Genomic DNA, 72089 nt, shown 5'->3' with positions numbered 1-72089 from the left:
AAGCGACCGCAAGACCAGCTGGAAGACGACGAAATGTCTAATAAGAATGTAAAGATTAGAAGTATAGATAGGAGCAATACAGTAGAAAGTGATGAGAATATTTTCAAGGGATTTAAAGAGGGTGGGGGGGACACAAACCCTCCCCCCCCGACTGACAAGACTAGAGGAGAAGGTTGATAAGGTGATCGAGGACTTGGAGAGTAGGTTAGGTCATATGAACACCATTTTACAAAGGGTTGAAAGATTGGAAGAACTAGAAAAGGCGAATAAAAACTTAACTGATGAAATAGAAGACCTAAAAAGACAGTTAAGAGAAGTAAAGGTGGAGAATGAGGAATTGAAGAAGAATAGTAAAGAAAACAGACACAATAGCTAAAGAAACTAAAAATTGGAAGACAACCCAAGAAGGAAATAAGGTTTCATTCACTGACATAGTCAAACAGCAATTGAAAGAACATACTGAGGACTCAGTTATTAAAGTGATGAGACAAAAGGAGAATATAGTAAGAGATTTAGCAGACAAGAAGAAATGTATAATTATATTAGGAATGGAAGAGAAATACAACACAGATAGAACCACAAGAATCAAAGAGGAAAATGAAAAAGTAAGCCAATTACTAGAATCAGTTCAGGAAGATGGACCAGAAATTATGAAACAAATCGAAGAGAAATTTAGACTCGGAAAGTATAGCACAGACAAGACCAGACCAATTAAGATTAAATTCAAGTCACAAACAACGGCAGAGAATATCTTATCCAAAACAGGGAAACTAGCAACAAGTGAACAATATAAAAAGATATGGATAAAAAGAGAAATGAATAAAGAGGAAAGAGAGGAAGAAAAGCAGAAAAGACTGGAAGCTAAGGCAAAAAACGAGAACAGAACGGAGTCAGAGAAAGAGAGATTCTATTGGAGAGTAGTGAACATGAAACTAAGGAAGTTCGACATACAAAAGAAAAACATAAGGGAAACAGAGAACACAATGGAAGTGGCAGAAAACTAAGAGTGTCTTACACAAATATAGATGGATTAATAACAGGATTGAATGAGCTGAATGATTATTTGAAGGAAAAAGAACCGGACATAATGGGAATTGTAGAAACAAAATTAAAAGGCCCACTACCACCCAACAGTGTAGGACATGATGCATACAATTATTGGATTAGAAACAGAGAGAAAAAGCAAGGGGGTGGAGTTATGTTCCTGACTAAGAAGGATATAAACGTGAAAGGTGTCATATATGGAAAGAATACAGTAGAGATGATTATGATAGAAGTGGAAGACAGAGATAAGAAGAGCAGAAAATTTGTGATCAATTATGTGCCTCCAAAAACAGCCTCATGGGAGGAGAGTGAACATAAAAGTATGTTAGACACAAAGATAACATTAAATAAAATAATGGAAGATGGAGGAAGAATAGTTATGATGGGCGACTTTAATTGCAAAGAAATCTGCTGGGAAGAAATGGCAGTAAAGGGTGGAGACGACTCATGGGGAAACGCTCTACTTGAGATGATTATTGACCACACAATGACACAATGGATACAGGAGAACACTAGGTATAGAAATGAAGAAGAACCATTGAGACTAGACTTATTAATTACATCTGAACCTAGAATAGTGGACAAGATTGAATATAAAACACCAATAGGTAAAAGTGACCACATATTGATTGAACTGGAACTTAATGAAGAAAAATATATCAAAAGAAATGAACAATATAGAAAAGGAAGAATGATGTATGAAAAAACAAACTTTGATAAAATAAGAGAATTCTTTCAACAAGAAAACTGGGAAGAAATATACAAAGAAGAAACATCAGTGGAAGAGAAATGGAATATTTTGACAAAAATTTACAAAAAAGGAGTGGAAAAGTATGTCCCAAGACAAAAACAAGAAAAAGAATATGTAAAATGCTGGTACAACAAAAGTTGTAGGGAGTTAAAAGACAAAAGAGACAAAGCCTGGACCAGATGGAAAAAAGACAGACCTGAAAAATGGAAAATATATGCCAGTTATAGAAATGAATATGTACAAACGTGCAGAGAGGAAAAGAGAAAATATGAAAAAGACGTCATAGAAAAATGTAAAGATCAACCAAAACTATTCTACAGATTTGTAAACAATAAACTGAAAAACAAACAGGACTTGGAGAAATTAAGACAAGGGGGAGTTGAATACACTGAGGAAATGGAAATGGCGGAAATTATGAACAAACATTTTAAATCAGTGTTTACAAGGGAAAATATACAACCTGAAGAGATTGAATGGAAAGAAAAAGTCCCCCCTATAGAAAAAATAGAAGTATCAAAGAATGAAATATTGATACACTTGGGTAATCTTGATGTCAGAAAATCGCATGGACCAGATGAAATAGCAAACTGGATTCTGAAAGAATGCAGGAATGAACTGGCAGACAAAATACATAGCATAATAAGCAGTTCCTTAAAAGAAAGAAAAGTTCCAGAAGATTGGAAAAAAACAAATATAGTACCTATATATAAAGGAGGAAATAAAGAAGAACCTACCAACTATAGACCAGTCTCTCTAACAAGTACAATAGCAAAAATTTGTGAAAAAATGATCAAAAATAGATGGGTAAAATACTTGGAAAAAAACAACGTACTAAATCCAAGGCAATTTGGATTCAGACAAGGACGATCATGCGTCACCAATTTAATATGTTTCTATTCAAGGCTAATAGATATAATACAAGAAAGAGATGGATGGGCTGATTGTGCATTTCTAGACCTAAAAAAAGCTTTTGACAAAGTACCACATAAGAAGTTGCTTAAGAAACTAGAATCTGAAGGAGGAATACAAGGTAAATTACTAAATTGGATGGAAGACTTTTTGCAAGAAAGAAAAATGAGAGTAGTGATAAGAGACCAGCACTCAAAATGGAATGAAGTAATAAGCGGTGTCCCGCAGGGAACAGTTCTGGCCCCAATAATGTTTGCTATATATATTAATGATATGGATGAAGGAATTGAAAGCTATATGAGCTTCTTTGCAGATGATGCAAAACTACTGAAAAGAGTGAAAACTGAAGAAGATTGTGAATCACTACAGAGAGATCTAAATAAAGTACAAGAATGGAGTAGGAAGTGGGAGATGGAGTTCAATACAAAAAAGTGTAGTATAATGGAATTTGGAAAAAGCAAAAACAGAATAACAGGATCATATAATTTGGGAGAAGAAGGAATAAAAAAAGTAGAAAATGAGAAGGACCTGGGAGTCATTGTTATGAATAATATGTCACCTGAGAAACATATAAATAAGATTTTTGGAGAAACTTATAATTTAATAAGAACAATCAAAGTGGCATTTACATACCTGGATGAAGAAATGGTGAGGAAAATCCTAATCACCCTGATAAGACCGAGATTAGAATATGCAGCAACGATATGGTCACCAAGTACAAAAAAATGTATAAAAAAAACTTGAAAGAATACAAAGAGCAATTACAAAACTGGCACCAACACTCTCAAAACTATCATATGAAGAGAGACTACAAAAACTTAAACTACAGACACTAGAGCAAAGAAGAGAGAGAGGAGATTTGATAGCTATTTACAGAATCATGAACGGCATAGAAATTACTGATAGAGAGAATCTGATAAAATGGGATGACAGAAATACAAGAGGACACGGAAAGAAAATAAAAAAAGACAGCTATAGAAGAGATTTGAAAAAGAACAGCTTTCCACACAGAGTAATAGACAGTTGGAACAAGTTAGATGAGAAAGTGGTGTGTGCAAAAACAATACATGAATTTAAAAATTGTTTAGATAAAATGAGAAATGAAGACGGGACCCCACGAGCATAGCTCCCCTTCCCGTAAAATACAACTAGGTAAATACAACTAGGTAATACACACACTTTCAACGAACGGACGGCTTGAAGAACGTTCTGAAGAAAAGTGCCGATTGTGGATCCCAACGCAAAGAGAAGTGCCTTTTTGTATATACAGGGTGGGGGGAAATTGCTCGTGGGGCAGTGTGTAAGTAGGAAAAGAGGAGAAGGGGAGGGATTGCTGGGGAAATAGAAGGAAATGAGGAAGTGGAGGACTTGGCCCAAGCAGACAAGCGTAAGGTCAACATGAAACGACCACCGGACCAACTCAGTGATGACGAAATGGCTAATAAAAATGTAAAGATTAGAAGTATAGAGAGGAGCAATACAGTAGAAAGTGACGAGAATATGTTCCAGGGATTTAAAGAGGGTGGGGGGGACACAACAAGAAAACTGGGAAGAAATATACAAAGAAGAAACATCAGTGGAAGAGAAATGGTATATTTTGACAAAAATTTACAAAAAAGGAGTGGAAAAGTATGTCCCAAGACAAAAACAAGAAAAAGAATATGTAAAATGCTGGTACAACAAAAGTTGTAGGGAGTTAAAAGACAAAAGAGACAAAGTCTGGACCAGATGGAAAAAAGACAGAAGACCTGAAAAATGGAAAATATATACCAGTTATAGAAATGAATATGCACAAACGTGCAGAGAGGAAAAAAGAAAATATGAAAAAGATGTTATAGAAAAGTGTAAAGATCAACCAAAATTATTTTACAGATTTGTAAACAATAAACTGAAAAACAAACAGGACTTGGAGAAATTAAGACAAGGAGGAGTTGAATACACTGAGGAAATGGAAATGGCGGAAATTATGAACAAACATTTTAAATCAGTGTTTACAAGGGAAAATATACAACCTGAAGAGATTGAATGGAAAGAAAAAGTCCCCCCTATGGAAGAAATAGAAGTAACAAAGAATGAAATATTGACACACTTGGGTAATCTTGATGTCAGAAAATCGCATGGGCCAGATGAAATAGCAAACTGGATTCTGAAAGAATGCAAGAATGAACTGGCAGACAAAATACATAGCATAATAAGCAGTTCCTTAAAAGAAGGAAAAGTTCCAGAAGATTGGAAAAAAACAAATATAGTACCTATATATAAAGGAGGAAATAAAGAAGAACCTACCAACTATAGACCAGTCTCTCTAACAAGTACAATAGCAAAAATTTGTGAAAGAATTATCAAAAGTAGATGGGTAAAATACTTGGAAAAAAAAACAACGTACTAAATCCAAGGCAATTTGGATTCAGACAAGGACGATCATGCGTCACCAATTTAATATGTTTCTATTCAAGGCTAATAGATATAATACAAGAAAGAGATGGATGGGCTGATTGTGCATTTCTAGACCTAAAAAAAGCTTTTGACAAAGTACCACATAAGAAGTTGCTTAAGAAATTAGAATATGAAGGAGGAATACAAGGTAAATTGCTAAATTGGATGGAAGACTTTTTGCAAGAAAGAAAAATGAGAGTAGTGATAAGAGACCAGCACTCAAAATGGAATGAAGTAATAAGCGGTGTCCCGCAGGGAACAGTTCTGGCCCCAATAATGTTTGCTATATATATTAATGATATGGATGAAGGAATTGAAAGCTATATGAGCTTCTTTGCAGATGATGCAAAACTACTGAAAAGAGTGAAAACTGAAGAAGATTGTGAATCACTACAGAGAGATCTAAATAAAGTACAAGAATGGAGTAGGAAGTGGGAGATGGAGTTCAATACAAAAAAGTGTAGTATAATGGAATTTGGAAAAAGCAAAAACAGAATAACAGGATCATATAATTTGGGAGAAGAAGGAATAAAAAAAGTAGAGAATGAGAAGGACCTGGGAGTCATTGTTATGAATAATATGTCACCTGAGAAACATATAAATAAGATTTTTGGAGAAACTTATAATTTAATAAGAACAATCAAAGTGGCATTTACATACCTGGATGAAGAAATGGTGAGGAAAATCCTAATCACCCTGATAAGACCAAGATTGGAATATGCAGCAACGATATGGTCACCAAGTACAAAAAAATGTATAAAAAAAAACTTGAAAGAATACAAAGAGCAATTACAAAATTGGCACCAACACTCTCAAAACTATCATATGAAGAGAGACTACAAAAACTTAAACTACAGACACTAGAGCAAAGAAGAGAGGAGATTTGATAGCTATTTACAGAATCATGAACGGCATAGAAATTACTGATAGAGAGAATCTGATAAAATGGGATGACAGAAATACAAGAGGACACGGAAAGAAAATAAAAAAAGACAGCTATAGAAGAGATTTGAAAAAGAACAGCTTTCCTCACAGAGTAATAGACAGTTGGAACAAGTTAGATGAGAAAGTGGTGTGTGCAAAAACAATACATGAATTTAAAAATAGTTTAGATAAAATGAGATATGAAGACGGGACCCCACGAGCATAGCTCCCCTTCCCGTAAAATACAACTAGGTAAATACACAACACGGCCCGGTGGCGGATTGGTAAGGCACTGGCCTCACAAGCCGGAGAACCGGGGTTCGATTCCCTGGCCGGGCGGAGACAAGTTGGGTTTGTCTCCTTTCATGTGTAGCCCCTGTTCACCTAGCAGCGAGTAGGTACGGGACGTTAGTCAAGGAGTTGTGACCTTGCATTCCCAGTGTGTGGATTGTGAGTGATCTCAGACCTACCCAGAGATCTGCTAATAATGAGCTCTGAGCTCACTTCCGTAGGATGGTGTCTGGCTGTCTCGAAAAGAGGCTGCAGCAGATCCGAGGTGAATACACACACACACACACACACACACACACACACACACACACACACACACACACACATATATATATATATATATATATATATATATATATATATATGCTAATAAGAACACGGGTACGTGTGTTCACTTATGCAAAGTAGACCACTTGGAAAAAGAAACTAACGAAGCAGAGCGCTTTCGTATATTACATCTTCAGTGCAACAAGTACATAATGTATTCCTATCACTATGTACTTGTTGCACTGAAGATGTAATATACGAAAGCGCTCTGCTTCGTTAGTTTCTTTTTCCAAGTGGTCTACTTTGCATATATATATATAATGTGTGTGTGCGTATGTATATATATATATATATATATATATATATATATATATATATATATATATTTGTGTGTGTGTGTATATTATAATTTTTTCTTTATATTCTATGAAAATTTCAGAGGTATGAAAAGTATATATATTGACATATTGTCAAATGTCAAGTATGTGAAAGCAAACACTATTTTCACAGTGATGGTTACAATTTAAGTAAGAAAAATATTGAGCTAGAACAATTATCACATACAAGGGCGAAAATATCAATCAATATATAATTTAAAGAGATATATAAAATACAGTAAAATGTCAACAACAGCTACCGCTTCGATTTCTATTTTTTCAACCGCTCAATAGATGGCGTTGAAACCGCAGTAATCTAGCGGCGTTTGGCATCAATACTGGCTACATATTTTTGCTATACACCTTACGAACTCTTCCTGTCTTTCTTTTATTGTCTTTGATGGAAACTTCGAGCATTTATGAGAGTAGGAAAATTTGCGGAGGGAGGAAAATATACATTGGTGGCGCACAGAACTGTTAATCTGTAAATTGACTACATCATTCGAGTACATGAAAATCATTACATTTCCGGGTCTGAAAAAGATATTAATAAATCTAAACCGGGAACTCAAGTGAATAAACTAGCAACATCATAGCTAACAAGATTAAAATCAAAGGAGGGATTTTGACCACAAAACTTGTTAGCACTAATAAATAGCTGTTACGGGTAAGAAATTCCTGTTAAGGCTAGCTGTTAAGCATTAACAGTGGATACAGAAAACTTGTTAGGGCCTTAAAAGTACTGTTAAGTTAAAAGTGCTGTGGAGGACTATTAAGCTCTTAACAAATTCCTGTTAGTAGAGAAGATGGCGGAGTAACAACAACAACTACATAGTCAACAGCGAGTATATCGACAGCGACGGGACATATTTAACGAGTATAATGACGACGAACTCATCAAACGCTTCAGGATGAACCGTGCTGGTATAATAACAGCACTGGCTGCTGATTTAGTGAGGGACCAACTTCAGTCCCGAACGAGGAAAATGAACTGTTCGACGATGCAGCTGAAGGGGACGTACTAGGTGCAGATGAATCATGAAGAAGAAGAGGAGCATTCAGGTGAAGCAGCAGAGATACCTCCTAATCTTGGTAGACCGGCTGGCCGTATCGGACATCCATTTCGAGATTACATTGCCAATCTTCATTTCATTTATGTGCTACTTATCCTTATAAATCTTTCTGAATGTACTGTACTGTATACTGTACAATGCAGTATACTGTATACATTACAATATGTGATCATTAAATTAGTAAATGGTTAAGTACAGTACAGTGTAGTACTGTACTTAATTACCCTTGCTCAGAAATGCAGTACTGTGCATAGATATCTGTGATTGGTGCCAGTCTTATTTTCTAAACTGTACTAAATTTCTGTACATTATTTTATATTACAGTAGACCAGTGGCTGAGTGAGGTATCAGGAAGATGTGATTGCTGTTGCAATGCTCTCTCTCTCTCTCTACTACCAAGTTTTCATTTTACTTATAGTCAAAAGTGAAAGATAAAATGAATTGAAACATATACAGCTTATAAAATAATATTATCTGTATTTTTTTCCTTTATATACATGCTACAGTACATAATCTTGTGGATCTCATGAAGGTTGTCCACCCCAAGCGCGTTAGGGTGGACAATCTTCAGCTGACAACCCGACCATTCCCTAACCTAACCTAACCTAAACTTTGGTGTTGGATGCCGCGATCAGTGGGGCATACGAGCTCTGTTGGGGTGGACAATCTTCATGAGAGCGCGGCTGGACAACGTTCAGTTGGGTACTCGGGTGGACAATCTTCATTTGATCCAATCTTGTATAAACAAATAATTAATTCATATTTCATATACAGTATAGGCAAGCTACAGTACTCCAATATACTGTATAATCTTAATAAATAAAACAATATATTTTTATTTCCTCAGCATAAATTTACTGTACCAATGTATACAAACATACGGTGCGATGCGCCTTCGTTCAAAAATATGTCGTTGGTTAATAAGTACTCCTAAAAAAACATACATACGATATGTATGTGCTATCATGATACTCTATTAATAAATTCTGAACAACTGCATTAATAACATTGTTTTATGTGTGCAATTTTTAATAATACGCCCATTTACATGTTCATAAGCTGCTAACTTCAGCATTGTTTAGCGGGACTTGACAAACAACTGCTTACTAGCTAACATTTGTTAGTTAAGCATTGGTGCATAACTTTTTGTGATTTTCTGTTAGCTAGCAGAGATTGTTAAACCTAAATAAAAAAGTTTTGTGTATACAGCCCCTGGAGATTATCTGCACAGGGTTACAGATTCCTGTCTCAGCCAATCTCTTCACTTCTGTAGCCTTGCCTACTTTCACTGTTGAATCGTGCGATACATGGTTGTGTTCTCCAGTGTCTCTTGGTTGATTCAACTCTAAATCTGTCACCACCACGGACGCACCCTTGGCATTTCTCTCTTCGGTTCTTTGCACAGCACCATCTTATCTGGGAATTTCTTACAAAGGATTACAAAGGCGGAGCATGATGCTGACAGGAGACCTTTTGGTCCATAACTAGGTCGGATGCGAAAAAAAGTGATAATATAAATAGCGATAAATATAATAAAACAAAAACTGTAATAACGACAAATAGAATAAAGAAATGCATAAGTGTAGTCAAATAATAAAGATACAAGTAAATAGTAAGTAACAAATTGGCAGAGAAACAATAATAAATGAAAAGCAAATAATAACAAACAAATAATCAATATAAAATAAATGGTAGTCATTACAGGATCTTGCTAAGATGTTTGTCTAAACGAATCTGAAAGCTTCGAACTGAACTACATTGCACTGCCTCTGCAGGAAGTTTATTCCGTTCATTAACTACATGGTTGGCGAGGTTGTTTCTACCCACTTCCAAATCAAATCTATTTCCTGACAGTTTGAGACGACTATTTCTTGTCGGATTCTCAATGTAAGAATTTTGTCACTTTTGATGTCAATCCCCTTTATAATCTTAAATACCTGTATCAAGTCACCTCTGAGTCTACGCTTTTTTTTTTGGGGGGGGGGGACAGATTAATTTTAGTCGATTTTCGTATGATTTATTTTTGATATTTGGAATCAGTTTTGTGGCTCGCCGTTGTACTTGTTCCAATCTGTCAATGTCTTTAATGAGATTCGGTGACCATTCGGAAACAGCATATTCTAAATGTGGACGAACTAACGATTTATATAGCTTGTTAATGAGAGATGGACTTTTGAAGCCAAAAGATCGCGCAATCAGTCCTAGAATCTTGTTTTCTCAAAGGCTGAAATACACTGCTTAGATGATTTGAGATCGTTACTGATAATTACGCCGAGATCCCTGTCACTATCCACTTTTGTTAACGAATTTCTAAATAACTTGCAATCGTGCTTACTGTCATTTTTATCTCTGTGCATAACTTTGCATTTACTTGTCTTAAATTCCATTAGCCACTTTTTTCAGATCATTGCTGTAATTTATCTAACTCTTCTTGAACATCTAATTGATTTAAGTGATCATTTGCAATTCCGCACAATTTTGTATCATCAGCAAATTTGGAGACAGCGATCTTAGTCCGTGGTCTATATCATTTGTATACACTATGAATAGAAGTGGCCCAAAAACGGAACCTGAGGAACTCCACTAGCAATATTTTTTCATGTAGTAGTTTTGCCATTTAAAACCACTCTCTGTTTTCGATCATTCAACCAATTTCTAGTCCAACTTATCAGGCTACACTTGTCTGTGTGAAGCTAATTCAGTAAGAAGTCTTTCGTGGGGGACGGTATCAAAAGCTTTTACAAAGATTAAATGTATTAAATCTATATTGTTTCTTTACTCATAAATTAAGATGACTGTGTTGTACAATCTGGGTTAGTCTCGCAAGAACGTTTCCGTCTGAACCCATGCATGTGGCTATCATTTATCAGTTACTTTCTTCTAGGCCTGTATTTATTTGGTTTCTTTTTGTCACTTTTTTTTTTTTTTTTTAATATTGGAAAATGATAGCTAGCTTCCATTCTCTTTGGACATCTCCGGATATGATGGATTTTTTTTTTCTTTTTCTTAACAATTTCTAATGGAACAATATTCTCATTTTTCGTTTCCTTTGAGATTTTTGGTGTTTTATCAATTTTGAGTTTCTCTATACACCTTTTAATTTTTTTTTATATTGACCGTAGTAAGTTTACCCAGTTTGGAGTTCACATTGAGGTGTTTAGTTTACGAATACTGAGCTACAATTCGTTTAAAATATCACACATTACTTTGTTTGAATGCTCAAGTTGACCGTCAGCAGATAATAGTGGGCAAATGTGATTCCTAATGACCTATTTATCTCTAATGTAACTATAGAATTTTTGGGGGATTCTCAGCGATATTCATTTCGTATCGTCGTTTTCGTTTTTTATTGCCTTTTTTAAATCTCTCTGTATTATGACAAGTACTAAACCCATCCAAGTATAACTTCAGTCCACCTCTTGATATGGCTTTTTTTTTTTATGAGTACATCATACATGCAAACTATCACAATTTTTTTTTATTCTATCAAATTATTCAATAGACCTATTCATATATTTACTGATACAGGATCAGTAGTAAGTTTTACAACCAGTAAAGTGCTTAAGGTTGAAACCAGGAATGAAGTTATTGGAACTTAATAAAATACAAAAACTGTGAATCAAATTAATATAGTCGCTATGCCGTAATAATCTGCCGATTGTTGTCGAAGCAGGACATTCAATCTAGTCCCAGTGCATGCGATAATCTATTAGGGGTAAGAATCTTTTTATGTCACATTTTTTTTTATCAAATTATTTCATATAGTACATGCAAAATTTCACATTTTTTGTTTTATCAATATTTATATAGAACATACATATATGGACACCTGGACTGCCTGCATGGGTGGAATTCTCGAGATTATTCCAAACAATAATGCCGTAAAGACTGGTGAAAAGGTGGAGGAGAAAGATCGTTGGCCCACGTATGTAAGATCACGCCCTTTGGTGAGGACCTTAAACCACTGAACCAAGGAAGTCACCACGTCACTGCAAAGCTCACGTAAGATCTTGTATATATCATCTCGGGGGGATTCCTGGACAGGAGATTATAACTAATAGAAGTGAGTCGCCATATCCATAAGAGAGGATTACAAGGGCGGCGACAGTTACATCTATATTTTCATCTATTTTCAACCACATTAACTTATTACTTTTAATTCCATGTCATCACGAGCGAGACTGACAATGCGCTCAACGGAGACATATGCGGAAACTGATACGCAGTGAGGCCAAGGACTCGAACCCAGCTCAGACATACCAAAGTGAACAGTGACTAACCACTGCGCCATCAAGAGAGATATAAGTTGAGCACAATTTCTTCTATTTGTATGCTCGAGTTACATACATATACAGCACGAATCTTATGCTCAACCCATCCCCGCTATGATGGTGCAATGGTAGTACGTGCGCGTGGGCAAGTGTTATACACACACACACTGAATGGTCCCCAGTGCAGATATTAATCCATTTTCAACCACATTAATTTTTCATGTCTTCGTTGAGCGCATTGTCAGTCTCGATCGTGATGACATGGAATTGAAAGTGAAAAGTAAATGTGGTTGGAAATAGATTAATATCTGCACTGGGGACCATTCAGTGTGCATGTATATCTTCATGTATAATACTCTACCTGCATGAATGAAAGTCCCAACATAGTCTGGATACCGCTTCCTATAATTGATCGCCATCCCATGACTCAACCTTGACAACGGCTTCGTCCATCCATTGTAGGTCGTCACCCATCCTAATTGAATTACTCACATCGGGCATTCCTAATTATCTATATTTCCAGTGTTATGGGATTATTCAAACTCTCCCAGTTTCTCCTTTAAAAATGCTGACTCCGTTGGTATGTGAACGGCACATACCAAATAGGTAGAAATGACAAAGGGAGGGGAGTATACTTTACCACCTACGTCTGATTATATCTACGATTTCCTTCATTCCTGACATGTTCCCGAGAACCCTTAAACATAGATAATGGAATCAGGAGTGCCAGTATTACCCTATGAACTTCAAGTTCTTATCTCGTGTGAGTTACCATGTGATATTTGAAAGCATCTCTCGCAAGAAAGCTGAATCGCACAAGTCAGACAATCAAGTCTTCTCACCTGTGTTGATGACCATATGCTGTTAGATACTTACTGCTCCTTCAAGCTGTTGGAAAGGCCTTTTTTGTTCCGGAGTGGGTCATCAAGTGACATTTCAAATCGTCCTTATTATATCAGAAAGCTTCATCCCACAGGTCACACCGTAAAAGGCTCAATCATGCGTGGATCACCGTGTGACATTCGAGAAAAAAAGAAGAAAAAAAAAAAAAAAATCGGGGAAAATGTTTATGGCGCAAGTTGTTACACTGACTGCAATGGGTTCTCTCCTGTATGGGTAATCATGTGACGTGACGTTTGAAAAGACCCTTACGTAAAAAAGAAAAAAGAAAAAAAAGAAAAAAAAAAAGGCTTTATTGCACAGGTCACACTGCAATGACTTCTTTTCAGCGTGGGTAATAATGTGACATTTAAGATCGCTCTTTAGTGTCACACTGGAAAGAGCGACTCTCTAGTGTGGATCATCGGGGTTCGGAAAAAAATGCCCCAACAGAAAAAAGCCCCAACAATTCCTAGGAAAAAAGCCCAACTTAAGAAATTCCCTGGCGGAAAAAAGCCCCACCTTGAAAATACCCAGGCAGAAAAAAAGCCCCAAATTCTAGAAAAGCCCCAATTTAGGAAAACAAGGTCACAATTTAGGAATAAAACTATGTGTTTATTGCTTAAAAGATAAGTTTACTTGACACTATATGAAAATAATACAATATACTAAATATTAATAAAACAATCGGAAATTACTTCAATCCAACACAAATAATACATGACAATAGAAAATCAATAGTATAATTGAGGCTATGCAGTATAAAGTATAAAAGTGTAAAATAATGCAGTCAACACCAGTTTACATGATATATGAAAATACTACAATATACTAAATATTATGAATAGCAGATTTTTATTATAGAAAAATACAAAGTCAGCACTAAGTTATGAAATAGTACATTTGAAAGTTAGCACTACTTTAAGTAAATCTAAATCGAATTAAAACCGGATGCAGTGGGCACAGCCTTTAAGAAACGCTTCAATGTCTTTCTGGCCTGCTTCGAAGTCTTTGCAGAGAGTGGGAAGCCTTTTCTGAAGGTCTTTTGTATGTCTCCCCTGCCCTGGTCTTTTCGTAGAGCCTCGATCGCGATCCACACGGAAGGATGGTCGGTCGGTCGTGGCCGATCATCCACATGTGTGAAGGCTTGATTCCACGCCTCACAATGGTTGTTAGCATGATGCCCGCCAGACAAGGTTACTTATTGTACGTTCTAAAGTTCGGGTGGAAAAAGGGGTGGCCTTCGGCGCATACGAAGCGGCGGTAGCACATCACCTGGGCGTTCGGCAGGCATCTGGATACGACGATATCCTGCACACACGTAGGTCGCATCGAAATAATCTACCTGACAACTGAGTTGCTCCGGAATAACAGTTCTTAAAAATTCCATCCCCTCCGAAACTCTGTCACATGGCAGAAAAGCCAAGGCATCTAACATGGAACAAAATAATCTACTTTCTTCGTCTGTCTTGCACAGTGTCACAAGGCCTAATTCCTGTATCTTCCTCCAGGTGTTCTGCGTTAAGTGGAGAAAACAACAACCGTGGCACTGAACGTGATCCCCGAATACAGTCCGGATAGCATTCACAGTCGCGAGTTCGAAATCAGTTGTGATTGTCGTAGGATCAAGATTGAATCCTAGTGTGGCACACTGTTCAACAATGGCTTGGAACACTTCTTCATATATGCTCTGAGTTTTCCCAGAAAGAGAGGCCTGGACACATGTTATCTTCGACTCGCCTAAAGAGCAACGAATTAAATAGAATTGATGAACGAGTTTCGGAGCAGTCCGGAATGTGCCATCCATAAACCATTGAGTGGAACGAGCAAGATAACGCAATCCCTCTTCAGTTGCAAAGACAATAACCCGTCTACTGCTGTCAGCACCACTATCATAGAACATGAACTCCTGACCATCATAGTCCATGAATCGTCCAGTTTTAAATCTTGCAGACAAGCGGGATCTTTCGGAAGAGCGTGGCGCTTATGGTTGCGAATCGTGCGATTCACAGACTCTGAGTTTCCAATCTCAGCACGCGCTGCGACAGGAAGATTAACAACAGTATCGGCAATAATCTGACTTGGCTTTCCTCTGGTGGCAGAAGCGTGCTCATTCAGTTGAACTCTGGCCTTCGTGGCATTTACTTTAGCAGTATTAGAATTATGACTATGTTTTGTACCTTTGATTTCAATAGATATATCCAAGTCCGTGTACAGTGTTGCACTGCATTTCATAGCTTTTCTCCTTGAACACTCCCATCGTATAGACGTTTTGTTCACACTCTTCTTCGTGTACATATAACCATCGTAACAAAGTTTCTGTCCACCTTTGTTGTTTTTTATCATTTCCATGTTGAAATATATATATATATATATATATATATATATCCACACAGATGAGTACACACTAATGATATGAATGATACTGTAATGAATGTGGGACTTATATACCCACACCATTAGGGAAGTCTACTTCACACCTTTAATGCAATTAAACACCTCAACCTCTCGGAATTTGAAACCAACTCACCGGGCCCTTTGAACTAGGTTTTATTTAAAACAAGTATTACTGTTTTTAATAATAAGTATTATTATCTATAAATTGGGGGCTCTTTTCCGGTGGGGCTTCTTTCCGCCCAGGGATCTTCCTATGTGGGGCTTTTTCCGCTGGGTCTTTTTTTCCGGGATTCGTGGATCATCATGTGACATTTGAGGTGACCCTTTTGTGAAAAAAGTGGAATCGCATAGGTCACACCGAAATAGCTTCTCTCATGTGTGAGTCACCATGTGACGTTTGAGACCACCCTTTTGTGAGAAAGCAGAATCACACAAGTCACACTGGAAAGGTTTCTCTCCTGTGTGGGTCATCATGTGATCTTTGAGACTACCCTTACGTGAGAAAGCAGAATCACACAAGTTACACTGGAAAGGCTTCTCTCCTGTGTGGGTCATCATGTGATCTTTGAGAATACACTTTCGTGAGAAAGCAGAATCACACAAGTTACACTGGAATGGCTTCTCTTCTGTGTGGGTCACCATGTGATATTTGAGACTATTCTTACGTGAGAAAGCAGAATCACACAAGTTACACTGGAATAGCTTCTCACCTGTGTGGGTCACCATGTGATATTTGAGACTATTCTTATGTGAGAAAGCAGAATCACACAAGTTACACTGGAAAGGCTTCTCTCCTGTGTGGGTCACCATGTGACGTTTGAGACTACTCTTATGTGAGAAAACAGAATCACACAATTCACACTGGAAAGGCTTCTCTCCTGTGTGGGTCATCATGTGACGTTTGAGACTACTCTTATGTGAGAAAACAGAATCACACAATTCACACTGGAAAGGCTTCTCTCCTGTGTGGGTCATCATGTGATCTTTGAGAATACCCTTTTGTGAGAAAGCAGAATCACACAATTCACACTGGAAAGGCTTCTCTCCTGTGTGGGTCATCATGTGATCTTTGAGATTACCCTTATGTGAGAAAGCTGAATCACACAATTCACACTGGAAAGGCTTCTCTCCTGTGTGGGTCATCATGTGATGTTTGAGATGACCCTTTTGTGAAAAAGCAGAATCACACAAGTCACACTGGAAAGGTTTCTCTCCTGTGTGGGTCATCATGTGATGTTTGAGACTACCCTTACGTGAGAAAGCAGAATCACACAAGTCACACTGGAAAGGCTTCTCTCCTGTGTGGGTCATCATGTGATCTTTGAGATGACCCTTATGCGAGAAAGCAGAATCACACAAGTCACACTGGAAAGGCTTCTCTCCTGTATGGGTCATCATGTGATGTTTGAGATTACTCTTTTGTGAGAAAGCAGAATCACACAAGTCACACTGGAAAGGCTTCTCTCCTGTGTGGGTCATCATGTGATGTTTGAGATTACCCTTTTGTGAAAAAGCAGAATCACACAAGTCATTGGAAAGGCTTCTCTGCTATGTCATCATGTGATATATGTGGTAATATTTTGGTGAGAAAATTGCATAAAATAGGTCGCACTAGAAATGTTTCTCCCCATGAGATAGCTGAGGTATAGATGCCACATCGGGTTTTCTTTGTTGCATGACAAATACATGGAATCTATGGATAACTTTCCCACAGAAATGTTGATGGTTACTTTTCTGGAAAAAATGTAATCATAAGATTGACATTAACTTTTTGAGATTTGTAATAGTAGGATTGTGGGTGTTTTGTATCCAAACCATTTCATACATGCCATCCCCTATTATAAGAATATTTTACTGAAAAGCACACAGTAAAATCGATTATCAAAATCACTCATGAAAATGGGATGTGTTCACACGACATCCACACCAATAACATTGTCCTAGCCCTCGAATAGGTGCCCACCTACCCGGGCACACAACTCGCCAACAACCACCACCACTGTTAACATTGGTCATTGCTTAGTGTAAACAAACACACAGTTGCCACTGTCCAATCCGTGTAGCAGTTGCAACTGCTGACAATATTACAAACCAACAGACCCTTTCCTCCTATAATGGGGGTGGCAGAGCCTTTCGCCTAGTTGTGGGTTGAAATTCCATACTTGACTCAATCCTGCCCCTCAATCAACCAGTACTAAAACAAAATTTTGAGATCATCTTATCGAGTAACGGATTCACCGTTGCAACGGTCACTACAAATGAGTTGCAATTAAATTTGTGAAATATTTACGTCCATTGCTTATTTTACTCATAAATCAGAATGACAACACAATTGTATGTCTGGCATTAGAGAATGTAAACACTGAACACGTTTAATACGTCGCCTTCTTTCTATCTACAAATTTAGCAGCGGCGATCAGAACCAATGAAGAACTAGACCAATTAAAGCAACCTTTAACGTAGAGGCACACTACTTGCTTTGCTGTCAAAATCTTGCGCACGTCACGTAGGGAGTGTTTTGCAGATGACTTTTTGGGCTAACAGCAAACAAAAATGAAGACAAAGCATCCCGCCAAGCTTTTACCTGTGTTAACAAAATGGGATGTTTAATGCCCACGCTTCGGTCCTAGGACCGTCTTCAGGGGCGTAATGAGATACAGTGGACAAAAAGCTTAATATATTGGCCGTAGTTGGAACTGGGAGAGGTATTCCGTGATACCGAAGCTGTCCGGGTCCCCTCCTCCTCCTCCAGTCGTTACGGGAACCGGATAACTGGTCACAACCTTACATACCCAATTATACATAATGGATCATATACATATTTATTTACAAAGAATAAATACAATATAATAAAATGCGGTTTATACAACAAGTGAAAAAAGTGGACTACACACTTGCACGAAAAAGGAAATAAATGAAATCATGTTCATACACACTGTGACATTTGTTCACCCTGTACTCTCTCATTTTATGTTGAGTCTGTCATTGTGTTCCTAGTGCCCAGGTATATTGGATTTAAGTCTATGCACCTATTTACGCTAATATTTTTTGTCGTCCACGCTTCTACAAATATTCTCTTTTTCTTTGAGCTGTCTCTGATGGTTAAGGAAAATGGAGAAAAGTGGGAGGTGAGCCAGCTGTTGTTTGCGGACGACACTGCGCTGGTGGCAGGATCGGAGGAGGGATTGAGGAAGTTGGTGACAGAGTTTGGGACAGTGTGTGATAGAAGAAAGCTGAAGATAAATGTGGGTAAAAGTAAGGTGATGAGATGTACAAGGGGTGAAAGTGGCAGTAATCTGGAAGTGAGCATTAAGGGAGAGCAACTGGAGGAAGTGGATAGTTTTAGATACTTGGGTGCAAATGTGGCAGGAAAGGGTGGAGTGAAGGTGGAGGTAGAATGTAGATTGAGAGAAGCGAGTAAATGCCTTGGTGGATTAAAGAGTGTAATGAGGAATAGAAAATTGGAATTGGATGCTAAGAGGAGACTTTATGAAGGAGTGATTGTGCCAACAGCACTGTATGGAGCAGAAACATGGAACATAAGAGAGGAAGAGAGGAGTTTGAATGTGTTTGAGATGAAGTGTCTGAGAAGTATGATTGGGGTTACTAGGTTGGATAGAGTGAGAAATGAGGAGGTGAGGAGGAGAACAGGGGTGGCAAGGGAGCTGGGAGATAGGGTTGATGAAAGAGTATTAGGATGGTTTGGACACATGGAAAGAATGAGTGAAGAAAGACTAGTAAAGGAGGTGTGGAAGGCAGAGGTAGAGTGATAGAACATGAGGGGACGTCCTAGGATGAGATGGATGGATGGGGTGAAGGGGGCTTTGGGGAAGAGGGGAATGTCGGTTGAGAAAGGATGGGAGAGGACAGAAGACAGGGGTGAATGGAGAATGGTTGTATATGGAAAATGTTGTGATGCATGAGGTGGATTGGATGGGGGAATGGGGGGTGAGATAGTGTGTGTGAGCAAAATTCTGACGCAGCCCGAAGGGATTTCTCCCCGTCCTCTCCTTTATGTAGGGGGGACGGAGAGGGGGGGTCGCCGATTTTATGAAGCGGCCTTGCTGTGGATGTGCTGTGTCCTGCGACACTGCTTCTGACCCAGGGCAGTGGACAGGGTGCAGGGATGACCCGTCATTCAGGAGGTGCTAAGATGGGAGGGAGGGTGGAGGGGCGTGGAGTGTTTTCGGGGATGGAAAGGGTGGGAATGATTTTATGCCTTGTCCTTTTTGGCTACCTCCCTAGTAAGGGGGAAATGAGCCTTGGTATATGTATGTGTATGTATGTATGTCTCTGTGTACCACTCTGGCTCCTTCCCAGTCAATGTTGTGCTGTAGCTCGTCCATGTGTTTATAAAGTGCTGAGGCTGCATCTTTCCGTTTAATTGCCTGTTTATACTCTTTAATTCTAGTGGCGAGTTTCTTCTGTCTTTCTTCTATGCAATCTGCATCACAATCCAAACAGCCAATGCGGTACACTACACCCGACTACTGAGTGGGTGCTTCCATGTCCTTGACCCTGGAGAGGTTGTGGTGCAGAGTGTTGCGTGGTTTATGTGCTACCTGTATGTTCTTGTCCCAGAGTATCCTGGCCGTCACCTCTGATGTACCTTTAATGTACAGAATTGTGACCCTGTGTCCTGTGTGAGGGGATGGTGTCTCGGTACGTTGCGGCGTCCTCGTCCATTTCCATACGGTCTGACTCGGATAACCGTTGGTTCGGAAAACATCACGTAGGTGCCTTCTTTAGCACACCTTCTCAAACTCAGACACTAACCTCCTCTAATCCTCCGAATGTCTTCATTTTCTTTAACCTTCTCTAATCCCCGGCCCATTACCCTTGCACTTACCTCTCGCACCACCCCATCCATTTACACATTGAACAGCCACGGCGACACGACACATCCCTGGTGAAGTCCCATCCATTCATCAAACCACTCGCTCTCTCCATTTCAAATTCAAAGGATTACAAAGGAGAAGCATGCCGACAGGAGACCTTTTGGTCCATAATTTGGTCAGATGCGAAAAAACTATAATGATGGTAGATAAATTAATACAAGAAAATAATAATGATAAATAAGAATAAATAGATAAATAGGTAAAGTTAAATGATAAACAACCAGGTAAATAGTAAATAATAATAAATGGACAGATAATAATAAACAAATTGAGAAATAATAACAGTGTGAAAATGTTGTCACTTTTAATGTTGTCGATTCCCTTTAAAAAACTTAGACATGTACCAAGTCACCTGAGTCTACGTTTTCGTTTTTTTGTTTTTTTTTGGGGGGGGGAATAGATTCATATGTTTTAATTGATTTTCATATCTTTTATTTTTGATATTTGGAATCAGTCATATGGCTCGCTTTTGTACTTTTTCCAATCTGTTGGTGACCATAAGGGAACGGCATATTCCAACTGTGGTTGAAGTCATAAGACCACGCAATCAGTCCTAGAAACTTATTTGCTTTCTCAGAGGCTGAAATACATTGTTTAGATGATTTGCGATCATTACTGATAATTAACCCGAGATCCTTTTCACTATCCACTTTTGTTAACGAATTTCTTAATAACTTGTAATTGTACTTACTGTTATTTCTACCTATGTGCATAACTTTCCATTTACTTGTGCTCGTTTGCCATTCCATGCAGTTTTGTATCATCAACAAATTTGGAGACAATAGATTTCAGTCCGTGGTCTATAACACTTATATATACTATGAAGAGATGTGGCCAAAGAATGGAACCCTGAGGAACTCCACTTTGTAAGAACATCTTGCCTCTGTGAGTTTGGTGGATTCCATCAAAAACATACAAGTCATGATGCCTAGAAATGAGAAACCAAGTATCAAGAAAGTGGTATCCCAGTTGCGTGAACAACTGTGATATCCTCTCATTGATCCTTATGGCTTTAGCACAGGTTGTACTACTCTCGCAAAAAAAAAAAAAAAAAAAAAAAAACTTGACTGCTATTAACAGCTTTCCTCCTATCCCATATATCTGTAAAACCTCCCACAATGCCTTTCCATCTACCCTGTCAAAACCCTTCTCCAAATACTCGAAGGCCCAAAAACATCTTAACCCTTTGCTAAAGCTTTCTCACATATCTGCCTTACCATGAAAATCTGACTTTGCACATCATGTAAATGCTCTCTCAATGAGCAGACGCTGAGTCATCGACTTGAACCCAAGTTGCTGGTTCCTTCTGAGATTTTGATTCCTAATAACCAAAGAATAATTTTACCAAAGATGCTCCCCAAGTGAATTGAATTTGTACTTAATGGCACATTTCTTTATTAGTTAACTTTACCTATTAACTATTTATATTACTATTATTTGTATTTATTTGTTTATTTATAGTTATATCTTTTTGCATCCGACCTAGTTATGGACCAAAAGGTCTCCTATTGGCATGCTCCTCCTTTGTAATCTTTTGTAAATAGAATTGGTTACCCTCATAAACATGTAATGCACATCATACCCACACCATTTACAGTGTCCCAGCCCTGTATCGCTATTGGAAAAGGATGTTTTCCTCATCCAAATAAACAAACAATTTCTTACTTTAGTTAGACTAATTCAAAATGAGAAAGTTCAATCTTACCTTCTTGATATTTAGATGTTATTTATTGAAAAGGCGAAGACTTTTCGAGAGACTGGTTTTAACTCGGCCAAGTGTGTACTTGCTCTCTTTCACCTTATTGAATTTATCCAACTGTTATTTTAAATTGTGATGTAATCCTCTTTTGTTTTTAAAGAGAGGTTTCTCTTTACAGTTGGAAGTATATGTTCCTCCGAAATTGATTTACAGTAAACAGAATCAAAGAATTTTTTAAACAAAGCCAGCAACTACCTCTGAAGGTTGTGATGGGTTTTGACTTCCAAGAGTGATATTCAATTCCATGGGAAATACAAATTCTTTATTGTATGGAAGGCAATTTCTCCGTTATTTTGTTTCACTTTAACAATCCGAACCTTATTGTCATGCCCAATAATTATCTCTAATATCATTCCCATTAACCAAAAGGGTCTGGGTTTATTTGGATGTTTAATCAAAACTACATCTCCTTTCTTTATCTTGTCAGACCATTCTTTCTGGTAAAGATTTTTTTGCATAATCTCTTAAACTCAGAAGATAGTCTTCATACCACAACCTTCTAAATCCCTCAAACATCTCATTCTGCTTGCAAAGTGCATTTTCAAGATTTTCCTGATTTTCATCATTAACCCAAATATCAGTTTCATCTTTGAACATCAATGAACCAATGTTGTTAAGTTTGAGGAATGAATTTGGAGTTATAAATTCAAATTCTTCTGAACTGGCTCTATAAGTGAGAGATCTAGAATTAATGGCATTTTTTATGTTTGAAAGGGCAGTGAGAAACTCAAAATATGTTGATTTAGATCTTCCAATTGCCTTATACAGACAGTTTTTTATTGTTCTGATAAGACGTTCCCATGCTGCCCCAACCCATGCTGAATATACTGGGATTCTTACATGTTTGATTTTGTTTTTTGAGAGTTCATCCAAAAATTCATTTGACTCGAGTTTTCTCTAATATGTCTCCCCCTTTCACAAATGATCGGGCATTATCACTGTACAAGTAAGTCGGAATAGTATACTGATTACAAAATCTTTGCAAGGCCAGAATGAAATTCTTATTTGACATGTCAGGCAACAACTCAAAATGGACATCCCTGATATTACAAAGGATTACAAAGGCAAAGCATGCCGACAGGAAACCTTTTGATCCATATCTAGGTCGGATGCAAAAAAAAAAAAAAAAAAAAAAAAAAAAAAAAAAAAAAAAAAAAATTAAAAAAAAATTAAAAAAAAAAAAAATTAAAAAAAAAATCATATTAATAATAAATTAAAACTATAACAATGTAAATAACAATTAAAATACATAAATAAATGCATTGGTATAGTTGAATAGCAAACAAACAGGTAAATAGTAAATGATTATAAATTGACATATAACTAATAATAAATGAAAATCAGACAGACAAATTATAACAAAACAAAAACAAATAATATAACATAAATTATAATAATTACAGCATCTTACTTAGGTATTTATCTAAATGATTCTTAAAGCTTCGAACTGAACTACATTGCACTACCTGTGCAGGAAGTTTATTCCATTCATTAACTACACGGTTGGCAAAGTTGTTTCTACCTACTTCCAAATTGAATCTATTTCCGGACAGTTTGAGACCATTGTTTCTTGTCTGATTCTCATTCAATGTGAAAATTTGGTCACTTTTGATGTTGTCAATTCCCTTTAAAATCTTAAAGACCTGTATCAAGTCAACTCTGAGTCTACGCTTTTTTAGGGAAAACAGATTCATATGCTTAAGTCGATTTTTGTATGATTTATTTTTGATATTTGGAATCAGTTTTGTGGCTCGACGTTGTACTTTTTCCAGTCTGTCAATGTCTTTAATGAGATTCGGTGACCATACGGAAACAGCATATTCCAAATGTGGACGAACTAACGATTTATATAGCTTGTTAATGAGTGATGGACTTTTGAAATCAAAAGATCGCGCAATCAATCCCAGAATCTTATTTGCTTTCTCAGAAGCTGAAATACACTGCTTGGATGATTTGAGGTCGTTACTGATAATTACGCCGAGATCTTTTTCACTATCCACTTTTGTTAACGAATTTCCAAATAACTTGTAATCGTACTTGCTGTTATTTTTACCTATGTGCATTACCTTGCATTTACTTGTGTTAAATTTCATTAGCCACTTTTCAGACCATTGCTGTAATTTATCTAAATCTTCTTGAATATCTAATTGGTTTGAGTGATCATTTGCCACTCCGCACAGTTTTGTATCATCAGCAAATTTGGAAACAGTAGATTTTAGTCCATGGTCTATATCATTTATATATACTATGAATAGAAGTGGCCCAAGAACGGAACCCTGAGGAACTCCACTTGCAACACTTTTCCATCCAGAAGTTTTTCCATTTAAAACAACTCTCTGTTTTCGACCTTTCAACCAATTACTAGTCCAACCTAATAGGCTACCACTTATTCCATGCAAAGCTAATTTAGTAAGAAGTCTTTCGTGTGGGACGGTATCAAAAGCTTTTGCAAAGTCTAGATATATTAAATCTATATTGTTTCTTTTGTCAAAATTCGAGACAACTGTGTTGTAGAATTCGAGTAAGTTAGTCACGCAAGAACGTTTCCGTCTGAAACCATGTTGGCTATCATTTATCAAACGGTTACTTTCTAAATGATATTCAATAGCATCTCTGATGATAGTTTCCATTATTTTTCCTACGATCGAAGTCAAACTAATAGGCCTATAGTTATTTGGTTTCTTTTTGTCACCTTTTTTGAATATGGGAGTAACGTTAGCTAGCTTCCATTCTCTTGGGACATCTCCGGATATGATGGATTTCTTGAAAATAATTTCTAATGGAACAACAATCTCATTTTTCATTTCCTTTAAGATTCTTGGATGCCAACCGTCAGGCCCTGGTGTTTTATTAACTTTGAGTTTGTCTATACACCTTTTAATTGTTTCTTTTGTTATATTTACCGTAGTGAGTAAGTTTACCCCAGACTTTTCACAGGTTTCAGTTTGGAATTCACTTTGAGGTGTTTCGTTTACGAATACCGAGCTAAAATAATTGTTTAAGAGATTACACATTCCTTCATTTGAATATTCAAGTTGACCGTCAGCAGATAATAGTGGACCAATGTGATTCCTAACAACCTTTTTATCTCTTAATGTAACTATAGAATTCTTTGGGATTCTCTTTGGATTTCTCAGCGATGTTCATTTCGTATTGTCGTTTTCTTTTTCTTATTGTCTTTTTTTAAATCTCTCTGTATTGATACATAACTTTCATAGTCATTAGATGCACCCGAGCACTTATATTTCTTATAAGCCTGTCTCTTTTTAGACAAGTGAAAATCAATATAAAATATCTACTCAAAGCATTAGTATCATCTTTTCTAAAAAATAAATGACCTGTATAATCAACTTCCACATGATTGAAAGGTCTGATCAGATTCATGTGCTGCTTAGGCATACTGGTTACTTTAGGGTAATTATAGGCAAGTGCATTATACTTCTGGCAAATTTTGCAGTCCTTAATTGAAGCTTTAACAGAAGATCTACCCTTTGGGATCCAGAATCCTTGGGACCTTAGGAAATTCAAGGTAGTACTGACTCCCATGTGTTTTATCTGAGCATGACAAAATCTGGTAAAAAGTACAGTGAAATGGTGATCTTTTCCCAAAAGTACAGCATTGTGCACATTATAATCAAATTAAGTGATTTGGAAATCCTTCCTCGTGATCTCAGGATGCCCTTTTCATCAAGAAACAAGTTTAAATTCAATACTCAGGAAGGCACTTCTGAATCTTTATACTTGACTTGAGTGTATCCACTTGTTTAAGGAAGCTAATTTCTTTAGCAAAACCGACTGACTGATTTATCATGATCCAATAATCCAATGCCTTCTCATGAGAGTTTTCACCACTCTTCATACAAATCCACTTGAAGAGATACTCAGTGATTTTCATAACTTTATTATAGTTTGAAAACTTATTAATGTCAAAAATAGGTTTGATTTCAACTTCCTTTCCTTGCATGGTATTGTGAGTATTGATATTTTGATTTATCAGATTAAAACCCACACTCAACAATGGGTATTTAGACCAGGTATTTAATTCATATTTCATCCAATCTGGTCCCTTGAGCCAAAATTCAAAATTATCTATAAATTTGTTGTAGGTTAATCCTCTAGTTAAGAGATAAGCAGGATTATTTTCAGTTTTGACATGATTAAAACTAATGGGAATGTTATAATCCCTTTCAAGCTGTTGTAGTTTACTATCCATCTCACCTATTCTATTTTTGACAAACTTAGATTTTAGTTTGGTCTGTCTGGTTATTAACCAGTTGAGCACAACTTGTGGATCAACAGCAATATTAATATAGTTGAATCTTATATTGGAATAGGCATTCAAAATAGTGGAGATGCACTTTAAAGCAAGAATCACTCCAAGTAGCTCCAAGACTGGGATACTATGTTCTTTTTCCTTGTTAGCAAGAGCCACTTTTGCTTTAGCAAATAAGAGGGAACTACTTTCCTTACTGGTACCATAAGCAACAAACCCAAAGCAATTTTGTGAGCTGTCACTAAAAATATTAAGTCCATACTCTTCATTCTCATTTAATGCCTGCCTAATAAAGGAGACCTGATTAGCTTTCTCAAAGTCTGGTTTGATATTATCCCACTCATTTATTATGTCCTCAGGCAATTTTTCATCCCATCCTAATTTGTGTAGCCACACCTTCCTCATCAGCAACATTCCTTACAAAGGATTACAAAGGCGGAGCATGCCGACAGGAGACCTTTTGGTCCATATCTAGGTCGGATGCGAAATAAAAAATCATAATAATAATAAAATTAAATAATAATAAAAAAAAAACTATAATAATGTATGCAACAAACAAAATACATAAATAAATGCATTGGTATAGTTGAATAACAAACAGGTAAACAGTAAACAATAATAAATTGACACATAACTACTGGTAATAATAAATGAAAATCAAAACAGACAAATGATAACAAAACAAAAACAAATAATATAAAATAAATTATAATCATTACAGCATCTTGCTTAGGTGTTTATCTAAATGAGTCTTAAAGCTTCGAACTGAACTACATTGCACTACTTGTGCAGGAAGTTTATTCCATTCATTAACTACACGGTTGGCAAAGTTGTTTCTACCTACTAATGGGTAAGACTAACCCCAGTGGATTGAATAAACTTGAAGTCTCGGATAACAATTGTCTTTTAGTACTGACAGAGTGAAATTCAACAGGCGAAAGCTGCATCTCATCTATATTAGGATTGAATCTGTAACCTAGAATTTTCTCTGTCTCATTTGAGTGTTCAACCAATTTGCCATCCCTTTCTATCAGTTGTCTCAGTTCAAGTGAATTTAAATTCCAAGATCTTAAAATAAAACCACCAAGAGCCATTCTTTCATAGCAAAGCCGATAAAGGTCAGTCATTTCCTTAAAATTATTACCTGTGAATATTAAATTATCAACATAGGATTGACTGGAAAGAATGTTAGTGCATTTGTCAAGAGGAAATTTACTGGCATGTTTCTTCATTACATAATGTAGAATGAAGGGTGATGATGTAAATCCAAATACTAGAGTTCTATATCTATAAGCAGTCAATTTATCCCTTTCCCAAAGGAAACAAAAACGGTTCTTGTCAAACTCTTGGCTGAGCCTAATTGACAGGAAGGCCTGCTTGATGTCACTCAGCAAGATTATATCATTAGTTCTAAAGCAAAATAACAGTTTAAGGAAGGACTCCATTAGATCAACTCCAGTATATGCAGCCTCATTCAAAGAAGGTAGATTCTTATCAGTTTTTAGTGAACAATTGAAAACTGCTCTAATCTTAGTTGAGACCTGCTCTTCCATCTTAATGACTGGCCTATGTGGAATCCAAGTGTGATTATTCACCTTTTCAACAGAAAAGTCTATTTCAATCTGCTCTACGATTCCATCCTGAAGCTGCTTATCAAAGACCTCTTCATACTTTTCATAAAGATTTGACTTTTTAAGATTTTTTTGAGACTCTCCCTAAAACTTTTCTGGCAACCTGAAAATTAGAAGGGACCAGTTCTTTTTTTTCCGAATGCCAAGGAAGCTTAACCTGGTAATGGCCATCTTTAAACTGAATAGCTTCATTAAATCTAGCAATTTGTTCTTGATCCTCTGAACTATAGATTTCATTCTTACTAATTCCAATAGATTCCAAGCTAAAGAGATATTCTATCCCATTTTCAATATCTGAATCACTTAAAATGTTTTCTAGAGGATTAAAATGAGATTTAATTGGATTAAGTATCAGATTAACTGAGGTGTCATGAACTTTAGAAGGCTTCTGACATTGATAAATTTGAACTTCATTACTTGCATTTTTTTTTATACTAATTTGAGAAGCCTGTTTCCTAGTCAAGAAATGATTGACATTACCAATAGGAATTACTTTATTTCCAATTACCATGCAGCTCCCTTGCAAGCACGGGGCAAATGAACATTCTGGAAGGAATTGAAGCAAGTCTACACCTATCAATGCATCCACCTCTATTAATTCATTATCCTGATTTAATCCAAAGGCTTCATTAGCCAATTCAAAACCTTGATCTTTTATATTTTTTAGGGCTTCATTCACACCCGGTACAACAAAACTTATGCTGAGTGAAGGGTCAATAAGAAATGGCATTTGAATTATCTTATTCATTTTAACACCTATTAAGGTTTGCTTAAAGCTCTTAACTTCAGATCCAATGAATGTTTTTATATTGAAGTCTATCATATTCAATGAGTCTAAATCCGTACACAGCTCTTTAGCAACTGTTGCTGACATGTAGGATCGCTGACTCCCTGTATCAATTAGACATCTGATCTTCTTACTCTGTTTACCATGAATAAATTCCAAAGTTACGGTAGGGGAAATGTAATCATTTTCAGATTTTTGTTGAGATGTTAAACAAAGATGATTACTACTAGTATTAGGCCCTTTAAATTCAGGACAAAGGGGTGCTATACGGCCATGAGAATTACAGTGTTTACAACCATATTTTAATTTATTTTGCTTGCCAAAGCATTCATCTTCTTTATGACCAGATCCAGCACAACATTCACAGACCTAACTCCTGTACTCTCTGTGTCTTATCCTTTAGAGTTGAATATTTTTCACACTGTCCCAAAGAGTGACCTGATGCACTGCACAATTTACAAATAAGGTTTTTAGAGGGAACAACCTTATTTTGACTGGTCTTAAAATTTTGAAGAGAACTTTTATTTTCTTTGGGTGCATTTTTTGAATTTTCTTTGGCCTTATTGTTTTTATCAAATTTGGGCAAAGAAGTTTTACAGGTCTTAATTAGAGTCTTAATAATGTCATTATATGACTCAAAGATTTCAGTCAACATAGGATAGTTTGTATTATATTTATGAACCAGTTCCCTTTTGAATGCTGCAGGCAACTTATTAAAGAGAATATGACTCAATAGTAAATTTCCAGGAGAATCTTTCACTGTAAAATCATAACCATAATTAGACTTTAATTCAAAAATGTATGCTCTTATTTCAGTGATGAATGACTTTAATGTAAAAAACTCCTTGTCATATCCTTGAGGCACTGTTGCGCTTAAAATCCTTCTGAAAGTTTCATCCACTATAAAGGGTACATCCAGAAATTCATCCTTCAATAATTTTAGTGCAGTATCATAATTTTCATTTATGATAGACAAATGGCTAATGATTTTCAAAGCATAACCCCTAAGATAACTATGTAAATAACTAAGCTTCACTGCCTGGGACATACTCTCCTTATTACCTATGACATTATTAAACTGATTGAGGAAAGAGTAAAAGGCAAATTTATCCTTTTCTGTTCCATCAAAAATGCTGCATGATAAGGGAGGCGGTTTAGTATCAAAATGGTCTAGCCTATTGAGTGTTTCAACAAATCTATCAGCATCTATAGAGCTTGCAGAGTGAATATTGGATTTATTCCCTGCCATTTTAAAATCCTGATAGACTTTCATCTATTTCCATATGATAGCCTACTTGCTTATCTACTTCACTAGTAAATGTGTCAAATTTCTTAACATCTACTTCATTTTCCTTTAAATGATCTAAAATTTGTTCATCTTTAACTTTAATTTCACTTATAACTTGATCAATAACATCTAATTGTTTACTACAGAAACGAATGTTTAATATCTTTTAATTGAGTGAATCCTTTAATTGATTAAGAATCAGAGTAACTTTTCTTTTAAGTATACCCCTTTCTCGCTTCAATTTAGCCAATGCAGTCTCAAATCCAGCTTTATCAAGATTATCATTATCCTCATTATCACTAGTCATGATTAGACTGTATTTATATAAAATACAAAAAATATTCAGGTTGTACTAGCCTATGAATAAATTAAAACAATTCGATTTCACTAAAAATAGGCCATAATTCAAATAAACAAACTTCAACCTGGACACAAGGTTTCAACTAAGAACAAATAGGCCCTAGTACATACTAGGTGAACTTGACCAACTCATTTAATTGAACTCCTGAAGCTATTATATAAAACAACTTAATTTACTCACGAATATGTTAAGCCTTTTAATAATAATCGGCTAAGTAAATCAACAATTACTTTTTTACTATAAACAAGTAGGCCCACTTTCAGGCTCGAATACTGAATCAATTCACAGAGGTAAATTATTAGTTATGGCGAATTAGATAGATTATGCCGAGTCTTGATGTTAATAAGCCTCTCTTTAAATCACATAGCAAAATACTGCTTAACATGCCTAACCTTGAGGAGGTGCCCTTTTATGTATCCATGCTACTCGCCAACAACCACCACTTGACTGCTGTTAATGTTGGTCACTGATTACTTAGTTGGTCATATCAATACACACTCATATGAACTTCATATAGTGGACTCTGCCAACAAATGGCAAACTGGTGTTTGCTACTACCCTTTTCTATTCTTTCACTACAATGTAAACAAACACATAATTGCCAGATCAACTCCGACATGAGCCACTGTCCAATCCGTGTACCAATTATAACTGCTGGCAATATTACAAACCAATACCGAATGCCTAGACTCACTTGAGGAAACATATTACATAAAAACATAGTCAAAAATACATTCTATTCAGAACTGTCGGAGACACTAGAGCTCATGGAGGAGTCATCTAACTCAAATTATCTAACACAAAAGTTCTCACGACTCATTCAGATCATCAGGTGGAAATTACTGCCCTCCATCAAATGCCCGTATATGAATTAATCATAAACTATCATCCGTCACAGAAAATGAACTTGTAAATTTCACGATAACAACAAATTCAACAAAACAAGAGAAGACATCACAACTCGGCAAGGATATATTGACAGCCTTTTTATAGAAATTGAACCAACAAAGAAATTCCATCACTAGAGCTAATCAAAAGAAATTTTTTAATCTGAATGGCGGCCATATCATCCATATCCTTTAAATGGTTACATTAATCTAACCAAGATTCTCATCCCTGACCAAGAGGAACTACTTAATTTAGGGTTCAACTGCCTTATTATGTCTAAGCTCAAAAAAAAAAAAAAAGTTCCAAAAAATGAACAGAATGTGAAGTTCTTATCGATGACGCAAAGAAATTAAGTAAAACAGGTGAAGTGTATAAATTTACAATAACAATTGGAAGGACTTCTGTACTAGGGCTCCTCTCTCTGGGTAAAGTATTTAATAGACCTAATCAAATATTTATCAATACAGGATCTGCAGTAAATGTTATAATCAGTAAAGTGCTTAAAAAGGATGATATCCAAAGTGAAACTCTTGGAACCAATCCATTACTCATTGCTAGGAGTAACAGGGAGTCAGTTGAAAGCATTAGGTAAGACTGACTTTGATGTTATTTTGTATAAAAATGAGCACTTGCACATTCTGGGGATAGTTGTAGAAGAATCTGTCTTCCTAGGAGATTTAGTGATAGGATTTGAAACAATGAGAAAAGAGGGCATGATCATATGTCTGGCTGAGTTAGGGATCTTAGCAAAATCACACTTAATCCCATTTTTAAATCAACTAGATTTAGAGCCAGTATTTGAGATAAGAGAACCTATTGAGATTGATGGGGAAAGATAACAATGCTAGATTGGATAGTAGCGGGTCAGAGTGGTCTATTCAAGAACAGAGAACACATGAGGAAGAAGACACACATAGTGGACACAGTTCAGATGTTCAAGAAATCCCAGAAATTAATCAGAATGCATCAACTCCAAATGAAGCTTTGCTAATTGTGGAAGGTGGCACAATAAAGTCAACATTATTGCACTCCAGAGCAATTAACAGAGTACAAGTGCAGTTACAATGGATTACAAAGGCGGAGCATGCCGACAGGAGACCTTTTGATCCATATCTAGGTCGGATGCGAAAAAAAAAATCATGATAATAAAATAATAAATAAAAACTATGATAATGTAAATAACAAATAAAATACATAAATCAATGCATAGGTATAGTTAAATAATAAACAAACAGGTAAATAGTAAATAATAATAAATTGACATATAACTAATAATGAATAAAAATCAGACAGACAAATGATAACAAAACAAAAACAAATAATATAAGAGAAATTATAATCATTACAGCATCTTAGTTAGGTATTTATCTAAATTGTTTTTAAAGCTTTGAACTGAACTACATTGCACTACCTGTGCAGGAAGTTTATTCCATTCATTAACTACATGGTTGGCAAAGTTGTTTCTACCTACTTCCAAATTGAATCTATTTCCGGACAGTTTGAGACCATTGTTTCTTGTCTGATTCTCATTCAATGTAAAAATTTGGTCACTTTTGATGTTGTCAATTCCCTTTAGAATTTTAAAGACCTGTATCAAGTCACCTCTGAGTCTACACTTTTTTAGTTGAAAGGCATCACTGTAGTCTTCAAAATTTTAACCATCCCAGAATCAATTAGGATAAAAGGTTTGAAATTGGACTTTGGGATTTATAAGACACACAAGAACAAGGCAGAAATATTAGTGATTAGTGCTCTGAATAAAGACATGGTCTAAAGACAAGGTTCACAAATAGGATCTTTTCAAGTCTATCAAAAACCCATTAAGATTTTAAACAAGAGTCCTGAAGAGGTGGAATCACCACTTTCATCCATCTGTTCAATTCAGGAAGAAACAGATCTGGAGGAGAAATATAAGAGTCAACTAGGGCCTACTTGTCTTGAGTTAGAATCATGGTTAATCCCATTGCTAGTGAAGCACAATAAAGCAATTCCTTTGCCTGGGGACACCTTGGACAAAACAGCTGTTTTAAAACATCAGATCAAATTAAAACTGGTTTTCAACCTGTTTATATACCTGCCTACAGATTACCACATTCCAAGCTAGCCATTGTAGATAACTTGATCCCTGAAATGTTATCACAGGATGTCATAGAACCCAGTCAAAGTGAATAGAGCTTCCCACTGATTCTGATGCCAAATTTAGATGGTACCATGTGTCCAGTTATTGATTATAGGGAATTGAATAAACAGACAATACCTGATTGACTACCATTACTGGTAATAGCAGATATATTTTGTAGTTTGGGAACTGAGAATCAGTATTTTAGCACTACTGATTTCAAATCAGCTTTCTGGCAGATAAAGATGCACAAAGATTCTTAAGATTATACAGCTTTTTCTACAACAACAAGGCATTATGCATTCAAGCAAATGCCATTTTAGTTATGTAACATTCCATAACTTATATGAAATTAATACAGTACTAGATGGGTTGTTAGGAAACACAGCCAGTGTATTTTTAGATGATATCTGAATAGTTTTCCAAACAGCAACTGAACACTTTAAGATATTAAATTAGGTATTCCCAAGACTAGTTGAATCAGGGTTGAAAGTGAAACTTTGCAAGTGTCATTTATTTGGAACATAAGATAAATAGACATGGACTTACTACAGTGAACTCAAAGGTAGAGACAGTGAAAAAATCAGTTGAATCAGGTTTAAAGGGAAATTGGAAAAATTAAAGTTTTTACAAGACAGTGTCATTTATTTGAGACATAAGTTAAAAGGCATGGACTCAGTACAGTGAACTCAAAGGTAGAGGCAGTACAGAACTACCCAGTACCAAACAATGTAGAGAAAGAAGTTTCATTAAAGACACTGACAGATTGGAAAAAGTACAAAGGAGAGTCACAAAACTGATTCCAAATATCAAAAAGTAAATCATACGAAAATCGACTAAAACATATGAATCTGTTTTCCCTAAAAAAGCGTAGACTCAGAGGTGACTTGATAAAGTGACAAAATTCTTACAGTGAATGAATCTGACAAGAAATAATGGTCTCAAACTGTCAGGAAATAGATTTAATTTGGAAGTGGTTAGGAACAACTTCACCAACCTTGTAGTTAATAAATGGAATAAACTTCCTGCAGAGGCAGTGCAATGTAGTTTAGTTTGAAGCTTTAAGATTCATTTAGATAAACATTTAAGCAAGACGCTGTAATGATTATAATTTATTTTATATTATTTGATTATTTGTTTGTTATTATTTGTCTATTTATTATTCGCTTGATTTCCATTTATTATTATTTACTATTTACTTATTTTATTTATTATCATTTATATTATCATAATTCTTATCCTCTTTTTTTTATCATTTATGTATATTTTTTCTGCATCCGGCCTAGTTATGGACCAAAAGGTCTCCTGTCGGCATGCTCCACCTTTGTAATCCTTTGACAGGGTATTATAGGAAGTTTATTAAGGAATATGCAGACACATCTAATCTATTAAATTCTTTGTGAAGGAGAGATTCCAAGTTCATTTGGGGACCTGAATAACAACAAACTTTTGACAAGTTGAAAGTTAAATTTACTAGTTTTCCAGTTCTCATTTTTCCTAATTATAATAAAGAGCTCATTCTTTGCAAAATTGCAACAGATAGCTTTCACATTGAGATTTTGTAACAATGCATTACAATAAGGGAAACATTAGCAGTGATATATTCACAAAAGAGTTTTAGAGATAAGATACTGGGATATCCAATCACAGTGTGGACTGATCATACAGCTATTTAGAACTTATTCAAACATAAGAATCTTAGAGGCAGATTAGCCAAGTGGTTTACTACACTTCCATGTTATGAGGTTAAGTTTGAATACATGTATTTTATTTGTTATTTACATTATTATAGTTTTTATTTATTGTTTTATTATTAATATGATTTTTTTTTCGCATCCGACCTAGATATGGATCAAAAGGTCTCCTGTCGGCATGCTCCGCCTTTGTAATCCTTTGTAACATTGCAGCAGATGCACTACATAGGAATATTAGCCAACCAATGACAGGGTTGATCAATATTATCTGCAGTATTAACGAACTAGTACCATTAGATGAACTGATAATAAGGGTACAAAGAAAAAGACTTGGAAAACTGTAGCCCAGAACTTGATGAACCCTTGAGGTATTCCTCCAAAATAATCAAAGGGGTATAAGATAGAAGAATTTCATTTAAGCAATGAGAGGGAGTGAAGGATAGAGTAGAACTAGGAGTGGAGGAGGAATGGGGATGATTCAAGGAGGGAGTTACAAGGTATGCAAAGTTGGTGTGTGGAACAAGGAGGATGGGATGAAATAGAAGGAGGAGCAAGTGGTGGGATGAGGAAGCATAGAAAGTTGCAGAAGAAGCAAGCATTCATAGACTGTTTACAAAACAGGATGAGAGAATCATATGAGAGGTACAAAGAAAAGAGAAAAGAAGCAAAGCATAAGATAAAGGAAGCAAAGAGGGAGATGTGAAATGGGGTAAGAGTATAACAGAAATTTTTGAAAGTAATAAAAAGGTGTTTTGGAAAAAAATAAAGCAGAGAAGAAAAGGTAAAGGGTGAAGATGGAGAGATGATAATGGAAGAAACGGTGGTAAGAGGAAGATGGGCAGAGTATTTTAGGAAGTTTCTAAATGTGAAGGAGGATAAGGAAGGAAAGGTAAATGCAGTGGGAAGCGCTAAGAAAATGACAGTGATGGTGGACTGGCTGGTGAGGTTGTTTAATGTTTGTTTAAAAGAAGGTAGAGTGTCGGGGGACTGGTGGAGTACCTGTATAGTTCCACTTTACAAGGGAAAAAGGAACAAGTGTGAATGTAGTAGTTTCAGAGTGATCAGTTTGTTTAGTGTAGTTGGGAAGGGTTATGAGAAGGGTTTTGTTTGAGAGGAGTAGGAGAGGAACAGAGGGAGTAATTGGTGAGGATCGGTGTGTGTTTAGGACATGTAGGGGTTGCGTGGATCAGATTTTTGTGGTAAGGCAGATATGTGAGAAAACTTTAGGAATAGGTAAGGATGTTTTTTGGGATACTTATAGATTTGGAAAAGGCTTATAACAGGGTAGACAGGAAGGCACTGTGGAAGGTATTGCAGATACATGGGATAGGAGGGAAGCTGTTGAGAGCAGTTAAGAGTTTTTGCGAGAGTAGTAGAGCCTGTGTTGGAATCAGAAATGGTTTGAGGTAAAGGTGGGACTTTGCCAGGGGTGTTTTATGTTGCCTTGGCTGTTCAATTTATACATGGATGGGGTGGAGTGAGAGGTAAATGCAAAGGTAATTGGCCTGGGATTGGAGATGGTTAAAGAAAATGGAGAAATGTAGGAGATAAGCCAGTTGTTTGCTGACAACACTGCGCTTGTGGCAGGATCAGAGGAATTAAGTGAGTTAGTAATGGAGTTAGGGAAGGTGTGCAAAAGAAGGGAGTTGAAGATAAATGTGGGTAAAAGTAAGGTGATGAGATGTACAAGGGAAGAATGTGGTAGCAAATTGGAAGTATCAAGGGTGAGAGATAGTTTTAGATACTTGGGTGCAAATGTGGCAGGAAAGTGATGAGTGGAGGTGGAGGTAGAATGCAGATTGAGAAGAGCAAGTAAATGCCTTGGTGGATTAAAGTGTAATGAGAAACAGACATTTGGGAATGGATGCTAAAAGGAGATTGTATGAAGGACATTGGGAAAGAGAGGAAGAGAGATGACAGAAGAAGATAGGGATGAATGGAGAATGGTCCTGTATGGATGGATGATGCTGTGATGCATGGAAAGGAGTGGGTGGAGGATGGGGGGCTGAGGGAGTATGTGTGAATGATATTATGCAGCCCAAAGGGATTTCTCCCCATCTTCTCCTTTTCTGCATGTGGGGGCAGAGAGGGGGGGGGTCACCAATAAAAATGAAGCAGCATTCCTGTGTCTTGCTGACCAAGGGCAGTGGGCAAGATGCAGGAATGACCTGTCATCCATGAGGAGCTAAGATAAGAGGGAGGAAGGGGTGAATGAAAGTGGAGTACAGTATGTGGGGATGGAATGGGTGGGAGTGGACTTTATACCTTTGTTTTTTGGCTACTTCCCTTGTCTTGGGAAATAGCCATTGGTATGTATTTTATGTTTATGTTAAAGCCATACAAGAATTAAATGGATGTATAGCATGATAACAAGAATAAATCAAGTTCTTATAGCCCTTAGAATTGTGTGATTACAAATGAAGCCTCAAATCAGAGTATGACCTAAGTAATGTGGAGTCATCACAAAGTATGAAAAGTGGAACAACTGTCATTCCTTATTTTTTTTATCTTTTTACCATCATTTCTTTTTCTGGTTGGAAATAATCACTCCTCTGTATGGACCCTAATGAATTCCCTAGAGAGGAAGACAATAAAGTGGCCAATAATTGCACAGGATGCAACTGGCCAGCCCCCACAGAAACATCAGAGTTGGGAGTAAAACAACTTTCAAAACTGGAATTCTTAGCAAGTACCAGTTTCAACATTCAATGGAATCCAATCAACCTGTAGCATCAAGAATCTTAATGTCATCAACTCTATTTTAACATTATATGCACAGTTTTCTTTTTTGTATAGGAAAAATAAAATAGATGTGTGCAAAATATGTCATTGTTTGTGTTTTATACATGGATTACCTATATCTTGTGGCATTCTGCCTGGATACCAGTTGGAAGATGTGGTATACCAGGAAGGGATCAGAGTGGAACAAATTGATTAGAAATGTGTGTGGAGCAAGAGATGGTGGTTGGAAAGGAGCCCCTCCAAAATGTTAGGTTAGGTATTTATCAACCCCCAAGCATTTATTGACCCTTTGCATACTCGCATTGACTGCCATGGGTCTACATCAACCACTCTAGAAGCCTCTGGTCTTGCCAGTGCCTGACAAGCATGTATCACATGACTGCTGTCAATAGTTTTCCTCTAATGGCATTTAAACTTGAGTTCCTGGTGCCTAGGGAATCCATAAACTTCATCCTGTGACAGAATTATGGACGTTGTTATGAATAGAAGGATCTCCTGGCCTATTTTTTTTGCTTTGACACTGCATAAAAAACATTGTATTATCCAAAGTTATATTGCATTCAGGGATCTAAATCCTGACATTAGCAAAACACCCAACAAGCAATTTTTTTCCCAACAATTTTCCTGTTGATTTGACCAAATCGGGTGTTCCATTTCAATTGGAAATCACTAGTTTGTACTATACCCTCACCCTCGTCTGAGGACTGCATTGGGAAATAAGTATTGTGATTTAGAGAAACATGCAAAGGCAGTGATTAGTGCGAGAAATGACAACATTGTTCAAATAAACGATAAATCAAGCACAGTATTCTCTTATTCTGACCATATCTAACCTACTCAGTCTCTCTCCCTCATGGAAAATAGATTTTTCAATGGTATTTGTTTAATTTGTTTCTTGTATTCGATACGAGATAATTTTATACAAGATCATTTTCATTCTCTTCCATACATATATATTTTTTTACAATAAATGTATAGTAATGATTCTACCTAATAATAATTTTAAGTATTCACATAGATGTTTGCCAGTCTGCAACCCTTTCCTATATCATCTGCTAGCCCATGTTTAAATACAATGAATTCATTGTAACGTCGGCAGCAATTTTTAAAACACCAAGACTTGTTAGGTTACAAAATTTAACCTCCCTGAAGACAGCCCCCTCTACAATTTTTGAAACGCTGGGTTTCTTTCAACAGAAAAATACCTAATTTGATGTCGTTACTAACCTACAGCATTCTTTCTAAAGTACCCAACACCTACATAGCTACAACCATAATGGCCTGCAACTTCCAGGCATCAATCTAATCATGTAGGTTCTGTCTGGCAAATGCCTACAATAATCTTTTCTTTACCTGTGTGGCTTCCTTCATTGCTTATCATTTTCGTGACACTCTTCAGCGTCTCACAAATGTCTAAACTATTTCAAATATTCTTGCAGTACAAAGGCACTTTTATTTTTTTTTTCTACATGGTTTATCCCTACTTAGCGAATATATTTGTCACAACAGAACTAAGAATGCTTAAATCATAAGCTCTATCAAGGGGTAAGCTAACTAATCTGTTTTTGTTTTGTAATCCAGAAATCCACCTCCTTACAATCTGACCTTTCACAAGCTGTGGTTTACTAACAGTCGTTATGTGCAGGAAGTAGTGGTGAGATGATAGCGGTACTGGTGTTTTTTTGTTTTTTCATCCGGGATTGGGCATGTGTAAAATAAGTCTTGCTCACAGGCATAATAAGCCGATTAAGAACATCGGTTATGTTTTGAAGATATGTGGGGTTTGATTGCTAATATAGGGTTTGTTAGATATTGTTCCTAGCATATATCAATATATTCAAAACTGCTGATTGAAGAACTGGGCAACAATCTGTTACGTAGAGATGTTTATGCACCTTAACTTAAACTGGAAAAACAAAGATGGCAACGTGATATCATATAATATAAAAATGGGTCAAGATTATCATTTAGCAGGGCAGGACTCATAGTAAATAATGGAACGAAATTGGGGACAATTTACCGATTCACCCAACCATAGAACTTAATATCTGGCTCATGTGTGATAATTGTTGTGATATGAACGATGGTGTACTTCATTTCCTGCGCAATTGAGTAGTTTTTTAAGATATTAATTGTTAAAGTAATGCACTTAGGCCTACCTCTCCTCCCGAACGATCTGGGGGGAAATGTGGGAAATCGGGGTTTTTGGGTGGGGAGAATTTACACATGGAGTAATGACTGTTGCAGAAGACGTCTAAAAAATTAACGCATAATATCAAATAACAAACACACAGATTCTACCTTCTATGTAGGGATTACGGCGCTGAACTTAGAATCAACCATATTTGTTATTGTTATTATCCTACGCTTCCAACGAATAGCTACATTAGCAACGAATGGCTACTTTTACCCAACTAACGTCTTCCCTAGGTTCCTCATGTCTTTCTCCTAAACATTGGGTTCTTGAGATGGGCGATTATTACATCCAGTAACGGCCGTTACCCCAATAACTAGTTATTGGCACAAGATTTTAACATACATAAGCGCGAGCGTATGTTTTGCCCACGCGTTCCCACATCTATTTTTTTTTTTCGCTACATTGGAGCGTTGTTCTGAGAGTAGCGTTGCCTCATCTCCAATTTATACGCTACTTGCTACATTGGAGCGCTTTTGTTAGAGTAGTGTTGACTCATCTCCAAATTTTAAGCTAGCTGGACAATTTAATGGGGGAAGTGTTAATTTTGATGGAAGAAATGTTAATGAGGCATTGAATGTCAATGAGGGACCAAATAATAATATAGAGCAAGGTATATAAATAAAAAACAAAATGATAATGTAAGACATGATATTGAAACTCAAAATGTGTCAAAAAGAAATAATCACGAGTTTCTTAAAACCATGTACTTTAATGCTCGTAGTATTAGGAACAAATTTCAAGAAATACAGGCGTATGTCAAAAGCGAAAATCTCGATATGATAGGAATAACTGAGACATGGTTAAATGGTACAGAGTTTGAAGCTGAATTTAATATTGCGGAATTTAAACACTTTCATCAGGATAGAAACCACAAGAAAGGTGGGGGTGTTCTGTTGTACGTTAAAAACAATGTTCATGCTTGTGTTTTAGAGAAAGTGAAACAGGATGCATATGATAGTTTGTGGGTTGAGTTAACCCAAACAAATGGACAAAAAATGAATATAGGTGTAATATATAGGCCAAAGACATTATCATTAGCAGACGACAAACTGTTATTTCAAGAACTGTCTAGTTTCTGCAACCGGGATTTGTTAATAATGGGTGATTTCAATTTTTCTGATATTGATTGGATGACCTTTGAACATGGCCATATAGATAGTCGCTTGATTGATTTTCTTGGTGACAATTACTTAATTCAACATATAAAAGAGCCCACAAGATATGAAAACTTACTCGATCTATTGATCACTAGCCGCGAAAGCATGGTAACTGATGCAGAAGTCAGTGAATCTATTGCAAATAGCGATCACAACTTAATTAGATTCAAACTCCTAATTTTCTTTAGAATAGATACTTGTGTTTCTAAAATACCCGATTTCAGTAAAGCTCAGTTCATAGGATTACGTCAGGAGCTTCAGCTTACAGATTGGGAGGCAAAATTAAACGAAAGACCTGTAGATCAGATGTGGGAAATATTTCAAAATACGCTCACTAAGATGATTCAAACTTACATTCCTTTTAAGGACAGACGTCCCCCAAATCAGGTTGTTAGGAATCACATTGGTCCACTATTTTCTGCTGACGGTCAACTTGAATATTCAAATGAAGGAATGGGTAATATCTTAAACAATTATTTTAGCTCGGTATTCGTAAACGAAACACCTCAAAGTGAATTCCAAACTGAAACCTGTGAAAAGTCTAGGGTAAACTTACTCGCTACGGTAAATATAACAAAAGAAAAAATTAAAAGGTGTATAGATAAACTCATACATACATACATATACCAAGGCTTTTCCCATTCCATCCCTGAAAACACTCCACACCCCTCCACCCTCCCTCCCATCTTAGCACCTCCTAGATGGCGGGTCATCCCTGCACCTTGTCCACTGCCTTGGGTCAGGAGCAGTGTCGCAAGACACAGCACATCCACAGCAAGGCCGCTTCATTAAATCGGCGACCCCCCCCCCTCTCCGTCCCCCCATATAAAGGAGAGGACGGGGAGAAATACCTTCGGGCTGCGTCAAATTTTTGCTCACACACACTACTTCACCACCGTCCATTCCACCTCATGCATCACAACATCTTCCATATACAACCATTCTCCATTCACCCCTGTCTTCTTTCCTCTCCCGTCCTTCCTCAACAGACATTCCCCTCTTCCCCAAAACCCCCTTCACCCCATCCATCCATCCATCTCATCCTAGGACGTCCCCTCATGTTCACTCCCCTCATGTTCACTCCTTCTCTTATAAAGGGGGAAAAGCTCCTAAACTACTTAAACAGCTGGTAAAGCGATTGTGTTGACCGCTGGGTGTTGATGCGTCCATGGTGTCCAGGGTCGCTCGCTGTATTGATGGGAAGTCTGTGTGCTAATATTTGCGGAGACGCTCCACTGGGTACCCTGATCGCCCACGCATGCATTCATGTACTCGACCCACTTTGCAACTAACTCCTCCCCATTCAGATCATGCAGGGTATTTATGTATACTGCTCTCCTTCATTTACTGAAATCATAGATCTAATTAGTAATATGCCATGAGTAGACAAAAAAAAATTATAATAATAATAAATCAACAAATTGTCAAGATTGTATATTCTAGATACATTTCCTTTAAAAATACGTCTCAGTCCTAATCAAATTTCAAATTGATTTCTTGGTTTGCTCAATTACTATGCTGCAGGACAAGTGGGGTGCAGGGGGGTAATGTTCCCTCTAAGCTGTGTGCATGTGCATGCATGAATGCACACACATTTTACAGATAGTACACAAAGGGAAAAAAATGTGTGCACACAAGGTTTTCAAGATGAAATTGAAAAAGTCTAATTAAAGAAATTAATTGTATAATTTCATAACAATCTAAACCAAAAGAAAGGTGATTTTGAGAATTTGTCAATTTCATAAAATCACATGTCTTGAGATCCTTTGTACTATGTTCTGCAGTCAGTATGGTGACCCACATAAGTGCACACATACTTTGCAAAGAAGGCAAAATTTGCACACAACCAAATTTCTGTGCTCTCACTCACAGCAAAGAATTAAGAGGGAACATTGGTGTGGGGGCAGGAAGGCAGGCTTTCAGAAGTGAATTCTCTGCGCATGTCATTAAATATAACATCTTTAATTCAGGCTAACACCAGTAAATTTTATTAAGCTAAGAAGAACTCCAGCTCTTCAAAGGGAACAAAATGACTTTTTTTTTTGTCAATAGTACAGGTAACAGTGTTTTTGTTACAAGGGATTAGGGGGAGAGCTGTTACTGTATGAGGGTCTTAGGTTTGCCACTGCTGCTGCAGGTGTGGGGCCCTCATGCTTTGCAAGGTTCCAGAGTTTAAGCTCCAATGTAAAAGAGGTTTTAGGTACACCACCACGCCAGGGTTGTTGTTGTTGTTGGCAGAGTTGATCAAATCCTTCTCGATATAATCTCTACAATAAAACAAAACATGTCTGCAGTGGATAATATCAAGAAAAATGGGATCACACGAAGAATCGTCACCCCAGTCTTCAACAGGGTGACAATTCTTCATGTGGGCCATCATACTGGGTTTGCGATTCTTCGGTTGTAAAGTTGATAACACTAAGCATAACCCTCATCCAGCCTACTCGTAACCTAACCTAGCCCTAACCTAACCATTTTTTTTATCCCATTGTTGATATTTGGCATACTGGGGTGACAATTCTTCACGTGCCCCGAAAAATGTAACATTTGCAAAACTTGTTTGTCCACATTGGATGGAGGCTGACTGTTACTGGATGCCTCACGACCAGGGCCAATGGACTTTGACTTCATTATAGTTTTGTTCTTTCTTCAGGCAGTCGAAAAAATTCCAAATATTAGGGCGCTGTCCAGCAATCTGTGTCTCAAATGTCCTATGCCATAGTTTGAAGTACTAATTTGTCATGTTTTAAAGTTCCATCATTAAAGAATTTTAACTATTCTTAATAAATTAAAAAGAAATCTTTCCTTGTTTTTGTAGTATCCTAAATAAAGGCTATGGCAGTAACTATTTCATTATCAAAGGTAAAATGTGCTAAATCAAGGAACAAAACTACAATGAAGTCAAAGTCGATCAATACTTGGCTGCTACTTCATCTCGACTACAAAGAAAGAAATATCGTGACTCTTCTGAACGGAAAAAAAAAAACATTGTAGAAAGATATCCTTCATACAGCAACGTCGTTGATTATAATCAAATTATAAAGCTAGGTTATAGGCTATTGCCCGCAAATAATTATTTGCGGGCAATAGCCCATAACCTAGCTTTATAATTCTAAGTAAACCAATTTATATTTCTGACTAATTTGTCATTTTTAATAGTTCTGTCAGTAAAGAATTTTAACTATTCTTGATTAAATACTACGAAAAGAAATTCTTTATCCTAAATAAAGGTTATGAAAGTAATTATTTCATTATCAAAGGTAAAAGTATGCTAAATCAAGGATGAAAACACAACCTAGTTATATATTTGAAATTAGAATATTTTTTATTTTCGATGAATTGTGTGTATGGATGAATTGAGCGTGTCGATGAATTGTTGTCGGTGAATTCGCCGGATCCCAAAATATATATAATTATTTTCATTATTTTATAGTTCTTATCGTTAAGGGAATTTTCGTTACAAATAGTTTGATCTTTTAATAATTATCGTCAAACTTGCATAGCATCTAGGTACAGACTTGCAAATCCAATATGGCCGACTGGCTGCTGACCTCCAGGAGGGTTATTATCAATCACACTGGGCTATTTTTCCTCCGACATCCTCCTACCTCCAACCTCCAACATTTTAATATAACTAGAATGATACGACTTGGCTTATTACAGAAACCTAGACATCCCTAAGAACAATTCAACAGTGTGTATAACATCCGTGTCTAGGTGTACACAATCTCTTAGTTCATCCTTCGTCTTTGCTAGATGTAACGGAAATATTATTTGAAAATTTGAATTTTGTAACCAACGTCGTTTCTGACTCGAACGAGCTCTCAACGGTCGTCGGCGCCCAGTGTGATAAGAGTATAAGAACGAGGGAGATTGCAAGAGACCATGTGGCCTACTCTAGGCAGTTCCATGTCCATTACCACCTGTCATCTCCATGCATAAAGTTGTCTAACCGTTTCTTAAAACAACTTAATCTAAATTTGTCCAGTTTAAATCCATTGCTGCGAGTCCTGACCTGTTGTCTAAATATGATGACCTTGCCTGTGTCGAATCCATGGCAGTCCCATAAGGTCATAATCCCATTGGTTAAAATCCCACGCCAATTAACCTAGGCCTATATTCATTAATAGATTTATCAAATTAAATCATACCTTAACATGAATATAGTGTTTATTAATACTATCAACATCCTGGAATATTATGTGTGCTATTATGAACAAAGGAATAATATTGACTATAGCATTTTGATTCGTGGGATTTTGATATATGGTTACAAAATTTAATTTTTCAAATCTCCAAACAAAATTGTCACAATTTTTTAAATTGTGACACCCAGCTCGTTGTCTCCCTTCCCATTTTCTCGTCTGTTTTCTCTCCGTATCAGCCCTTCATTCCCCATAGTCGGGGGAATTTCCAGTCCTTAAGACTTCTAGTAGCTGCATCCTTTCTCCTCGTTATCCTCTTCATCTGTCATGTCATTTTTGACAACCAATTCAATGCCTTAACGAAGGGAGAGACTTCTAATATCTAGAAACACCCCCCCCCCTTTTGATTTGTGTTCTCAGAGCCATGCTCAACGGTTTTCGCGCCCACACAAAGCACTCAAACACACCCCCTCCCCCCCCCCTGCGCGCTGCCACTTATTTGTTTTAAGCTAGGTAATTAGAATAATTAGGATTGTGTTTAACCCGCTCGTGAACAGTGTCTACCTCAAAGAACACTTGGAACTGTGTCACCCTCCCGCATGAACATTATTCGTAGTACCCTTCGCAACTAGGGACGGAGACATAGTACTATTGGCAACGTCGGAAGCCGGCTAGCGGACATCGTGACCTGACCTGTCGCAGGACACAGGCAGTCTAAGCATCGAGTTCGAAAAAGGAGGTCAGACCGCTCGATCTCGGAAGAACAAGCGTGTCCTTTCCTCCCTCAAGTGACTGTTGGGGATTTATAACCTCTTGAATAAATCGAGTGTCGATTATTTGGGTATAAACCCCTCAAGCAAAAACTGAGTGTAGTGCGATTGACCGGGAAAAGTACGCCGACGAAGTGACTTACAACCCCCATCACAGCGCGCCCAGGCCGTCCACCCCCCGCCCCCACCAAACGAAGTGGCGCCGATCGAAGCTCAGCAGGAGAACATGCTAATTGAAGACGTCTCCACAAGCAAGACACTTATAAGTACTCATTCAACAACAATTTCTTAAGCTAGGAACGCGCGCAGGGAATAGATAGGATGTATGTATGTATGTGAATCCAACTGTTAAAACCCTTATTTAATGTCAAGTAGCTTAATTTTAGTGTTTAATTATTCAATTCATTAAAACTCATAATAGGAATTCTGGGTTTCATTACCCAAAGACGGTTATCTTTATGAGTTGTCCCCACACCCCTCTTTGATTTACGTACATACACGCTTGCTGTGAGGAAGCACGCGTGGTCCCGTGTGGTAATGCGAATCTCCTGGACTTCGGTTCCCCACTGAGATTATCATCCTCCTCCATTCTTCACTCCCTTGAGGTACATATTTCCCCACGTTCCCTCAACCACCTCCTCCTCCTCCTTCCACTGTCCAGGAAATTTGTAATAAAAATATCTTTCCGTCATATGGTGTTGAATATGTCCTTAGAGACGTCTAGATGTCTGCAACGGAAGTCATATTGTCGTTATTAAATGGAGGAGGTTGGAGGTACGAGTACATTTGCTACTGTGTTTAATCCCACAATGCACCGCGCTCCATTGCCGTCATTATTTTCATGACGTCGATAGAAAACGCTATTTTTGTATATATACATTTTAAGTTTCCTGGTTATCTCCATCGAGTTTTTGGTCCTCAAAATACAGAAATATGGTTTCATCGCCAAAAGTCAAGGAAAAAGTTGCCTACGCGCGATGTCCATACACAAGGACCGAAAAATCTTTCCGCGCTCTAATGCCGACGTTATGACGTCACGTCGCATCAAAATCCATCATATTTTCTATATCTTTAAAACATCTTTCTCTCCACGTGTTTAAAAAAATTCTCAGGATGTTTCGTTCAACACAATTGTCAAATTTCATCGTCTTTTAATGTTTCTCTCTACATGTATTTAAGGATTTTCTCAGAATGTTTCGCTCAGTTTTAATAAGAAAACAATTGTCAAAATTCATCGTCTTTTCTATATTCCTAAAACATTTTTTTCTGCACGGCTTTCTCAGATTGTTTCGTTCAGTGTTACGTAAGGCCACGTGCTGACCTGGAAATTTCGCTCCCTGATACCATAACATCTTGATTTCCCTTTCACGTCGTCTTAAACTAGGCAAAAACACCGTCGATTTCCATCTTCAAACTAGGCAAAAACACCGTCGATTTTCATCTTTACATTCGGCCAAAACACTGTCGATTTCCATCTTCACACAAGGCACAAATGCCGTCGATTTCCTCCTTCACACAGGGCAAAAATACCGTCGATTTCCATCTACACAACTAGGCAAAAATACCGTCGATTTCCTCCTTCACACTAGGCAAAACTGCCGTCGATTTCCATCTTCACACTAAGCAAAAATGCCGTCGATTTTTTCCTTCACACAGGGCAAAAATGCCGTCGATTTTCATCTTCATACTAGGCAAAAATACCGTCGATTTCCTCCTTCACACAGGGCAAAACTGCCGTCGATTTCCATCTTCACACTAAGCAAAAATACCGTCGATTTACTCCTTCACACAGGACAAAAATGCAGTCAATTTTCATCTTCACACTAGGCTAAAATACCGTGGATTTCCTCTAGGCAAAACTGCCGTCGATTTCCATCTTCACACTTGGCAAAACTGCCGTCGATTTTCAGATTCACACTAAGCAAAAATACCGTCGATTTCCTCCTTCACACAGGTCAAAAATGCCGTCGATTTTCATCTTCACACTAGGCAAAAATACCGTCGATTTCCTCCTTCACACTAGGCAAAAATACCGTTGATTTCCATCTTCACACTAGGCAAAACTGCCGTCGATTTCCATCTTCACACTAAGCAAAAATGCCGTCGATTTTCTCCTTCAAATAGGGAAAATGACGTCGATTTTCATCTTCACAACGGGCAAAAATACTTGGTTTGACCGTGTGAATGTATTTTCAAACACGTTGGACAAACCGTTTTTCAAACCTGGTTTCCCCGTGTGAATGTGTTTTCAAACACGTTTGACAAAAAAAAAATTCAAACCTGGTTTGACCGTGTGAATAGTTTTTCAAACACGTTTGACAAACCGCTTGCCAAACCTAGTTTGCCCGTGTGAATGTGTTTTCAAACACGTTTGACAAACCATTTGTCAAACCTGGTTTGAGATTGTGAACGGTCTTGCAAACACGTTTGACAAACCTTTTTCAAACCTGGTTTACTCGTGTGAATGTATTTTCAAAAACGTTTGACAAGCCGTTTGTCAAACGTGGTTTGACTGTGAGATTGGTTTTTCATACACGTTTGACAAACCGTTTTTCAAACCTGGTTTGTCCATGTGAATGTGTTTTCAAACACGTTTGACAAACCGTTTTTCAAACTGGTTTGACCGTGTGAATGCATTTTCAAGCACGTTTGACAAGCCGTTTGCCAAACCTAGTTTGCTCGTGTGAATGAATTTTCAAACCCGTTTGACAAACTATTTGTCAGACCTGGTTTGACCGTGTGAACGTTTTTTAAACATGTTTGACAGACCGTTTTTCAAACCTGGTTTGCCCGTGTGAAAAAGAGGGCGGCGACCCGTCTTCGGCAGCCAGAGGGAGCGGCGACCCTTCTTCGGCAGCCATACAGAGGGGGCGGCGACCTGTCTTCGGCAGCCAGACAGAGGGGTGGACGACTTGTCTTCGGCAGCCAGAAGAAGGGGGCGGCGACCCGTCTTCGGCAGCCAGAACGAGGAGCGGCAACCCGTCTTCGGCAGCCAGACAGATGGGGCGGCGACCCGTCTTCGACAGCCAGACAAAGGGGGCCGTAAACAGTTTTCGGCAGCCAGGAGGGGGCGGCGACCCATCATCGGCAGGAAGACAGATGGGGCGGTGACCCGTCCTCGGCAGCCAGGCATAGGGGGCGGCGACCCGTCTTCGGCAACTAGAAAGCGGGGGCGGCAACCCGTCTTCGGCAGCCAGAGAGAGGGGGCGGCGACCCGTCTTCGGCAGCAAGAGAGGGGGCGGCGACCCCTCTTCGGCAGCCAGAGAGAGGGAGCGGCGACCCGTCTTCAGCAGCCAGACAGAGGGAGCGGCGACCCGTCTTCGACAACCAGACAGAGGGGGCGGCGACCCGTCTTCGGCAGCCAGAAAGGAGGGGGCGGCGACCCGTCTTCGGCAGCCAGACATAGGGGTCGGCGACCCGTTTTCAGCATTCAGGAGGGGGCGGCGACCTGTCTTCGGCAGTCAGACAGTGGGGGCGGCGAACTGTCTTCGGCAGTCAGACAGAGGGGGCGGCAACCCGTCTTCGGCAGCCAGAAAGAGGATGCGGCAACCCGTCTTCGGCAGCCATAAATAGGGGGCGGCGACCCGTCTTCGGCAGCCAGACAGAGGGGGCAGCGACCCGTCTTCGGCAGCCAGACAGAGGGGGCGGCGACACGTCTTCGGCAGCCAGAGAGAGGGGGCGGCGACCTGTCTTCAGCAGCCAGACAGAGGGGGCGGCGACCCGTCTTCTACAACTAGAGGGGGCGGCGACCCGTCTTCGGCAGCCAGAAGGAGGGGGCGGCGACCCGTCTTCGGCAGCCAGACATAGGGGTCAGCGACCCGTTTTCAGCAGCCAGGAGGGGGCGGCGACCTGTCTTCGGCAGCCAGATAGTGGGGGCGGCGACCTGTCTTCGGTAGCCAGACAGAAGGGGCGGCAACCCGTCTTCGGCAGCCAGAGAAAGGAGGCGGCAACCCGTTTTCGACAGCCAGACAAAGGGGCGGCAACCCGTCTTCGGCAGCCAGAAATAGGGGGTGGCGACCCGTCTTCGGCACCCAGACGGAGGGATCGGTCACCCGTCTTCGGCAGACAGAGAAAGGGGGCGACGACCCGTCTTCGGCAGCCAGAAAGTCGGGGAGGCGACCCGTCATTGGTAGCCAGAAAGAGTGGGCGGTGACCCGTCTTCGGCAGCCAGACAGAGGGGGCGTCGACCTATCTTCGGCAGGCAGACAGAGGGGGCGGCGACCCGTCTTCGGCAGCCAGAAGGAGGCGGCGGCGACTCGTCTTTGGCACCCAGACAGCGGGGGCGGCGACCCGTCTTCGGCATCCAGACAGAGGGAGCGGCAACCCGTCTTCGGCAGTCAGAAAGAGGGGGCTGCGACCCGTCTTCGGCAGCCAGAGAAAGGGGACGGCAACCCGTCTTCGGCAGCCAGAAGGAGGGGTGGCAGCCCGTCTTCGGCAGCCAGACAGATGGGGTGGCGACCCGTCTTCGGCACACAGACATAGGGGGCGCCGACCCGTCTTCGGCAGCCGGAAATAGGGGGCGGCGACCCGTCTTCGGCAGCAAGAAGGAGAGTGCGGCGACCCGTCTTCGGCTGCCGGACAGATGGGGCGGCGACCCGTTTTCGGCAGCCAGACTAAGGGGCGGCGACCCGTCTTCGGCAGCTAGACATAGGGGGCGGTAACCCGTCTTCGGCAGCCAGAAGAAGGGGGGGACGACCCGTCTTCGGTAGCCAGAAAGAGGGGGCGGCGACCATTCTTCGGCAGCCAGAAAGAGGGGTGGCGACCCGTCTTAGGCAGCCAGACAGAGAGGGCGGCGACCCGTCTTCGGCACCCAGACGGAGGGGGTGGTGATCCGTCTTCGAGAACCAGACTGAGGGGGCGGAGACCCGTCTTCGGCAGCCGGACAGAGGGGGCGGCGACCCGTCTTCGAGAACCAGAGGGGGCGACGACCCGTCTTCGTCAGCCAGAGGGGGCGGCGAGCCGTATTAGGCAACCAGACGGAGGGGGCGGCGACCCGTCTTCGGCAGCCAGAAAGAGGGGGCGGCGACCCGTCTTCAGTAGCCAGACAGAGGGAGCGGCGACTCATCATCGGCAACCAGACAGAGGGGGCGGCGACCCGTCTTCCGGGCGTCTGACCGGTAAGGGGAGATTGGGATGAGTCGGGCGTCTGACTGGAAGTCTACTACTCGCAGTGTTGGTCGTTCCGCAGATCCTGTGGAATGCCAAGGTCCAAATGGTCGCCGTGAACTCGAGGAAGTGACTCGTGCGAAGGCCCCCTTTGTCCGCAGCAGAGTCTCAAAGTCCACTCGGAGATGTTGAAAAGAAGGGAGGAGGATGCAAGAGACCATAGGGCCTACACTTGGGAGTTTAATTTCCATTACCACCTGTCTGGTGGCTAGGCAGGAGTTTGGGAACTTACATAAGAACATAAGAAGAGCATAATAACATAAGAACATGGAGAAGAGGCTGCAGGAGACCATAGGGCCTACACTTGGGAGTTCCATGCCGTTGTCTAGGCAGGAGTTTGGGAACTTACATAAGAACATAATAACACAAGAAAAGCATAATAACATGACGAAGGAGGCTGCAGGAGACCATATGGCCTACACTTGGGAGTTCCATCCAATTCTTGCCCCTTCCTTTCCTTCTTAATTAAATCGAAAGTGGTCCAATCTCAACCCAATGCTGCTGCTGCTGCATCAGTCTGCTGCAAGTCCTGCACTCCTGCCTCAATAGGATGATGACCTTGCTGGCCGCCTATTGTCCCTCCCTCCCTCTCTCATCCTCCTTCCCTCTCTCCCCCCTCCTCCTCCCTCCTTCTCCCCATCCTCCCCTTCTACCTCTCTCCCTCCTTCCCTCTCCCCTCCCATCCTCCCTCCCTCTCATCCTGCAAGGCCCTACCTTGTGCTTTACCGGGCAAGTGTTGGGTCCGAGTTTGATCCTGAGCGTGCAGGACGTGGTCAGGACTCGAACCCAGCTCAGACGTACCAAAGTGAACAGTGACAAACCACTGCGCCATCAAGAGAGATAAAAGTTGAGCACAATTTCTTATATTTGTATGCTCGAGTTACATACATATACACGAATCTTATGCTCAACCCATCCCCGCTATGATGGTGCAATGGTAGTACGTGCGCGTGGCAAGTGTTATACACACACACTGAATGGTCCCCAGTGCAGATATTAATCCATTTTCAACCACATTAATTTTTCATGTCTTCGTTGAGCACATTGTCAGTCTCGATCGTGATGACATGGAATTGAAAGTGAAAAGTTAATGTGGTTGGAAATAGATTAATATCTGCACTGGGGACCATTCAGTGTGCATGTATATCTACATCTTCATGTATACTACTCTACCTGCATGAATGAAATTCCCAACATAGTCTGGATACCGCTTCCTATAATTGATCGCCATCCCATGACTCAACCTTGACAACGGCTTCGTCCATCCCTTGTAGGTCGTCACCCATCCTAATTGAATTACTCACATCGGGCATTCCTAATTATCGATATTTCCGGTGTTATGGGATTATTCAAACTCTCCCAGTTTCTCCTTTAAAAATGCCGACTCCGTTGGTATGTGAACGGCACATACCAAATAGGTAGAAATGACAAGGGGAGGGGAGTATACTTTACCACCTACGTCTGATTATATCTACGATTGCCCTCATTCCTGACATGTTCCCTAGAACCCATAAACATAGATGATGGAATCAGGAGTGCCAGTATTACCCTATGAACTTGAAGATCTTATCTCGTGCGAACTATGTCACATCTGAAAGCATCTCGCGAGAAAGCTGCATCGCACAAGTCAGACAAGTCTCCTCACCTGTGTTGACTACCATATGCTGTTAGATACTGCTCCTTCAAGCTGTTAGAAAGGCCTTTTTTTTTTGTTCCGGAGTGGGTCATCATCAAGTGATATCTCAAATCATCCTTATTATATCAGAATGCTTCGTCCCACAGGTCACACCGCCGTAAAAGACGCAATCATGTGTGGATCACCGTGTGACATTTGAGAAAAAAAAAAAAAAAAAAAAAAAAAAAAAAAAAAATCGGGGAAATGTTTATGGCGCAGATTGTTACACTGTAATAGGTTCTCTCCTGCATGGTTAATCGTGTGACGTAACGTTTGAAAAGACCCGTACGCAGATAAAAAAAAAAAAAACTTTATTGCACAGGTCACACTGGAATGACTTCTCTTCAGGGTGGGTAGTCACGTGACATTTAAGATCGCTCTTTCGTGTCACACTGGAAAGAGCGACCGAAAAAAAAAAAAAAATAAATAAATAAATAACAGAAAAAAAACTCCACCGGAAAAAGCCCCAGTTAAGAAATTCTTTGGCGGAAAAAAGCCCCACCTTGAGAATACCCAGGCGGAAAAAAAAGCCCCAAATTCTAGAAAAGCCCCAATTTAGGAAAACGGGTCGCACTACTTCGCGACAACTAGCAAGACCCAGCGACAACTAACAAGAACTAGCGTCAACTGCATTAACTAAACCGACAACTAGTATTTTTGGGCATAAAATGTATCTTGCAATGATTTATGTATTCGAACCCAATTTGATACGATATACACGACCAAAATTTAATTTATTTGCCGATGAATTTAGCGTCAATTAATCTCAGTGTACACTGGCGGCCATATTGCTCTGCCAGGACAGGAGTTGGTGTAAATTACCAACTCGCAATGGTTAGGTGGTTTACATCCTGATGAGGCTCACTTCCTTCTAGAAAAGCCTTTTAAACACGTCCTCCGAAACTAATCCTTGAAACAAAGTAAAACATGCAGGACAAGATAGAATAGAATGGTAACCGGTCAAAACGTCCACATGACAAAACGTCCATATCGTCCACAGTCAAAACGTCCACACCTGCGAGTCAGAATGTCCACACATACGAGTTGGAACGTCCATAAATGTAGGTCAAAACGTCCACACCTTGCGTTCTACAAGTTACTGTCTTTCAATTTAGTCAATACTCCAAAAATATATTTTATTCATTAGGTCCAAGATTTATGTAATCTTTTCAGTAGGCAATATTTAATTAATTTTTTGAGATTATTGTAAATTAAAAGTAGCATAGATTTTTTTTTTAGCTTGTATTAGCTTATGATGAATTGATGATGCAAAAATCATTGTGTATTACGAAAAGTGATGTGAATTCAGTAATTAGTGTCATCTCAACTGACGATTGTTAAGCGTGGAAAGGTGATATGAACGGGATCAGGTGAATTCGGCCAAGCGAAAATAACCTTTTAAGCTTGAAGGTTTGGTTCTCTGGCTTGGTGCACTGTACAGTTTCAATTTAGATACTTTGTTTCATAAATTTCACTTCGTTTTCACACAGTATGTACAAAAAATATTGTTACTTGCAATGATATTTAAGATTTTTTTTAAATTCTTTTAATAATATATTTTCTTTCAATGATAAGTAAATGATAATAGCAACATTTGGAGGACTGGCCGAAACGTCCTACCCTGCAGAGTTCTGGCCGAAACATCCTACATTCGATGGGCTTCCCTCCTGCATACTCACTAAAGATGTTGAGCTTCTAGGCTGGGTTAAAAGAAAAAAAAAAAAAAACACTATCTTGGCGTTAAATATATCTTGACATTAAACATCATGGTAACACAGAGCGTTACCATGACATTTAACATCAAAATACACTAACGCCACAATTAGTTTTTTGAGCAACCCAACCCTAGTATCCTTGCTATAATATGTTATCAATGTTAGGCAACTTTTTGTGCAACAATTACACTACACATGAAAGTTGTATAATTTCAACTTAAAATAATTTGTTTCATAAATTTCATTTTCACACAGTATGTGGAAAAAATATTGTTACTTGAAATGATAAGTAATTTTTAACATTCTTTTAATAATATATTCTCTTTCAATGATAAATAAACAATGATAGCAACATTTGGAGGACTACTATTATTTATCTATTATTGAAAGAAAATATATTATCAAAAGAATAATACATCACCGGCGATTTCTGCCCAGAAAAACCCTGGGCCGAAGTCATGTGAACTCGGTGTCATCTCGCTGTCAGTGGTACTGCGAAAATTGATGAGAATTCAGTAATAACTATCAACTCAACTGTTGAATTGAAGAAAAAGTGAAGATAAATTGGCAGTGTAAAAAAAAAAAAAAAAAAAAAAAAAAAATGATGAGTAAAATTCCTCTTGGGTTCTCTCTTGTAATTTTGCTGCGCAATAGCTTTCACCCATTCTATTGTACATACATCTTGTCTTGCATGTTTTACTTTATTTCAAGGATTAGTTTCGGAGGACGTGTTAAAAAGGCTTTTCTAGAAGGAAGTGAGCCTCATCAGGATGTAAACCACCTAACCATTGCGAGTTGGTAATTTACACCAACCCCTGTGCTGGCAGAGCAATATGGCCGCCAGCGTACACTGAGATTAATTGACGCTAAATTCATCGGCAAATAAATTAAATTTAGGTCGTGTATATCGTATCAAATTAGGTTCAAATACATCATAAATCATTGCAAGATATATTTTATGCCCAAAAATATTAGTTGTCGGTTTATTTAATGCAGTTGACGCTAGTTCTTGTTAGTTGTCGCTGGTTCTTGCTAGTTGTCGCTAAGTAGTACACTGAGATTAGTTGACGCTAAATTCATCGGCAAATGATTTAAATTTAGGTTGTGTATATTGTATCAAATTGGGTTCGAATACATCATAAATCATTGCAAGATACATTTTATGCCCAAAAATATTAGTTGTCGGTTTAATTAATGGAGTTGACGCTAGTTCTTGTTAGTTGTCGATGGTTCTTGCTAGTTGTCGCTAAGTAGTACGACCGTAGGAAAACAAGGTAACAATTTAGGAATAAAACTGTGTTTATTGCTTAAAAGATAAGTTTACTTGACACTATATGAAAATGATACAATATACTATATATAAAACAATCGGAAATTACTTCAATTCAACACAAATAATACATGACAATAGAAAATCAGTAGTATAATTCAGGCTAGCTATGCAGTATAAAGTATAAAAGTATCAAGTATAAAATAATACAAAGTCAGCACCAGTTTACATGATATATGAAAATACTACAATATACTAAATATTATGAATAGCAGATCTTTATTATAGAAAAATACAAAGTCAGCACTAAGTTATGAAATAGTACATTTGAAAGTTAGCACTACTTTGGGTAAATCTAAATCTAATTAAAAGCGGACGCAGTGGGCACAGCCTTTAAGAAACGCTTCAATGTCTTTCTGGCCTGCTTCGAAGTCTTTGCAGAGAGTGAGAAGCCTTTTCTGAAGGTCTTTTGTATGTCTCCCCTGCCCTGGTCTTTTCGTACAGCCTCGATCGCGATCCACACGGAAGGATGGTCGGTCGGTCGTGGCCGATCATCTGTGTGAAGGCTTGATTCCACGCCCGCCACACAATGCTTGCTCGTACGATGCCCGCCCAGCAGACAAGGTTACTTCGTGTACGTTCCAAAGTTCGGCGCATACGAAGCGGCGGTCGGTAGCACATCACCTGGGCGGCGTTCGGCAGGCATCTGGATACGAGGATATCCTCCACAAACGTAGGTCGCATCGAAATAATCTACCAGACAACTGAGTTGCTCCGGAATAAAAGTTCCTAAAAATTCCATCCCCTCCAAAACTCTGTCACATGGCAGAAAAGCCAAGGCATCTAACATGGAACAAAATAATCTACTTTCTTCGTCTGTCTTGCACAGTGTCACAAGGCCTAATTCCTGTATCTTCCTCCAGGTGTTCTGCGTTAAGAGGAAAAAACAACCGTGGCACTAAACGTGATCCCCGAATACAGTCCGGATAGCATTCACAGTTGCGAGTTCGAAATCGGTTGTGATTGTCGTAGGATCAAGGTTGAATCCTAGTGTGGCACACTGTCCAGCAATGGCTTGTCATATATGCTCTGAGTTTTGCCAGAAAGAAAGGCGTAGACACATGTTATCTTCGACTCGCCTAAAGGGCAACGAATTAAATAGAATTGATGAACGAGTTTCGGAGCAGTCCGGAATGTGCCATTCATAAACCATTGAGTGGAACGAGCAAGATAACGCAATCCCTCTTCAGTTGCAAAGACATGAACTCCTGACCATCATAGTCCATGAATCGTCCAGTTTTAAATCTTGCAGACAAGCGGGACCTCTCGGAGGAGCGTGGCGCTTATGGTTGCGAATCATGCGTTTCACAGACTCTGAGTTTCCAATCTCAGCACGCGCTGCGACAGGAAGATTAACAACAGTATCGGCAACAATCTGACTTGGTTTTCCTCTGGTGGCAGAAGCGTGTTCATTCATTTGAACTTTGGCCTTCGTGGCATCTACTTTAGCAGTATTAGAATTATGACAATGTTTTGTACCTTTGATTTCAATAGATATATATCCAAGTCCGTGTACAGTGTTGCACTGCATTTCATAGCTTTTCTCCTTGAACACTCCCATCGTATAGACGTTTTGTTCACACTCTTCTTCGTGTACATATAACCATCGTAACAAAGTTTCTGTCCACCTTTGTTGTTTTTGATAATTTTCATGTTGAAATATACATGTATACATCCACACAGATGAGTTCACACTGATATGAATGATACTGTGATGAATGTGGGACTAATATACCCACACCATTAGGGAAGTCTACTTCACACCTTTAATGCAATTAAACACCTCAACCTCACGGAATTTGAAACCAACCCACCGTGCCCTTTGAACTAGGTTTTATCTAAAACAAGTATTACTGTTATTAATAAGAATTATTATCTATAAATTGGGGGCTTTTTTCCGGCGGGGCTTCTTTCCGCTCAGGGATCTTCCTAAGTGGGTATTTTTTCCGCTGGGGCTTTTTTCCGGGATTCGTGGATTATCATGTGTAATTTGAGGTGACCCTTTTGTGAAAAAAGTGGAATCGCATGGGTCATACCGAAATAGCTTCTCTCATGTGTGAGTCATCATGTGATGTTTGAGATGACCTATTTGCGAGAAAGAAGAATCACACAAATGACACTGGAAAGGACTCTCTCCTGTGTGGGTCCTCATATGCCGTGTGAGATTACCCTTTTGTGAGAAAGCAGAATCACACAAGTCACACTGAAATGGCTTCTCTCCTGTGTGGGTCCTCATGTGACATTTCAGATTACCCTTGTGTGAGAAAGCAGAATCGCAAATGTCACACTAGAATGGCTTCCCTCCTGTGTGGGACATCATGTGATGTTTAAGCTCACTCTTTTGTAAGAAAGCAGAATCACACAAGTCACACTGGATAGGTTTCTTCTCTGTGTGGGTCATCATGTGATGTTTGAGATGACCCTTTTGCGAGAAAACAGAATCACACAAGTTACACTGGAATGGCTTCTCTCCTGTGTGGGTCCTCATGTGACGTTTCAGATGACTCTTGTGTGAGAAAGCAGAATCACACAAGTCACACTGGAAAGGCTTCTCTCCTGTGTGGGTCATCATGTGATCTTTGAGATGACCCTTTTGTGAGAAAGCAGAATCACACAAGTCACACTGGAAAGGCTTCTCTCCTGTGTGGGTCATCATGTGACGTTTCAGGTCACCCTTTTGTGAGAAAGCAGAATCACACAAGTCACACTGGAAAGGCTTCTCTCCTGTGTGGGTCATCATGTGACGTTTCAGATCACCCTTGTGTGAGAAAGCAGAATCACACAAGTCACACTGGAAAGGCTTCTCTCCTGTGTGGGTCATCATGTGATATTTGAGACCACCCTTATATGAGAAAGCAGAATCACACAAGTCACACTGGAAAGGCTTCTCTCCTGTGTGGGTCCTCATGTGACGTTTCAGATGACTCTTGTGTGAGAAAGCAGAATCACACAAGTCACACTGGAAAGGCTTCTCTCCTGTGTGGGTCATCATGTGACGTTTCAGATGACTCTTGTGTGAGAAAGCAGAATCACACAAGTTACACTGGAAAGGCTTCTCTCCTGTGTGGGTCATCATGTGATATTTGAGATGACCCTTTTGTGAGAAAGCAGAATCACACAAGTTGCACTGGAATGGCTTCTCTCCTGTGTGGGTCATCGTGTGATATTTGAGACTACTCTTTTGCGAGAAAGCAGAATCACACAAGTCACACTGGAAAGGCTTCTCTCCTGTGTGGGTCATCATGTGATGTTTGAGACCACCCTTTTGTGAGAAAGCAGAATCACACAAGTCACACTGGAAAGGCCTCTCTACTATGTCATCATGTGATATATGTGGTAATATTTTTGTGAGAAAACTGCATAAAATAGGTCGCACTAGAAATGTTTCTCCCCATGAGATAGCCGAGGTATAGATGCCACAACGGGGTTTTCTTTGTTGCATGACAAATACATGGAATCTATGGATAACTTTCCCACAGAAATGTTGATGGTTACCTTTCTGGAAAAAAATGTAATAAGATTGACATTAACGGAGGATTGTAATAGTAGGATTGTGGGTGTTTTGTACCCAAACCATTTCATACATGCCATCCCCTATTATAATATTTTACTGAAAAGCACACAGTAAAATCGATTATTAAAATCACTCATGAAAATGGGATGTGTTCACATGACATCCACACCAATTACATTGTCCTAGCCCTCGAATAGGTGCCCACCTACCCGGGCACACAACTCGCTAACAACCACCACCACCACTGTTAACATTGGTCATTGCTTAGTGTAAACAAACACACAGTTGCCACTGTCCAATCCGTGTAGCAGTTGCAACTGCTGACAATATTACAAACCAACAGACCCTTTCCTCCTATAAAGGGGGTGGCAGAGCCTTTCGCCTAGTTGTGGGTTGAAATTCCATACTTATCTCCTATTCCTACATAGGCGGGGGGTGTTAGGTTAGACTCAACCCTGCCCCTCAATCAACCAGTACTAAAACAAACTTTTGAGATTATCTTATCGAGTAACGGATTCACCGTTGCAACGGTCACTACAAATGAGTTGCAATTAAATTTGTGAAAAATTTACGTCCATTGTCTATTTCACTCAAAAATCAGAATGACAACACAATTTTCTCCAGATTCAATTACGGTGTTCACTCACGAAGTTGTAACTTTATGCCTATAGTAATTGTATGTCTGGCATTAGAGACTGTAAACACTGAACACGTTTAATACGTCACCTTCTTTCTATCTACAAATTTGGCAGCGACGATCAGAACCAATGAAGAACTATGCCAATTAAAGCAACCTTTAACGTAGAGGCACACTACTTGCTTTGCTGTCAAAATCTTGCGTACGTCACGTAGGGAGTGTCTTGCAGATGACTTTTTGGGTTAACAGCAAACAAAAATGAAGACAAAGCATCCCGCCAAGCTTTTACCCATGTTAACAAAGTGGGATGTTTAATGCCCACGCTTCGGTCCTAGGACCGTCTTCAGGGGCGCAATGAGATACAGTGGACAAAAAGCTTAATATATTGGCCGTAGTTGGAACTGGGAGAGGTATTCCGTGATACCGAAGCTGTCCGGGTCCCCTCCTCCTCCTCCTCCAGTCGTTACGGGAACCGGATAACTGGTCACAACCTTACATACCCGATTATACATAATGGATCATATACATTTTTATTTACAAAGAATAAATACAATAAAATGCAATTTATACAACAAGTGAAAAAGTGGACTACGCACTTGCACGAAAAAGGAAATAAATTAAATCATGTTCATACACACTGTGACCTTTGTTCACCCTGTACTCTCACACTTTAAGTTGAGTCTGTCATTGTGTTCCTAGTGCCCAGGTATGTTGGATTTAAGTCTATGCACCTATTAAGCTAACTTCTTTTGTCGTCCACGCTTCTACAAATATTCTCCTTTTCTTTGAGCTGTCTCTGTGTACCACTCTGGCTCCTTCCCAGTCAATGTTGTGCTGTAGCTCGTCCATGTGTTCAAGTGCTGAGGCTACATCTTTCCGTTTAATTGCCTGTTTATACTCTTTAATTCTAGTGGCGAGTTTCTTCTGTCTTTCTCCTATGTAATCTGCATCACAATCCAAACAGCCAATGCGTTACACTACACCCGACTACTGAGTGGGTGCTTCCATGTCCTCGACCCTGGAGAGGTTGTGATGCAGTGCTGGGTGGTTTATGTGCTACCTGTATGTTCTTGTCCCGGAGTATCCTGGCCGTCACCTCTGATGCACCTTTAATGGACAGAATTGTGACCCTGTGTCCTGTGTGAGGGGATGGTGTCTCGGTACGTTGCGGCGTCCTCGTCCATTTCCATACGGTCTGACTCGGATAACTGTTGGTTCGGAAAACATCACGTCGGTGCCTTCTTTAGCACACCTTCTCAAACTTAGACACTAACCTCCTTAACTCCTCTAATCCTCCAAATTTCTTCATTTTCTTTAACCTTCTCTAATCCCCGGCCCATTGCCCTTGCACTTACCTCTCGCACCACCCCATCCATTTACACATTGAACAGCCACGGCGACACAACACATCCCTGGCGAAGTCCCACCCATACATCAATCCACTCTCTCCATTTCAAATTCAAAGGATTACAAAGGAGAAGCATGCCAAATGGAGACCTTTTGGTTCATAGCTTGGTCGGATGCGAAAAAACTATTATGATGATAGATGAATTAATACAAAAAAATAATGATAAGAATAAATAGATAAATAGGTAAAGTTAAATGATAAACAATCAGGTAAATAGTAAATAATAATAAATGGACAGATGATAATAAACAAATTGAGAAATAATAACAGTGTGAAAATGTTGTCACTTTTAATGTTGTCGATTCCCTTTAAAAAACTTAGACATGTACCAAGTCACCTAAGTATACGTTTTTTTTTTTTTTTGGGGGGGGGGTGGGGTGGGTGGGATAGATTCATATGCTTTAATTGATTTTCATATCTTTTATTTTTGATATTTGGAATCAGTTTTGTGGCTTGCTGTTGTACTTTTTCCAATCTGTTGGTGACCATGAGGGAACGGCATATTCCAACTATGGTTGAAGTCATAAGACCACGCAATCAGTCCTAGAAACTTATTTGCTTTCTCAGAGGCTGAAATACATTTAGATGATTTGCGATCATTACTGATAATTAACCCAAGATCCTTTTTACTATCCACTTTTGTTAACGAATTTCTAAATAAATTGTAATTGTACTTACTGTTATTTCTACCTATGTGCATAACCTTGCATTTACTTGTGTTCAATTTCATTAGCCAATTTACAGACCATTAGTTTAAGTGATCGTTTGCCATTCCATGCAGTTTTGTATCATCAGCAAATTTGGAGACAATAGATTTCAGTCCACTTATATACTATGAAGAGATGTGGTCAAAGAACGGAACCCTGAGGAACTCCACTTTGTAAGAACATCTTTGCCTCTGTGAGTTTGGTGGATTCCATCAAAAAGATATAAGTCATGATGCCTAGAAATGAGAAACCAAGTATCAAGAAAGTTGTATCCCAGTTGCATGAACAACTGTGATATCCTCTCATTGATCCTCTTTAGCACAGGTTGTACTACTCTTGCAAAAAATAAAAAGATAAAATAAAATAAACAAAAATAAAAAATCTTGATTGCTATCAACAGCTTTCCTCCTATCCCATATATCTGTGAAACCTCCCACAATGCCTTTCCATCTACCCTGTCAAAATCCTTCTCCAAATACTCGAAGGCCCAAAAACATCTTAACCCTTTGCTAAAGCTTTCTCACATATCTGCCTTACCACGAAAATCTGACTTTGCACATCATGTAAATGCTCTCTCAATGAGCAGATGCTGAGTCATCGACTTGAACCCAAGTTGCTGGTTCCTTCTCAGATTTTGATTCCTAATAACCAAAGAATAATTTTACCAAAGATGCTCCCCAAGTGAATTGAATTTGTACTTAATGGCACATTTCTTTATTAGTTAACTTTACCTATTCACTACTTATATTACTATTACTTGTATTTATTTGCTTAATTATAGTTATATCTTTTTGCATCCGACCTAGTTATGGACCAAAAGGTCTCCTATTGGCATGCTCCTCCTTTGTAATCTTTTTTAAATAGAATTGGTTACCCTCATCAACATGTAATGTATGCACATCATACCCACACAATTTACAGTGTCCCAGCCCTTATCACTATTGGAAAAGGATCTGTTTTCCTCATTCAAATAAACAAACAATTTCTTACTTTAGTTAGACTAATTCAAAATGAGAAAGTTCAATCTCAACTTCTTATTGATATTTAGATGTAATTTATTGAAAAGGCGAAGACCTTTCGAGAGACTGGTTTTAACTCGGCCAAGTGTGTACTTACTCTCTTTCACCTTATTGAATTTATCCAACTGTTATTTTAAATTGTGATGTACTCTTTTGTTTTTAAAGAGAGGTTTCTCTTTACAGTTGGAAGTAAATGTTCCTCCGAAATTAATTTACAGTAAACTTATATTATTTACTTTTAGTTGACACAAATTCTCAGCATCTTAATTTTCACAGAATCAAAGAATTTTTTAAACGAAGCCAGCAACTAGCAGTAAGCAATATCTATATATAACTCGATCATTGTTTACTTTTTCACCGACCAGAATTTTCGGTATTTATTTCAAATATTTAAATTTTTCAATACACTACAAATTATCAGTAGCAATTGATCATTAAAATGATTAATTATTCAGATTTTATCCAATAATTTAAATATACATAATTTATTACTTTAATGATATTAAACCTCCAGAGTTCAATATGACGTCACCTTTAACGTAATTTCTAATATACTCCAGACAAGAGATTGCATTTGTAACAAATGCAATGCAATGCAACCTTAATTGTGTCTAAATCAATGTAAATACAAATATAATAAATCAATAAGATTTTAATACCTATAATCAAACTTTGGTAAAACATTTTATTCTCACCTTTAGATGAAGGGTGCAGTATCTAAACCACCACCTAAACACATGTATCCTCACCCCTGAACCAGGGTGTAGCATTTTACCCAACACCTAATACCCAATTTATAATTTATAAATAATAAAATTTATTTTTCATAAGTTCACGCCACTTTAACGCAGCCATTCTTTTTGGTTTGAGATCTCTATTATTTGCAGATGGAGCTTGAGGATTTCTTTGATTTGAGTCGTTTCCAGTATCTACCTCTGAAGGTTGTGATGGGTTTTGACTTCCAAGAGTGATATTAAATTCCATGGGATACAAACTCTTTATTGTATAGAAGGCAATTTCTCCATTATTTTGTTTCACTTTAACAATCCTAACCTTGTTGTCATGCCCAATAATTATCTCTAACATTATTCCAATTAACCAAAAGGGTCTGGGTTTATTTGGATGTTTAATCAAAACTACATCTCCTTTCTTTATCTTGTCAGACCATTCTTTCTGATAAAGATTTTTTGCATGATCCCTTAAACTCAGAAGATAGTCTTCATACCACAACCTTCTAAATCCCTCAAACATCTCATTCTGCTTGCAAAGTGCATTTTCAAGATTTTCCTGGTTTTCATCATTAACCCAAATATCAGTTTCATCTTGGAACATCAATGAACCAATGTTGTTAAGTTTGAGGAATGAATTTGGAGTTATAAATTCAAATTCTTCTGAACTGGCTCTATAAGTGAGAGGTCTAGAATTAATGGCATTTTTTATGTTTGAAAGGGCAGTAAGAAACTCAAAACATGTTGATTTATATCTTCCAATCACCTTATACGGACAGTTTTTTACTGTTCTGATAAGACGTTCCCATGCTGCCCCAACCCATGCTGAATATACTGAGATTCTTACATGTTTGATTTTGTTTTTTGAAAGTTCATCCAAAAACTCATTTGACTCGAGAGTTTTCTCTAATATGTCTCCCCCTTTCACAAATGATCGGGCATTATCACTGTACAAGTTGGAATAGTATATCTATTACAAAATCTTTGAAAGGCCAGAATGAAATTCTTAGTTGACATGTCAGGCAACAACTCAAAATGGACAGCCCTGATATTAAGACAAGTGAAAATCAATATAAAATATCTACTCAAAGCATTAGTATCATCTTTTCTAAAAAATAAATGACCTGTATAATCAACTTCCACATGATTGAAAGGTCTGATCAGATTCATGTGCTGCATAGGCATACTGGTTACTTTAGGGTAATTATAGGCAAGTGCATTATACTTCTGGCAAATTTTGCAGTCCTTAATTGAAGCTTTAACAGAAGATCTACCCTTTGGTATCCAGAATCCTTGGGACCTTAGAAAATTGAAGGTAGTACTGACTCCCATGTGTTGTATCTGAGCATGACAAAATCTGGTAAAAAGTACAGTGAAATGGTGATCTTTTCCCAAAAGTACAGCATTGTGCACATTATAATCAAATTAAGTGATTTGGAAATCCTTCCTCATGATCTCAGGATGCCCTTTTCATCAAGAAACAAGTTTAAATTCAATACTCAGGAAGGCACTTCTGAATCTTTAAAGTTACTCGACTTGAGTGTATCCACTTGTTTAAGGAAGCTAATTTCTTTAGCAAAACCGACTGACTGATTTATCATGATCCAATAATCCAATGCCTTCTCATGAGAGTTTTCACCACTCTTCATACAAATCCATTTGAAGAGATACTCAGTGATTTTCATAACTTTATTAGTTTGAAAACTTATCAATGTCAAAAATAGGTCTGATTTCAACTTCCTTTCCTTGCATGGTATTGTGAGTATTGATATTTTGATTTATCAGATTAAAACCCACACTCAACAATGGGTATTTAGGCCAGGTATTTAATTCATAATTCATCCAATCTGGTCCCTTTAGCCAAAATTCAAAATTATCTATAAATTTGTTGTAGGTTAATCCTCTAGTTAAGAGATAAGCAGGATTATTTTCAGTTTTGACACAATTGAAACTAATGGGAATGTTATAATCCCTTTCAAGCTGTTGTAATTTACTATCCATCTCACCTATTCTATTTTTGACAAACTTAGATTTTAGTTTGGTCTGTCTGGTTATTAACCAGTTGTGCACAACTTGTGGATCAACAGCAATATTAATATAGTTGAATCTTATATTGGAATAGGCATTCAAAATAGTGGAGATGCACTTTACAGCAAGAATCACTCAAAGTAGCTCCAAGACTGGGATACTATGTTCTTTTTCCTTGTTAGCAAGAGCCACTTTTGCTTTAGCAAAAAAGACGGAACTACTTTCCTTACTGGTACCATAAGCAACAAACCCAAATCAATTTTGTGAGCTGTCACTAAAAATATTAAGTCTATACTCTTCATTCTCATTTAATGCCTGCCTAATAAAGGAGACCTGATTAGCTTTCTCAAAGTCTGGTTTGATATCATCCCACTCATTTATTATGTCCTCAGGCAATTTTTCATCCCATCCTAATTTGTGTTGCCACACCTTCCTCATCAACAACTTTCCTTTTATACTAATGGGTAAGACTAAACCCAGTGGATTGAATAAACTTGAAGTCTCGGATAACAATTGTCTTTTAGTACTGACAGAGTGAAATTCAACAGGCGCAAGCTGCATCTCATCTATATTAGGATTAAATCTGTAACCTAGAATTTTCTCTGTCTCATTTGAGTGTTCAACCGATTTGCCATCCCTTTCTATCAGTTGTCTCAGTTCGAGTGAATTTGAATTCCAAGATCTTGAAATAAAACCACCAAGAGCCATTCTTTCATAGCAAAGCCAATAAAGGTCAGTCATTTCCTTAAAATTATTACCTGTGAATATCAAATTATCAACATAGGATTGACTGGAAAGAATGTTTGTGCATTTGTCAAGAGGAAATTTACTGGCATGTTTCTTCATTACATAATGTAGAATGAAGGGTGATGATGTAAATCCAAATACTAGAGTTCTATATCTATAAGCAGTCAATTTATCCCTTTCCCAAAGGAAACAAAAACGGTTCTTGTCAAACTCTTGGCTGAGCCTAATTGACAGGAAGGCCTGCTTGATGTCACTCAGCAAGATTATATCATTAGTTCTAAAGCAAAATAACAGTTTAAGCAAGGACTCCATTAGATCAACTCTAGTATATGCAGCCTCATTCAAAGAAGGTAGATTCTTATCAGTTTTTAGTGAACAATTGAAAACTGCTCTAATCTTAGTTGAGACCTGCTCTTCCATCTTGATGACTGGTCTATGTGGAATCCAAGTGTGATTATTCACCTTTTCATCAGAAAAGTCTATTTCAATCTGCTCTATGATTCCATCCTGAAGCTGCTTATCAAAGACCTCTCTTTTTCATAAAGATTTGACTTTTTCAAGATTTTTTGAGATTCTCCCTAAAACTTTTCTGGCAACCTGAAAATTAGAAGGGACCAGTTCTATTTTTTCCGAATGCCAAGGAAGCTTAACTTGGTAATGGCCATCTTTAAACTGAATAGCTTCATTAAATCTAGCAATTTGTTCTTGGTCCTCTGAACTATAAATTTCATTCTTACTAATTCCAATAGATTCCAAGCTGAAGAGATATTCTATCCCATTTTCAATATCTGAATCACTTAGAATGTTTTCTAGAGGATTAGAATAGGATTTAATTGGATTAAGTATCAGATTAACTGAGGTGTCATGAACTTTAGAAGATTCTGACATTGATAAATTTGAACTTAATTACTTGCATTTTTTTTACTAATTTGAGAAGCCTGTTTCCTAGTCAAGAAATGATTGACATTACCAATAGGAATTACTTTATTTCCAATTACCATGCAGCTCCCTTGCAAGCATGGGGCAAATGAACATTCTGGAAGGAATTGAAGCAAGTCTACACCTAATAATGCATCCACTTCTATTAATTCATTATCCTGATTTAATCCAAAGGCTTCATCAGCCAATTCAAAACCTTGATCGTTTATATTTTTTAGGGCTTCATTCATACCCGGTACAACAAAACTTATGCTGAGTGAAGGGTCAATAAGAAATGGCATTTGAATTATCTTATTCATTTTAACACCTATTATGGTTTGCTTAAAGCTCTTAACTTCAGGTCCAATGAATGTTTTTATATTGAAGTCTATCATATTCAATGAGTCTAAATCCGTACAAAGCTCTTTAGCAACTCTTGCTGATATGTAGGATTGCTGACTCCCTGTATCAATTAGACATTTGATCTTCTTACTCTGTTTACCACGAATAAATTCCAAGGTTACAGTAGGGGAAATGTAATAATTTTCAGATTTTTGTTGAGATGTTAAACAAAGATGATTACCACTAGTATTAGGCCCTTTAAATTCAGGACAAAGGGGTGCTATATGGCCATGAGAATTACAGTGTTTACAACCATATTTTAATTTATTTTGCTTGCCAAAGCATTCATCTTCTTTATGACCAGATCCTGCACAACGTGCACAGAGACCTAACTCCTGTACTCTCTCTGTCTTATCTTTAAGAGTAGAATATTTTTCACACTGTCCCAAAGAGTGACCTGATGCGCTGCACAATTTACAAATAAGGTTTTTAGAGGGAACAACCTTATTTTGAATGGTCTTAAAGTTTTGAAGAGAACTTTTATTTTCTTTGGGTGCATTTTTTTTTAATTTTCTTTGGCCTTATTGTTTTTATCAGATTTGGGCAAAGAAGTTTTACAGGTCTTAATTAGAGTCTTAATAATGTCATTATACGACTCAAAGATTTCTGTCAAGGTAGGATAGTTAGTATTATATTTATGAAACAGTTCCCTTTTGAATGCTGTAGGCAACTAATTAAAGAGAATATGACTCAATAGTAAATTTCCAGGAGAATTTTTCACTGTAAAATCATAGCCATGATTAGACTTTAATTCAAAGATGTATGCTCTAATTTCAGTGATGAATGACTTTAATGTAAAAAAATCCTTGTCATATCCTTGAGGCACTGTTGCGCTTAAAATCCTTCTGAAAGTTTCATCCACTATAAAGGGTACATCCAGAAATTCATCCTTCAATAATTTTAGTGCACTATCGTAATTTTCATTTATGATAGACAAATGGCTAATGATTTTCAAAGCATAACCCCTAAGATAACTATGTAAATAACTAAGTTGCACTGCCTGGGACTTACTCTCCTTATTACCTATGACATTATTAAACTGATTGAGGAAAGAGTAAAAGGCAAATTTATCCTTTTCTGTTCCATCAAAAACGCCGCATGATAAGGGAGGCGGTTTAGTATCAAAATGGTCTAGCCTATTGAGTGTTTCAACAAATCTATCAGCATCTGTAGAGCTTGCAGTGATTATTGGATTTATTCCCTGCCATTTTAAAATTCTGAAATTCTGATAGACTTTCATATATTTCCATATGATAGCCTACTTGCTTATCTACTTCACTAGTAAATGTGTCATAATTCTTAACATCTATTTCATTTTCCTTTAAAAGATCTAAAATTTGTTCATCTTTAACTTAAATTTCACTTATAACTTGATCAATAACATCTAATTGTTTACTACAGAAACAAATGTTTAATGTCCTTTTATTAAGTGAATCCTTTAATTTATTAAGAATCAGAGTAACTTTTCTTTTAAGTATACCCCTTTCTCGTTTCAATTTAACCAATGCAGTCTCAAATCCAACTTTATCAAGGTTTTCATTATCCTCATTATCATTATCACTAGTCATTAGACGGTTTTGATCCAAAGTACAAAAAAAATATTCAGGTTGTACTAGCCTATACATAAAACAATTCGATTTCAAATGAACATACCAACCTGGACACAAGGTTTCCACTAAGAACAAACAGGCCCTAGTATATACTAGACGAACTTGACCAACTCATTTAATTGAGCGCCTGAAGCTATTATATAAAACAACTCAATTACTTACGAATATGTGAAGCCTTTTAATAATAATCGGCAAAGTGAATCAACAGTTACCTATTTAATATAAACAAATAGGCCCACTTAAAGGCTCGAATACCGAATCAATTCACGGAGGTAAACTATTGGCTATGGCGAATTAGATAGATTATGCAGAGTTTTGATGTTAATGGGACTTCTCTTTAAATATATTGGAAAAGGATCTGTTTTCCTCATCCAAACAACAAACAATTAATAACTTTAGTTAGACAAATTCAAAATAAGAAAGTTCAATCTTACCTTCTTGATATTTTAGATGTAAATTATAGAAAAGGCGGATTTTCGAGAGACCGGTTTTAACTCGGCCGAGTTATACCTTCGTCCCTTTCACCTTATTAAGTTTATCCGTTATTTTCAATTGTATCGTAATCTTTTGCTTTAAAGAGAGGTTTCTCTTTACAGTTGGGAGTAAATGTTCCTCCGAAATTGATTTTCTGTAGTTTCAGTTGACACAAATTCTAAGCGTCTTGACTACACGAAAACAAGTATTTGAATGAATCCGGCCGCAGGCCACACGCAATATCTATAATTTTCGCGACCATTGTTTACTTTTCACCGACCAGAATTTTCGGTATTTATTTCAAATATTTAAAATTTTCAATAGACTACAAGTTATCAGTAGTAATTGATTATTAAAATGATCAATTATTCAGATTTGATCCAATAATCTAAATATACATTTTATCACTTTAATGAAATTAAACCTCCAGGGTTCAATAAATGAGTTCAATATAACGTCACCTTTTACGTAATTTCTAATATATTGTAGGAACCCAACTTTCTGTTTGTATCACAATTGAGTAGGACACAGAACACAGGATTGAAGAGGAATGCCAAATTTTTGTTGTATTCACCCACAAACAGGAGTAAAATCCCAAGAAGACATGAAATAAAACAACACTACAGAGCTAACCTTAGAGGGGCAGACATTGTGTACTGAAAAGGGATGAAAAAGAGAACAACACAGTAAGGAGATTTTTTTCTCTCCTGTCTACTATAACAATTGGAAGGAGTTCTGTAGGACCCATTGTTGTGAGTCAATCCTTCAATAGACCTATGCAAATATTCATTGATACAGGATCTGTAGTAAATGTTATAACCAGTAAAACGCTTAAAAGGTTGAAACTAGGAATGAAAATCTTGGAACCAATCCATTACTCATTGCGAGGACTAATAGAAAGTCAGTTTAAACATTAGATAAGACTGGCTTTATGTTATTTTGTATAACAGAAAAAGAAAATGAGCACTTGTACATTCTGGTGACAGTTGTAGAAGAATCTGTTTTCCCAGATCTATTGATAGGATTTGCAACATTGAAAAAAGGAGGGTATGGCAATATGTCAGGCTGAGTTAGGGATCTTAGTGAAATCACACTTAAATACTTTTGGCTAGGCATGAGGAGAGATATTGACAATTGCTTGAGATGTATGGAGGTAAAAGGAAATACACATATGTCTGCTCCTGTGCTATCATATCCTATATCACATAAACCTCAGGAAAAATTCACTTAGATACACTTGAGTTGTCTGAAAAGGGATATATGTGTTTCTTGCCAAGATTTTGTATTTGACCAGACCCATTCCAAATAAGAGGGCTGAAGCAATTGCTTTAGTAATAGATGAACAAGTAATCTGTAATTCCACAACTCCCAAGATCTTAGTTTCAGACAATGCTACTGAATGTAACAACAAAATCTTGGAAGAATTATGTAAATTATTTAAAGTAAATAAAATTATTATTCAAGTCAATTATCCTCAAAGTAATGGATTGGAATCCTGTGTGTCCTGGAATCCTTTGTGCAAGATTTAGTTGTCGCAAATTCTGGTCAAGTTGTGTCCTCCCTACTCCCAATCCCCCAACTTGTAAGAATAATAACTCACCTAAGATTGTAATTTCCAACCTTTCTTTGGTGAAGTAAAGATATCATTCTATTATCCCTTGTAAAATGCATACTTAAGTGTTT

The 72089-nt window shown here is 38.0% G+C and overlaps 2 protein-coding genes across 4 annotated transcripts in view; both read right to left on the bottom strand.

Annotated features, from left to right (window-relative positions):
- Positions 1 to 15991: 15991 nt before the first annotated feature.
- On the bottom strand, positions 15992 to 40427 carry LOC143023812 (uncharacterized). The gene is made up of 2 exons (XM_076182433.1): positions 40361 to 40427; positions 15992 to 17353 (listed from the first exon to the last, which is right to left on the bottom strand). Exon 2 carries the CDS (start codon positions 17099 to 17101, stop codon positions 15992 to 15994), a length of 1110 nt encoding a protein of 369 aa, XP_076038548.1. The 5' UTR covers positions 17102 to 17353; positions 40361 to 40427.
- An 18068-nt stretch (positions 40428 to 58495) lies between these two features.
- Positions 58496 to 72089, bottom strand: part of LOC143023817 (uncharacterized) — a 17789-nt gene continuing 4195 nt past the window's right edge. For all 3 annotated transcript variants that reach the window (XM_076182440.1, XM_076182441.1, XM_076182439.1), the window contains exon 2: positions 58496 to 59713. In XM_076182440.1, the coding sequence (XP_076038555.1) occupies positions 58502 to 59656 (1155 nt within the window). In that variant the 5' untranslated portion in view covers positions 59657 to 59713 and the 3' untranslated portion in view covers positions 58496 to 58501. The remainder of the gene's footprint in view (positions 59714 to 72089) is intronic.

This window comes from Oratosquilla oratoria, unplaced genomic scaffold, assembly GCF_046742065.1.
Source record: "Oratosquilla oratoria isolate Oo_2021 unplaced genomic scaffold, ASM4674206v1 SCAFFOLD62, whole genome shotgun sequence".
In the NCBI taxonomy this organism is placed as follows: domain Eukaryota; kingdom Metazoa; phylum Arthropoda; class Malacostraca; order Stomatopoda; family Squillidae; genus Oratosquilla; species Oratosquilla oratoria.
This window is presented reverse-complemented; position numbering and strand designations above follow the sequence as displayed.

Excerpts from the sequence above, each read along its gene's own strand:
- LOC143023812 (XM_076182433.1), bottom strand. The coding sequence starts at position 17,101 with ATGATGACCCACACAGGAGAGAAGCCTTTCCAGTGTGACTTGTGTGAT.